At 38.3% G+C, this 72,089-nt stretch overlaps 1 protein-coding gene across 1 annotated transcript; it reads right to left on the bottom strand.

Annotated features, from left to right (window-relative positions):
- Window positions 1-12,794: 12,794 nt before the first annotated feature.
- Window positions 12,795-46,891, bottom strand: LOC128011781 (neurotensin receptor type 1). Its single transcript, XM_052594501.1, has 4 exons — window positions 46,083-46,891; window positions 27,142-27,343; window positions 16,803-16,887; window positions 12,795-13,396 (listed from the first exon to the last, which is right to left on the bottom strand). Exons 1-4 carry the CDS (start codon window positions 46,749-46,751, stop codon window positions 13,147-13,149), a joined length of 1,206 nt encoding a protein of 401 aa, XP_052450461.1. The 5' UTR covers window positions 46,752-46,891; the 3' UTR covers window positions 12,795-13,146.
- Between the last annotated feature and the right edge of the window lie 25,198 nt (window positions 46,892-72,089).

Below are 72,089 nucleotides of genomic sequence, written 5' to 3'. Positions count from 1 at the left end.
GTGAGAAAAAAAAAAAGTGAAAGTGACATTCAGCCAATTATGGTGACCCATACTCAGAATTCGTGCTCTGCATTTAACCCATCCAAAGTGCACACACACACACAGAGCAGTGAGCAGCCATTTATGCTGCTGCGTTCAGGGAGCAGTTGGGGGTCCGATTCCTTGCTCAAGGGCACCTAAGTCATGGTATTGCTGGCCCAAGATTCAAACCCACAACCCTAGGGTTAGGAGTCAAACTCTCTAACCACTAGGCCACGACTTCCTCTGAATAGCAATGTGATGTCTCAAAAGGCATTTATAGTCCATATCCCACATTTTCCTAATGTATGCATGGGAATGATATGCAGATGAGGTTATGCATAGTAGAACAAGGTGTTGTAAGTTCTATATATGGTGATTTCTGGGAGGAGTCGGGGTGGAGATAATCTTCCTGTATAATTGGAGATAACTGATTCCTGTTATCACTCAGAAGAAAAGTCATGGGTTAGTTTTTAAACTCAGTATAACTAAAGATCAAGGTGTTTTGTAATGCATTTGTGTCAACTGCTCCAGTTGCGCAATTGGTCAGTGCGTGATACTTATAAGGCAATGTGCAGCAGAGCAAGGCTGAGGTTGTGAATTCAAGCCTCATCTGGAACGAGGTATAAGAAACTGATAGACATCTCTGTAGCAATGGAGTTCAAAGCATAACATAAATGATCAGTTGACAATAAGGTAGCAGTAATCAGTTAGAGGGAAGTTCATGGATTAATTTGAAAGATCACTGTAACTAAAGATCATGGTGTTTGGAAATATGTTGATCGTTTGATTCCTATTATCACTTAGAAAAAAAAGCCATGGGGTAGTTTTTAAAACCATTCTAAATACCATGGTTCGTGGTAATATGCATTAGTGTCAACTCCTCCAGTGTTGCAGTCGGTCAGTGTGCGGTTCCTATAAGGTAGAGACATTTTAGTAGCAATGCTTCACAGAGTCCAAAGCTTAACATAAAAGATCAGTTGAAAATATTATTTCTGTTATCACTTACTGGGATGAGTTCCAATGCACGTTTAGACACACACTCGCAAACTTCCCTAAGGAACCAGATTCTGCCTGCTGCATGCAGCAGCTACATTTGTAGTCTGCACCGTAATGAAACTGCTCTAATAGAGGGGTAGTGCATCCTGATTAGCTCAGTACAGCGATCAGGATGCGCTACCAGCCTAATTGAGGTGGGGAATTCATGACAGCAGAATGTCAGGAGGCCAGTTTATTGCCTCATCTGAAGGATGCTCCTTTTCACAGTATAAAGTTTACGTCATTACACTAGAGCCACTTTCACAATGCCATTCTGGCAAATACATGGGTAAAGTGTTCCGGCAATTGTTCCCGGGTCGCTAAATTTTGCACTTTCACACTGCCAGTGATTACCCGGGATATGTGCGTGCTTTCACACACCACCCATAAAGATCCCGTAACGACACGTGACATCAGGGCATGACGTGTAATGTACGAGTCGAATACGTTAGGCACGTTATACTTTCACTGAAGCAAGCAAACGATCTCGGCGTCAGCATGGAAAGTGAGGAAACTAACTGTTCTCTGTTTCATTTACAGTTTGCACATATTTTTTTGTTGCGAACGTTGATCTTCCTTCAAAACGTCCCAGGTTACGAATGTAACCATGGTTCCCTGAGAGGGAACGAGACACTGCATCATCTGAAGGGACACTATGGGGAACACCTCGTCATGACCCGTGTCTGAAGCATACTTTGAAAAACGCCAATGTGTTGGCCAGCGACAGCCTCTGACGTCGCTACCGGCGCGACTATAAATACTTGCGTCCGAAGCATGGCAGGGAGCTAGAGGACCCAGTGTCTCGTTCCCTCTCAGGGAACTATGGTTACATTCGTAACCTGAGACGTTCCCTGTCAAGGGAACTTCGAACTGTGTCCTCTGAAGGGACACTATGAGGAACAGTATACCCACGCCGCCATGCTGAGGGGAGTGCTGGCCAGAATCATGGCAGACACTAAGTACCAACTCTACCATTTCACCGGGAGTCGCCCCTGGGACGGTTCGACGGCTGTCCATGACATTATCCCTTATGGCCAAAGGCCTAAGCTACATACCCAACTTACCTGAAGGGCCTCGGCCCGGGGTAGAGCTGAAGGCTTGGAATCACGAAAGATTCCTTTAAAGGGATACGGCTAAGAACTTAGCACTGTTTATTACCAAGTCTTGCCTGTCACAAAGGAGGGGCTCTCGTGGCACTCTGAAAGAGCAGCTCATAGATGGAATGGCCCGGGAGCAGAGCAATTGGAGCACGGAACGTACAGATGAAGCCTCGGCCACGCCTGTACCATGGCGTCCAGCCCCAATGGAGCTGGATGAGTCAGAGGAAGCCAGAGGGGATAGTGCGACGCTCTCTTGAGCCGCAAAACCAATCCACCCAGGTCTGGCCAACCTCTCTAACTCTGCTTCAACACCTTGGTGCGAAGGCGCCATTCCCTGAGCCTCAGCCCCTGCCTCAGCAGGATGTCTGCTCTCACAGTGCATCTCAAAACAGTATGTAGTACTGGAGCGCTCTGATGAAAAAAACGAGAATTCAGTCTCCCATGAGAGGAGGACTACGAGCTCCGAGCAGCATGCTCATAGGCGACCCTTTTTGAAAAGGGGAGTGCTGCTAAACTACCGCGAGAATTGCCCACACAGCCCCCCATGTTGAGGGGCGGTGCTTGAGGTGTATAACAAATACACACTGGTTGGATGAAGCCCAAGGAACCCTGGGGCTAATCATCTTAAGAAAGGGAACGAAGCGCAGCACTTAACCCTTACCGTACAGGATTTTAGAAAGTGCGCAGAGCCTTGCGTGCACACTTACCACTTACGTGGATTTGAGACAGTGCGCAAAGTGTTCACGTGCACACTGACCACCATGTGGTTTTGAGAAAGTACACAGGCTTAGCGTGTGTACAGAAAAGTTACCTGACAACCACTGTATGTGGGAGCTCACCTTCAGAGAGACCTGTGAAGCCTACTATCTGATAACCACAATATGTGGGAGTTCACCTACAGAGAGGCCTAGAGAGGCCTACTACCTGTTACCAGATAACCACCTCAGTGGAAGGTAATATGGAACTCAACTCCAGGGAGGCCTGGTGAGGCCTACTACCTGACAACCACAGTATGTGGGAGCTCGCTTTCAGAGAGACCTGGTGAAGCCTACTATCTGAAAAAAACACAATATGCGGGAGTCGACACAGCCCCTCATGTTGAGGGAATCGATGCTCGGGGTGTATAACAAATACACACTGGTTGGATGAAGCCCAAGTAAACCTCGGGGCTAATCATCTTAAGAAAGGGAACGGATGCGCCAAGCGGCCAGGCGGCCCCTCAGGGTGACCTGGCCGGATATCCATGAAATTCCCTGCAGTGCTGTATCAGTTCTGACGATCAGCCAGGCTCCTCGGGAGGGGTGTGGGACGAGCAACCGCAGAGCGCTTGCTTTCCGCACGTGGAACTTGCTCGGCCGCCTGCCGAAAGCCTGTGATCGAGGCCAGAGCACAAGGCTGGAACTGAGCACTGTAAAGGAAACTCACAGAGTTTGTTAGTAGACATAACCACCAGCAACTTCCAGCAAATACACTAGCCTTCTGCGCCCGTCTTCGATCCTCAGATCGAGATGGGCCTGGACCCCTTTGCTGTTCAGGCTCTGCTGCTGCATATGATTTACCATTTAAGCTGGATGTATCCTGGAAGGGCTTAGATGGCAAACAGGGAGATTTTAGAGAGGATGTTCCCCCACTGAGAGATAGCTAGCCAGCATCTCTTCTACAGGGGTTATCCTCTCATAGCCGTTCTCGTGCATGCCATCGATATCAGCATAACTCGTATGCTGAAACCGATGGATAGACAGAAAAACGGCCTCTTCCATTCCTTTTTGACTTCTGCATGTAAGTCAGGCAAAAATGGGAGGCTCACCTGGGCTGGCGGGCTATGGTCAGATAAATAACGCTCATCGAGGCTACCTCGCGACGTTACCTTTCTGGCACGCTTCCATGGCAAGTTTATTTATTTATTTTTATTATTATTTTTTTTAATTTATTATTATTTTTTTATTTTTATTTTGCTGCGGCACGATCCATAACCTCTAACAGCTCCCCATACGCAGAGCAGGAGAAATGAGCGGCTCAGCCTCAGCTTCTTCGCCGCTATCAAATATCTCCTGCTCTTTCTGGGTAGAACCCAGCAGAGCACTAACTTCAGTGTCAGAAAGGGTTAATGACAACGCATCTTCCTCCCGAAGTTCGCTCTCGTTTGCCGCCGGAGAGTGTGAGAGGAAAAGTCCCTCTCTACACTACTCAGCGAGATCCACCTGTGATCCCAACGAGCTCATTCTCCTCCGTGCCTCGGCAATGGCGGGTCCTGAGCCGCGAGATCCAGATGACAAACGAGAGCGGAGCTTTTTCACAGAAAAACGCTCACAGTGCGCGCAGATTGCCCCCTCAAGGACATCGCGCGCGTGCTCTTCACCCAAACAAGAGACGCAAAGACTGTGTGTGTCATCAGGTGTCAAATAACGCTGACATGGATGCACACAACTGTTTAAACGCCTTGCTAGTGGATGCCATGGTAATATTAGATCGCTCTTATTGTTCTGGTCGTTTCTCAGATGCACGCTTCAAACAAAACAGTCAATGAAGACAAGGAAGATAAGTGACGGGTCCTAAGGGCGCGTATTTATAGTCACGCCGGTAGCGACGTCAGAGGCTGTCGCTGGCCAACACGCTGGCGTTTTTCAAAGTATGCTTCAGACACGGGTCACGACGAGGTGTTCCCCATAGTGTCCCTTCAGAGGACGCAGTTCGAAGTTCCCTTGACAGGGAACAGCTGATAAAAGAGTCACGCGAATAACGTGCGTCATCACTTCGACACGGCATTAGATCTGGTTTTTGTTCACACAGCGCTCGTCCCGGGATTTAACCTGGCAATGTTACTAGGTCCCCGACCCGGGTTCAATGCCAGAATCAATCCTGGGATGTGTTTGCTTTCACACAGAAGGCGAACCGGCAATGTTCCGGCAATATGCCGGGTCCAACATGCAGTGTGAAAGTGGCTTAGGACTTTTCCACCCATTCAATCCAAGAAATGATCACCCCCTGCTGGCTGGACTAAAACTAACCACAGCAGCAAGCTACATTTTCACAAATGGTCTGCCACCAGTGTACCGACCAGGCTCTGGCCTGCTTAGCTTTAGTGAAGAACCAGACTCTGCCTACTGCATGCAACAGCTGCATTTGTAGACTGCACCTTAATGAAGCAGCTCCAATAGAGGGGTAGCACATTCTGATAAGCTCAATAAGGCTATAGTTTTAAGAAGTAAGTTTATTTTTTATCAATAAGAAACTATTTTGCTCAATCCATGTTTTGTGGTTTTGGTAGTCAATGGTCTCAAAAGAACTCTTCTGAGAAGAACTGCTTTTCAAGTTGTGTTTTCAGATTCAATATTCCAACACCTAAATAAAAAAATCAATATTGTGTTTTTGTCTATCTCTTTGTGCAAGCTTTACTTTACAATTAGCTTTAATTGTGCCATTACTTATTATATACTTAGTTTATAAAATAAACCATGATATGAATGAATTCAAAATGTTACATGCACACACATGGAATTCCAAACAAGTTATGTGTGAGGGTTATTCATGTATTCAGATGTTCTGCTCTGGCAGCTCTCAGTATGGTCCCTATATGAACCGTCTTACTAAAACATTATATTCCAGACAACTATAGTTGAATAAACATTGTTTATCTTTTCAGGTTACGTTAAACATGTATATACAATTCTGTTTAGTTCAAAAAGCATGTTCCCTGTCCATATCTGATGTAAAATTAATGTTTGCAATACACTTAACCTGCATATTTTTTCAAACAAAGTGAAACAAATGTGGGAATTGTTTTTATCAAATTGGAAATGGCTGGATGGTGAAAAGTGGGCCTTACATGGTAGAACAGAGGCAGACTAAATGTGTATTGAGCTTGTTAAAACAGTACCCTAAATAACTACTTGACTTACATGATCCAAAAGGGTAAATTTTGATTGGATGTTGACCTTAAGGGCTCTCACATTCGAACTTATATTTTCCCTCTCCCCTGTGAGTTCATGCTAAATCTCTTGCTCCTAAAATAGTAAATGTCAGATTCGAGCAGCAGGGCTGGTTAAATGTCACTCCAAATATTTCCAGTAATACACTGGGGTCTGCTGAGGATGATGAAATAAAACAGGGGCCACTCAGGACTAGTGGTCTTTTGGTTGTCTCGCTTATTAGAGTCATAGAGCCGTCTGGAAGGATCACAACAGATGCATCTTCAGTGATAACAAGTGTACGAACAAGACTTTGGTGTTACTAAATGAATGGATTACATCTTGGTGTCTTGTGACATGTGCCATTGAGTCAATTAAGACAAAACTATATTAATATAACATACAGTTCAGTGCTTCAAGAGATGGGAATTTGTAGTCATATTTGCATAATATAATTGCTTGATATAGAGAGGATGAAATGAGACATTTAATGAACTGTATGCGGGCATTAGGCCTGTGTTAGATTCACATCATAGTTTTATGCATCATTGAATTTAATCAGTAAACAAATAATGAGATCTACTAGACATGGAAATAACTGCTGATATTTCAAAATAATAATGGCATATTTAATTTTGAGATAATGCTATAACAAGAGTTAAATGGTTAGTTCGCCCCAAAATGAAAATTATGTCATTTATTACTCACCTTCATGTCATTCCAAATGTGAAGTAACCCTTTAATGGGCAAATTTAGTCATGCCCATGGACTGTATGTGTGTTTCTCCCCCATGTGCTCTGTTACCTAGTTTTCCCTTGTTGCTTGATTAGTTCAATAGTTTCCACCTGTGTTCATTAATGATCTTATTAGTCCATAGTTTGGTTTAGTATTTATAGCTCTGCCTTTCCTCAGTTTCTTTTTCCTGTCTCCGTCGTGTTAAGTGGTTGTTTTTCTCTTGTTTCCCCATGAAGATTTATTAAAGAGATTGTTTGTTTGATTATCTGCCTCCTTCAAGCTCCTTTTCCCAGTGACCCGAGACAAATTTAGGGTGGGATATGAGATAAATGTTCTTCTTTGCTGTAGTGTTAAATTAAGAATGCGTGCTGGTCTTATTGTTGGAGGGCTTTGATAGCAGCATTGAGATGCAGGTGTGAAGCTAAGAACAAATATTGATCCGAGCTGACAGATTGTTTCCTTGTGACACATTGTTGCATTCTATCACCCTTAGCGAGAGAATTGCAATCATCCACACAGAGGCATTGAAACATCGAGACACTGCTTACAGCTCTACATATGGCACACTCCATGAATAGGATACAAATGAAGGCATTACAATCTTTCATATTTTCCCATCTCAAACAGTCAAAGAAAGGAGGTGGTTAAACTAATGGAACACAGTTAAAATATTAGTTATAATTATATTAGTTATCACAATTTAATTGGAGTGATACAGACATTTGATGTGTTTAAAACTAGCCACTTTAATCTAAAAGATTAAATATTTAGTGCACCCAGTACTAAACAATCAATCAATTAAATCCTAAGGCATTTATAAATCCTAAATAAAATCCTAAGGGCTTTGACACAGCAACATACCTCAGCTGTCCTCTTCTGGTCATGATTTAGTTATTTATTCGTTCATCCTTTCCCCTCTTTCTCTGTATTCTTTTTAACCTTTTGGGGTTGCCAGCTGGGGAGAGTTTGCTGCCAGAGCATCACAATCCCAGAGGAATTAGTGCTCATGCAGGCAAAGCCTGGCGACTTTTTGAAATGACTAGTGCATGCTTAAAATACCAAAAGTCTAGTACACACACACACACACACACACACACGCACACACAATCACATTCAAAAATGCACAAAAAATTACATCTGAACTGACAGATTTTAATGAATTACATAAAATAACTGAATCTATTGTCCAACCTATGTAGCTAAATGTCACTAAAAGTGGTTAATATTATCTATACAATGTGTGATATATAGCATTAGAATTTCATTCCTTTATTTATGCTTGGTTTTAGTTCAGTAAATGTTCCTCATTGTAGATTTATTTTTGAAAGTAGATTTCTGCATAGGCTCAAACCTAAAATCTTTACATTTACATTAGACTTTCTGTGAATGTTTTCATTCTATATGGAGTAAATCGTCACAATATGAAAGAACCTGCTGTTTATCAACACTGAATTGAGAAAAATACTCCTTTGTTTGAAATATGACGCATTACTTTTCAGAAACTTTTCAGGACACTGTAACAGATAAAACACATTTGACAGTACAGCATAACTGCCTTTTGATTTAATCTAAAATCTTTTATATTTTTTGACTCTTGCTTTCTGCATTTACAGTTTTTCTCAATTGCTAACACACAATTCACAAAACAATTCACCATTTTCTCACAACTATAAACATAATCTTAAAACTATACACTAACTTTATTTGCAAAATCTACAAGAGAAAAACAACAGTTGATTCCTTTGACTCCAAACCTTGTCACGACAGAATTAGTATTTATGAAATCTTCCCTTTTGACAACCTGCCCTTCTTTCAGTCTCTCCTATTAAGTATACAGAGAGAGAAAGTTGTGTTTAGATGCTTATGAATAAGTTACCATGGATTGCCTACCTTTCACCCAATTCATCCATATTTGATGTCATATCATTAAATTCATACATCACATTAGTTCCCCATATAAACTCATTAAAGTATTTCCAGTTGAATTTGCATGCTTATTGCAAATCTCAGAGAAACTCATTTCAACTTTCCCTTCATGAAGCTGGAAGAGTCACAAGCTCATTGCCCTTACTGAATGTGTAATTAAGCACATGTGCAAAAGTATAGATATAATGATGGTTTTCCATTTGGGCATAGGAGACATAGGCTGTGGGCTGTGAATTGTTGACTATACTCATGCCTCTGAATCTGCACGGTGGCATTCTCGAAGGTCTTTAGTCCTTATTACAGTTTTTCTGAATTGCTAAAACACTAAACCCCAATATCTAATTTGTCGAATAAAGCACTCTTTCTGCTAAACCTTAAACACATTCAGGCTGTTAGGCTTTACTTGCAAATCTCAAGCACTCTTTTTGAAAAACTCTAGACACATTCTCATTCACGTAAATACTTATCACACTGTGATGCATTTGTGCTGCAAAATGCTAAACAAGAGCAGTAAAAGTTTAACACAACTAAAGCACAGTTGTCATCGTTTACACACAATGACTCAAAATTATTCACACTTGTTTTTAATGATGTGATCAAACCAACTATAGGCACATTCTCATCCTCACATTTTTTGCAAAACATTACACACATCGCAAGATACTAAATGCACTTCTCTACATTAGACAGAGAAATCAACACTCCCCCTTAATTCCTTTGCTTTTTCCCGTCTGCATGGCAGACCCAATGTTACAACCTTCGTTCAAGCTTTGGAGGAGGCATGTGACCTAACAGAGGCAGAATCTGTGCAAGGAAGGATTTGCCATTCGAGAAGATTCTTCTCTCACTGTTGACTGTGATATGAAGTGGCCATATCTAACTATACGAAGAGATGACGCTAATGTGTTTTTTTACTCATCAGTGCAAGTGAAATGGTTTTGCAGTGATTGTTTGATTTAGATGAAGTCCGAGGTTTCGTGAATTCAGTTTGATTACTTGGGATTTGTGTTTACGGTTTTGAGAAAATTAGTGATGGTTTCAAAAAATGTGTTTAATGAAATTATTGAAATGGTCCGTAAATGTGCCAATATAAACGATAATATGGTTTCATAGTATGCAAAGACAGAGATTTAAGGGGGGTGTAATTTGAAAAACACTGACAGAGAAGAATTTGAGTCTTTGAATATGAGAAACTGTTTTCCCTGGCTCACATCATTTTTTATTGTTTCATACAACAAATTAAAACTAAAACAATTTTAACAGTCATTTTGAAATGTGCTTGTCTCAAAAATCAAGATAAAAGATGATCAAATGTTTTGAAAGTATATTGTTCATTGTTAATTAAATCATAATGACAATGTTAAAAAATGTAACCTTGTTCTAAAGTTTTTTTTTCTTTTCCCCAGCTTGAAGGATCCTCCACATGTGGAAAATAGGATAAAAACTAACAAACTGGTCTTAGAGAATCCTTGAATTCTCTTGGTTGTGAACGTCAAACAGTTTAAAAATGCAAAGGTTTGTTTTTATCATGGTTATTATGAGGATGGCCCCAGCTTCAGGGTCCGATCTCAGGAGTGATTGAACAGCCAATTATGTTTGATTGCTTCTTAGAGATGCTTCTGCCTTTGGGATCCAATCGCCACAACAATCACATCCATCACAGACCTCAGACAACCTGAGGACAGTCTGATAAGGTCAGCCAGCTCAGCCATTTGTTTGCATTTGTGTGTGATTAGAGTCCAGTGAATGGCAAAATCTTAGAATGTCTCATAATTTGCATATCTATAATGCCTCTGTAATAAATTTTGAATGAAATACTATTTACACAGAAATTCATCACAGATAATACACTGAGAAAACATGTATTACTGCTTTTAATGATCTGACAAAAACAAATAAAGAAAGAAAAACACAATTCCATTTTTATTCACTTACTTGCAAAACAAACTCATTACATTTTAGTGGACTAGAATGGATTGGTAGAAATCCTTTATCAAACACCACAAGAAAGGCCTATTGAACAATTTATAATTCAGGATTATTCCCCCATTAAAATGAAAACAACATAATCAGAATTTCTGTCTTAATTAAGGAAATAACTACAAGACATATTAACACCAACACATACTAATAAATCCAGTATTTATTGCAACACTAACATTTATTTTTTACACCAGTTAACATCAACTGTGGGTTGTACATTATATTGATTTATTCAACATCAATTCAGATGAGTTTTGAATTTGTTTATGTGATTTATGACACTTTTAGCATGGAGGCACAGTCTAAAGGCATGAAAGCGCCATAAAAATAAGTTATAGTGTAGCCTTACTCCAGGCTTACATAGGAAAGGAATTGAGTTGAAGGCAACAACAATAAAAAAGTCATAGTGACGATGATGCAGATCATCCTAACAAAATGAGTTTGTGGAGTCCACGTGGCTCTCTCTCACCCCAGAGAGCCATCAAACAAACATTTGAACCTTTCTAACTGTGTTGGTCTTGTTTTCTTTACAGCCTCAGTAGGTGGTCTCTCATACCGTTCACTTTCTCATTTTTTTTTTCTTTTTATGTTGCTGGTTGTACCCTTATAGCCCTGGCCATCAAACCCACACTTTTTCCATTCTGTATATTTCAACACACTGGTCTAAAACTCGCTCAAGTGCTCAGCTTCCTCCCTGCTGTGAATATCCACCAAGCTCTCTGGAGTTTACTCATGATGGTTCATGTGGATGGATTTCAAGACGGCACTAAAATGTGGTCCATATATACATAAAAATCCAGTCATATCAGGAGCCTAACAAAAGCTTTATTTTACTAGGAACTGGTCGAATCATGTGGCAGCCATGTTACAATCACATGACCAGATGAATATTACTTATTTTATGTTGATAACTACTTTGTTTTAGAATACTTTCACTTGTCAATGGTCAATGTCAATGAGTTAGGACAATTTTTGGAACATTAAACAATCTTTCTACCCTTTTTTACTGTAATTTTGTATTAACATGATTTTATACAAAATCTGTTATTTATACAGCAACATGAACTAGAGAGCTTACTCCTCCTCACCTCTAAAGCACAAGAAAAAAGCAGCTGTCTTGAACTTTTTTTAGTATTATCATATTCCATTATCCATTTTCATCCATTATATCATTATTATCATTGTCACAGACCCTCTGTATACTCTTCTAGTCCATTCATCTCTCTCTAAATTGTTCCCTCTGACTTGTGTTTGATATAAAGCTCATCTCAACAGGGTCCACAAGTCTTTGAACAGAGTTTATAAGAGATGAGCTGAACATTTTATGCTGCGTTTCCGTTTTCCTTCAGCAACAAATATTCTCAACCAATGCTCACAGGAAAATAATGCCTGGGGCAACATTTATGCAAAATGGCTTATTTGCACATTTGTGGCATGTTGAAAGTGAAATGCCCGCTTAGTAATGCTGACACTGAACCTGAATTTGGCAAGCGATAGAAATGAAATGTTCTGGTGAGTGGTGCTGAAAGGTTTATGCTGTATTACGTTTTGAATGCAATAATGTAAAACCTATAGTGGTTTACTGTATACCTATTATACAATCTTTTTTACTTGGTTTACGTTTACATTTTTACAATGAGCCTGTTGGACATTCTATCATTTCAATCTGAAGACTCTCTCCTCTCTACAAATTGCAGAACAAGGCAGTGTACAAATGAAGCTACCTTCGAATGAGAGAATCATTTCTATTTCGTCACCCTGCATTCTTCTCCAGTTGCACACGAGAGTGCTGCCTTTTTGCACATAGACTGTTGCTAAGGCACTGGAATGGTGACAATGTCTTTGTGTGTTGCGAGCAAAAGTCACTTCTTTGACTATGCAGCAGCCTCCTCTTTGAAAGCCCCTGTTGTGTGTCAGTGAATGAAATAAAATTCAAAATGTCCTTGTGTTCACAGTTAGTAAATTACATAAGCTGGATATAAAGTACACAACAGCGACTGTCTGCAGTATGTTTCCTTCATAATATATATATATATATATATATATATATATATATATATATATATATATATATATATATATATATATATATATATATTCTATTTTCACTCTTTTAGCTGCACAACATAGATATACATTTTATACTCTGAATGAGAAACAATGAATACATCTGGATATACATTAGCTTTTTTTGTATTTACACTGGTTCTGCACATAGTTCTTTGTTTTTTAGTGTGTATTTTGTGCTACATTTCCTTATTTAAACATTGTATGCATCTCAGTTCTGCACTGTTTAAAAGCTCAATATGGTGATTCAGTAGCATGGATATTATTAATTCTTGTAATAATAACCCAGTATGAAAACATTCTTCGCTTCAGCGGTCTCTCCTTGAAACTGAGTGAAACAGAGGAATGGATTGGCTGAATCTTGACAGCGTTCAGTAAATGGTTTCTTTGATGACACTGGTGGAGAAGGTCTGGTTGCTGCAGATGCTGATTGAGTGTCTGGTGAGAACGTGCTTCTGTTTCTTATGGCGGCATGGCAGGATTAGGTAGCGAAGCGTGGAAAAAAAAATTTGCCGGTAATTGGCCGAGACGAGGTTGTAGAGGATGGGGTTGATGGCCGAGCTGACATAAAAGAGCACATTGGTGATCATGTAGAAGTAGTGATAGAAATCGAAGAGAGCTCTGTGGAAGAGAAAAATACAGTTTGTTGGTGCAGCAAGTATATAAAATATTTTTACTGGTAGCTGTTTTTATCGGAACCAGGATCAGAATTGTGTGAATAAAATGTGTTACCAAATCAATACATTATTTTAAAGCAATGTAAAGGTAAAGGCTTACCCAAAAATGTTAAATTATGTTTTGTTTTTGTTTTTTAAGTCTGAAAGCATCAGTTCATATTTATAGCAACCTATCTATCTATCTATCTATCTATCTATCTATCTATCTATCTATCTATCTATCTATCTATCTATCTATCTATCTATCTACGGATGCATAACATTGATGTTTAGTTACAGTAAAGACATTAACAATTTGAGAAAATATTTCCTATTCAAATACATGGTGTTTTTCCCCTTAAAATAATTATTAAATTAAAAATATTTCAAATTACTATCAAGTAAAATCATCCTTTGTGAGCATAAGTGACTTTCTAAAACATAAAAAAACCTTACTCTTAACACCAAATGTTTTTAGTATATACACATCAAATGTTATTTATATGCAAACTGAAATATGCTTGTTTGTGATGACTTTGATGTGCTGCATGTAATTATTGTGAATCTGTTGTTTTGCTGAAAGAGAGAGCTTATTTTTTTTTCAGGAGCAGCTGAGAGAGAGAAAGAAAATAAGATTTTGAATAGTGATTTGATTGTGTGTGTCTGAGAGTAATATTCATGTGAAATGCTTCAAATGAAGGTTGCGTTTGACCTGCCTCAGTGCAATCTCATGAACAATCTTATATCCCTTGGGTTCATGTCTCGTCATCGCACACAAAAAAGGAAATTGGGTTTTGACTACATTGGGCAGACGTCATATTCATAATCCATTATCCCTGTGATATTTGATCACATCAGGATTACTATATGTAGCAGATCCACCGAAGACAGAACCAAAATGAATCTCCATCAGCTCACAATCCTTAAAAACTAAAAAAGTCTAGTTCTTCCTTGATTGTGCTCATTGTAGCAGCCTGGGACCTTGTAAACAAAACTGTCAACTCTCCCTTGGAGCTAATAAAAATCAGTACGCCAGCCAATTAAATTAGGGCTTGATGTTTCCAAAAGCGCTTACAATTTTTGTGTGCAATATACATCAGGCATTTTATAACCAGTCTGTGGCCATGTCATCTAAGGCAGCAACAATGCCTAATCTTAATGACATTAATATCTTCCCATTCATCTGCTAATAAAAAGAACTAGCTATATTTCTGAAACCCAGCAGAGAGAGAGAGCGAGAAAAAAGAAACCCATCAGACAGCCACCGGCTTAGGAGACAAATGGACTAAATCATCAGCAAAACGAGTTTGGCTCTGATGACTTATGAGACAGATGTCTGCCCTTTAGCTCTCCATATATGCATTTTACACATGTATTTTATTTCAAATGTAATATGCTTTTATCATAATTTCAGTCTTCACAAGACACTTCTTGAAAGTATTTAAAATCTGAAGACTATTCTTTCAGCTTGAAGATCTTTAAAGTATAAACAATGAGTATAATAATTCATATGCAATGTATTTTAAAATATGAGTAGTTGGTCATCAGGCTGAAGCTTTTGATTTCCCCAAGGCAACACTGATGATGAGCCCTGCATGTGAAAGAATCATAAATCTGACATAGAGATCTCTCCCTTTGATGTGATTTTTATGAATGATGAATACATTCAGTGGCTGACTGGTTGTATATGAGATTGAGAATATTATACAGAAACCAGAGTGATTCTGTAGCAGTTTAGTTTGTCATAATGAAATGTATGCGTGCAAGACTCACATGTCCCGAGTCTCCTTTCATATAAATGAGAAGACCTTAAATAAATAAAATAAACTGACAGTAGGAGGCTCGTATTCAGAGCCGATCCCTTCCTATACTCAAAATATGCCAGCTGCGTAGGGCCCCCAAAACAACAGCCCCCCCCCCCCCCCCCCGCTCTCAAAGATGATTTTATTTTAGTTTCGATTTTGAATTGAATCATGAAAGCATGAATGATAATTTCTTTTAATGCGGTGCGCTGTCGCCCTTTCTATGTAAATATCAGTCAAATCATGTAACATGAATATGAACAAACACCCCGACAGTATTAAATTTTGCCCTACAAGTTACCTTAAATCTTTGGTATGATAACCAAACTGCATGGTTTCCTTAGCAGAGGGGTATTACTTTTTGAAATGAAAAGTTTTTTCACCTTGTGTGTGACAAAACTCCAGAAAAAACCCCCAATATAATTATATTCTAAAGCCCTTTAGAATAACATAGAAAGGAGCCTGAGCTTTCTAATCTAAACTAGTTTTGAATAGGCAAGCACCATTCATATTTCTAAATCTAGATTTAATTATAATCGTAACTTATGCATTTTTCAGCAAGGGTTCAAATGCCATGTTTTTCTGGATATTTGACATCTAATCAGTTGTTTTGTGTACTGAATCATAAAAGAGTCCCATCATTTATCAGCATATGCTTGAGGAAGCTCACCGCAGCATAAATCTGCATTCAGTGAGCCACTGATAAAAATCACATGTACAAGCTGTTCGGATTGGTTTGCACCATGTGAAAGTGAAAGTGACATTCAGCCAAGTATGGTGACCCATACTCAGAATTTGTGCTCTGCATTTAACCCATCCGAAATGCACACACACAGAGCAGTGAACACAAACACACACACTGTGAGCACACACCCGGAGCAGTGGGCAGCCATTTATGCTGCGGCGCCCGGGGAGCAGTTGGGGGTTCGATGCCTTGCTCAAGGGCACCTAAGTCGTGGTATTGAAGGTGGAGAGAAAGCTGTTCATGCACTCCCCCCACCCACAATTCCGTCCGGCCCGAGACTAGAACTCACAACCCTTCGATTGGGAGTCCAACCCTCTAACCATTAGGCCACGACTTCCCCATGTATGAAGTACTGCTCTGTATAAATGATAAGCTGCGTGTAGGAGCATAAGGCACAGATTTATCGATCAGGCCCTAAATCACTGAAGAAAACTCCCAGAAATCCCTACCACCACCAGATGCATTGTGATTTACTGTATATGCACTGCTGTTGGTACGTGCTTCCCAGAACAAAGGATTGATACTGTATGTGAGCTATAGTCTGCAGTGAGCTAGCTAAAGGCTATTCTTTTTTTCTTTTTTACTTTATATGTTTTTTATAAGCTACTTTGTATGCTATTTATAAGAAGCTCTTGGACTTCAGCAACTTTGTCTCTAAAAACAGATGAATTTTATATTGGACGGGAATTGCAGTTCCGATTGTGCATCTATAAGCTCAGCATTTGTGCATACTGTCCAAAAAGAGAATGCAAATTGAAGATTTAAGAGAATGCGTTTAGAGTTTTATTGTATTGTGTGGTGATTGTCTTTGAATCGAAACTTACGTTGTCCATTCAGTGACATAGCAGTACATTAGTCTTCGAGCATGATATGGCAGCCAGCACACCACAAAAGCAATGACCACGGCACCTGTGGAGAATAAAATAAAATAAAAAAATAGGTAAAACAGTCATAATAAGCAGCATTTCCGCCTTTGTGCAATAATCGGTGTAAATGAACAGTTTTCAAGAGCCCTGCTGATGGTTTCAGCATGTAATCACATTTGGTAGAAACAGATGACTCTTTATTTCCTGACAGAAATGGATTGGTATCCGCCAATTTTACATGAGCCATTTATTTTTCTCTGATCTGTCTCATACTTTACCGATCCCATTTCAATTTATCCTCCGCTCCAGGTCTTATCCGAGTCAAGCAGGGATTGACTCACTAATCTCTGTTGTATCTTTGTATGAGGCTCTTGTCTAGAGGCACAGACCTATTGATCTCTGATATAGTGCCATAACACACATTTGCTTCCTGATTCTGTTTCCTCACACTTTATGTCCATATCAATTTGTTTTTAGTTTCAACTAATAAGCTTCAACATTATAATCCTTATTCATGTAGCAGAATACAAACTGTATGAGCAAACAATTGTATTCAAATTGTCACATTGTCAGACAGTTGAATATCATAATTTAAAACACAAATGGCTTTACATAGCAATTTATTTTGCTTGTGTTTCATGAATAATGCAAATATAGAAGATTACAAATCGTGTATGCCTGGAATGGATCTGTGCCATGCATCGATATGAAAATGAATGTTAACATATTCTACGAATGAATGCCCTCCTTGGTCTTGATCTATTTATTGTAAAAAAAAAAATACTATTAAATGTTAGCGTGTGCTAGAATACTGTCTCTCATCTAGTAAACGTTTAATTCATATTCAATATGTTGTTTGTTCAAAAATGTTAAGGAGCATTTAGTTATCATTATAGTCAACTTTTTTTTTTTACTTTTTTTTTGAAAGCCCCCAATAAAAAGATAATTAATGCAAATAGGTTTTTAGCCTGTTTTTTTTTTTTTTTACATAATATATTACAATGTAATGTAATATTTTTTAATATTTAATATTTGATTTATCATCATATGTAAAATGTTAATACATTAATTGTTTTATTTTAGTTATTCATTTATATACAGATTTTTGACCTTTTTTGTTTTATTTGTCCCTTTGGTACAATTAAGCATTGAATTTTTCAGTGTTGGGGAAGCTACCGTGGAACTAATTTTAAATAGGCAAACTGCAGTAAATCTGATGAAAAATCTAAACATAGTAAAAAACATGGTACAGGAATTTTTATTGGGGATTTTAACCTGTCTGTTGATCTTCTGAACAAACTGATTCACAAGAATGAATCACATTTTCTGATGCTACATCTGAGAGAGGACTGTTTAGTACAAACTAATTGTTAATGCAAGTTACGGTGGCAGCAGATACTTTTACCTAGTGCAAAATAATTCAATATTCTGTTATGTGATCTTTTGTGCAGTAAAATAGCTAATAATTTGTTGTTACAGTATTTACTGGAACTATGAAGAATATAAGCTTGGCAGATGATTTAAAATTGATTCATTACAATCAAACAATACAGCTCCGTTTGTTTATTTCTCGGCACCAAAAAAGAGAACTGTTAAAACCGTAGGCTTTCAATTTCTTTCTGGATCAAACTAGTACTTATTTGTCACACAAATTGAGATTTAAATGGCTTTGTGTGTATAATTGTGTGCGCTTGTCTACGAAAGAAGGAGATTTATGGGATTCCTCTTCCGTTTAAAATGGCAGCAGAAATGCTGACTCATATAATCTCCACTTTTGTAAAGTACATGAGCAACAGTCCTTCTGTTTTGGTCTACTTTTCTTGATTGATTAAATCTTGCCCAGGGTTATTCTGATTACCCAAATTGAATTTTTTTTTCTTTATTCGAGACTAGAAGCAATTAAAAGATAAAGCCCAAGAGAAGGAAGCTGGAGACAGATAAATATTGGCCTCAGTGTGTTTCTTTTGAAAATGGCAATCTGTCCCAGTTATCGGGGGTTTCCACCACTAGCAAATACATTACAAATACAGTCGAAACTTTTCCTTTCTTTTGATCATCTATTGAGACACATAAAAATATAGAACAGTAAAATAATTACGAGAGCCGCACAAGTCTCTGCCTCTCACATGATCAAAGTAAAAAAGTTCATATTCTTACATAACATTTTTTTTAATCATTTAAGCACACTGCAGTAAAGTGGCTGACTGCTTTAGGCAATTTGACTGTAACTCTTTCTCTGCGGTTAATTCGAATCCTTCACCACCATTATAAACGATCTTGTTTTCTTTGATGAATTTAATTTTCTCCTCATTCCACCTGTCTGTCTCCTTATCTTATCACTAAAGGAGCAGTAAACGAGTGAGTCACTATCTGAAAGTTAATATGTCTTGACGATCTTGGCCCAGAGCATGGATGAATTCTAGAAATTCAATCATGAATACACATTTGTCTGGTTAACTTTGAAATGAAAGGCATTTGGCTACATGCATGTGATATGTGTGTGTGTGTGTGTGTGTGTGTGTGTGTGTTTCAAAAGGCAGTCAGACTTTATTTGTTCACAAAGCCTGGCTGATCCCACTCCTCCCAATAGCTTTGGATTTATAAAGAAACATAAATACATATCAGTGACAGATCACACAGAAGAGGATTATGCCCTTTTCACAGCAGCAAAACACTGACTGCCGCAGACAGCACTTTCGACACAAATAAATGTGTACAGATTACAAACACACGCTGTCTACACAATAATGCGGTATTTTCAATGTGTATCAGAAGCTGCCTGAAACAAAAAAATAAGCTTGTCCAGCTCATGTTTTTGTACCAGTCTGTATTGTTTTCATTTGAAATCATTAGATACATAAATGCAGTCACACATGATACAAATCATGCCTGGTGCTGTGCTTTGATAAGACCTAATTAGCTCTGTTATTTTAGGTTTATGAATATGGTAATTAGGCAGTGCTATTGAGAATTTTGTCCATTAAATTTTGCCACTTTAATTTTTTTAGTTGGGGGTGGGGGTGGGGTCAGATTAAGACTCATTAACCAAATGCTACTTGAATTATTCATGGAGCTTGTGTGAGGCAAATTTGTGAGAGAAACAACAAAATGGTGTGTAATATCTTGTGGGAAGCAATTATTAGTATCTGAAAAGGAGCAGAGGTGTTGCTTCCTGTTCTCAGACAGAGTGACGTTTCCTGTTACAGTTCTTGCACAGGGTCAAGATGAGCACCGAATCACATTGCAAACCAATGAGAATAAATCTTCCTCTCTCTTTCACTCTCTCTACAAATGTCATAAGTCATTAAGTCTTTCTGCTGTTTGGATTTGTCTCTCCTAAATGCTGTCATACAGCCAGATACCATCTTTAAGGTATCTAAACTTCTTTTCTTAAATGCGGTCACTAAAAAGCTACGCTAAAATGCCTCTCTGTGATGTTACCACAAGGCATCGCTTACTTACAGATCTCAGGCTTCTGGAGAGGATGTAGATTCGTAAGAGTGAGCAGGAAGGAGGGTGCTGAGGCTGTGGCTGTTCTATACACAGACATTAATGTCTTGAATTGATGCGAGCCGCAACAGGTAGCCAGTGCAGGGAGATAAATAGAGGAGTGTAGTGGGCCCTTTTGGGCTCATGGAAGACCAGTAGTGCCGCTGCATTCTGAATCATTTGTCGAGGTTTGATTGCGCATGGTGGAAGTTCAGCCAGAAGAGCATTGCAATAGTCCAGCCTAGAAATGACAAGGGCCTGGAAAAGAATTTGTGCAGCATACTCTGTTTGTAAGGGCCTGATCCTTCTGATGTCGTGTAATGCAAACCAGCATGATTGTGCTCTCTTTACAATGTGGTCCTTGAAGTTATGTCACTTAATCTACAACGATATGATCAATGATGAACTGCCTTTTACTGTCATTTTGCCTCATTATTGATTCACTGTTTTTCTAATTAATGTTGTTCAGTTGCTTTGACACAATGTATTTGTTTAAAGCGCTGTATAAATTAAGGTGACTTGATTTGACTAAATATTAAATATTCATACTAAAGAAAAATATCCAGGTCATCACAACATGAAAAGTTAAAACATAAGTTGCAATTTCAAGAAATATTTGTTTAAATATTTTATCAGCAAATATGTCTGTAATCTTCAATATTCTATATATTAAAATTCATTTAAATTATTCTGTTGAAATTATTTATAATTTAGTTTAAATATTTCTTGAAAATTTCCTCCCATTTTATCCACATTTAACTGAGCATTGTGTTATTTTTATTTATTTATATAATATTAGTATTTATTAGTATTTTGAATGAGCTTTTTATTTTTAATTTTATTTTACTTTTGCTCATTTTATCAGTTTTTTATAAAATAGTGTAGCTTTAATTTATTTTTCTTAAATGTTTAGCTTTAGCAAGTTTAGTACTTCAGTCTAAACCTATTTATTTTGAAATGCCAAATAAATATTTCAGATTTTTATTTTATTTGCAAAACAAAGTCACACTTCAGTTTAGCCACATTCTAACTATTAACTAAAAATTAACTATAATTTTGCCTCAAACTATTTAGTTGCTGCTTATTAATGTTTATTAAGGTATAGTTTTTTCAGTTTAGGTATGGAGTTGGGTTAAGGGATCTAAAATGAAAATAAGGCATTAATTTGTGCTTTATAAATACTAATAACCAGCCAATATGAATGCTAAAAAAATGTTAGTTAATAATGAGAACTGGTCCTTAAAATATAGTGTTACTTATATAGTATAATTCTGGTTGTATAAGATTTATAAATATGAAAATGATTTGTTCTCTTTCATTATAGGATGCAGATTTACTGATTGAACTTCTGTAAGTGCCTGCTTTGGATCCAGTTCAAGAATGAAAGTGGGTAATTCTGATTCAGATTTTTAACAGCACTCCATATAAATTCAAATTCAGATGAAGTAGAAGCAAGTGGAGATGACATTAGATACATTTAGAAAAATGGATAAAAGCAAAGCCAACACGCCCTGACCCTGTACGAACCTGCTGGGCACAAGAAAGTGTCCTCTGCAGATTTGCCTTAATTAGAGTCTTTCAGATAGCAATTTGCAGGCTCTTACATCAACTATGGATCACTTCACCCACTCACGCTGTCACGCTGACAGATGAAGAGTTTAGGGGCAGATTGCTTAATTCTTAGCAAACTCTGCTGGATCTTTCAGACACTGCATTATTGGACACAGTAAGAAGAGAAGTAGACAACCTATGGGATGTGGATATAATGGGCTGAAGTCAGGTCAAGTGTGAGAGAACATGCATTTCAGTTGGGAAAACAAACGCTTACATGCTTTAATACTTCTCACCACAGGCAGGATTTTAAAACTGATATAATCACACATGTAGAAATGAGAAGCATTTAATTTGTGTTGTTGTTGTTGTTTTAGTGGGAACGTCTAGGTTATGTATGGTAACCCTCGTTCCCTGAAGGAGGGAACAGAGACGCCACGTCGGTGACCGACGAATATGGGTTATCACTTCGATAGACCAATCTACTTCGAGTGTAAACTAAACGAGCCAAAGCACATTGGCATGGAAATTATTGTATCCAGCTGCCGCTGATCACTGCGTGAGTATAAGAGGGCAGCAGGTGCAATGCATACCAGTTTTCACTGAGGAGCCGAGCCGGGAACCCGGCAGCTCAGCGGCTCTACAGCAACCATGGCGACGGGACGTGGTGACCGGTGACCGACGAATATGGGATCCCTATCAAAGCGCCATGGGTGCTGCCCCTTCCAGTGCCCTGTGCGAGCCGCCTGCGCCCCTATTAGGTGTAGGCCGGGGCTCAGAACAAGTAGCTCCACTCAACGTTGTCAAAGCACTACCTCACTGGGTGAGACTGGATAACACTGGGAAAACGTACCCGGTCCGCTTGGAGCCGGGACGCTGCGGAAGCCCCATCCTTCCCGAAGGAGGTCTCGGAGGCAAATACACATATAGCATCCGTTTAGGAGTATAAGGAGAAATCTGAGGTGATTAAAACCCTCTTGGGAAGGCAGAAGTCTGCCAGGGAAACACGGGCTCTAAGGCTATACCGTGGACTATACACATACGAGTACCGCTTAGGTCTCAATATGGAACCCAGCCTTCCATGGTTCTCACGAATTCATCATGAAGGCCTGGCGCCGGACGTCCAGCTGCCTAGGGTGATGGAGGATCTCAACAGGGTCTACAGTACGGACACTCTGGAGCAGTTTTAGCAAGCCGACACTAACCGGGGCCTCTCAGTGCCACTACCCGTTTGAGGTGAGAACACAGGAGGATACCGGCTCTACACGAAGGCTATAGAACCTAGCGAACGTGTTAGGGGTCGCCCAGCCCGCAGCTCTACAAATATCTGTCAGCGAGGCACCACGAGCCAGTGCCCAGGAGGATGCAACACTTCTAGTTGAGTGAGCTCGCAACCTGAATGGGCAGGGCACATCCTGAGCCTGATAAGCCAGGGTTATGGCATCCACAATCCAGTGGGCCATCCTCTGCTTAGAGACGACATTCCCCTTCTGCCGGCCTCCGTAACAGACAAAGAGCTGGTCTGAGGTCCTGAAGCTTTGCGTCCAGTCCACGTAGCACCTTAATGCTCGGACGGGACAAAGCAAAGCCAGGGCTGGGTCTGCTTCCTCCAGGGGCAGCGCTTGCAGTTTCACCACTTGGTCTTTGAAGGGTATAGTGGGAACCTTGGGCACGTAGCCAGGCCGGGGCCTCAGGATTACCTGGGAGTCAGCCGGCACAAACTCTAGGCACGAATCGTCGACCGAAAATGCATGCAGGTCCCCTACCCTCTTGATGGAGGCCAGTGCAAGCAGGAGCAGAGCTTTCAATGAAATAAACTTTAGCTCAACTGAATGCAAAGGCTCGAATGGGCCCTGCTGTAGGGTTTTAAGCACTAGAGACAGGTCCCAAGAGGGTATACACGAGGGCCGGGATGGATTTAACCTCCTGGCCCCTCTAAGGAACCTGATGATGAGAGGTCATGCTTACCCAAAGACTTCCCATTCACGGGGTCATGGTACGCAGCAATAGCGGCAACTTGGACTTTGAGGGTGGAGGGAGACAGCCTTCGCTCCAACCCTTGCTGCAGAAAGGATAGCACGACCGCAATCGGGCATCTTCGGGGGTCTTCTCGGCGAGAAGAACACCACTCAACGAACAGGTTCCACTTCAAGGCATAGGCGTGTCTCGTAGAGGGTGCTCTTGCCGAAGTGATGGTGTTCACTACCTCTTGGGGTAGGTCACCTAGAACCTCCGCATCCCATCCAGGGACCAAACATGGAGTTTCCAAAGGTCTGGACGCGGGTGCCAAATGGTGCCCCGTCTCTGAGTCAATAAATCCCTCCTCAGAGGAACCGGCCAAGGAGGGGCTGTCGAGAGGAGCACTAGTTCGGGGAACCAGGTCCGAGTAGACCAATATGGAGCTACTAGCAAGACTTGAAGGCCCAACAGGCTCAGGTGCCGGAGCACCACATCCCTGTGCTCGCACAACTGATCTCGAGACTGTGCTAGTATCAGCCAATCATCTAAGTAGTTGAGAATGCGAACACTCTGCTCTCTGAGAGGAACGAGAGCTGCCTCCGTGACTTTCGTGAACAAAATAAGCAATTTTAACTAGTGACACGGACCCTGTTTTATAGTGTCACTGTGTTTCCTGCCAATGACGTCATAAAATGTTGTGTGTTTTAATGGACCAGTGACGATCGCACAAAGTAGCTTTATTCGGTTGTTAAGTGATGACGTAAGAAGCGCTGTTTCCGGGTCCAAGCCTCAACTCGCTTCACTTGAGAATACGACCTCAGCAGCCGTTTATGAGCACTGTTTATTCATATTAATCATTTAAGCTAAACGCTTTCAAACTTACGGTATACGCTACAGTCTCCCTGCTCACAGTGTCCCAAACACAAATAATTTTTTTATATTTTTTTTATATTTATATTTTCATTGTCTGGCTATCTGGGACTTCGGTATGGAGTTAAAGGTTAAGATTATAACTTTTTCGCTAATATTCTATCACATTGTGAGTTTATATTAGCACCTTTTGTTGTTTTCTCATGGTAACTGATAGAGCGTTTGGACACGGAAGTGCTGCTACGTGACGTCAGACTTAACAAGCGAATAACAGAACTTTTAAATGTATCTAGTATGATAAAACATACACACGACCGGAAGGAGCAGAAGGGCTCGACTGTTGCATAATAAAAACTCCGCTGCTTTTGAGCCGTGTGTTGCGCTCGTTCAGCTTCCTTGTTTCGCTTCGACAGCTTTCAGTCTCACCTTTTTCATTTCTACTACGTCAATTAATCATTAACTCATCCATGAACATGATTTCTGCCTGAGTCCCATCAGATTGCATCAGCTTTGGGCGTGAAGACTTTCTGTTTTCAGAATTTCTTCAATTATCTTTGAAACATGTACTGACAACCATTTATGATAAACGAAATTATACATAAACTTAAATGTCATTTTCATGAAATCATGCATTTCGTGTCATATGATTCCCTTAGTTTACTAAATGATACAAGTTACGCTTTGTGCTCTTAAAGCGATTGTGCCATACATTTGCATCAAACCCTCTCGTATGATGCAGTAAATTAAATGAACAGTAAGTTTTGAAAATAATTGTCTCCCCCATGGTGCTGAAAGCTGATGTGAGAGCAGTCAGTGTAGCAGTCTTAGATCAGTTCACTGACCCTTAATGGACGCTGCAGTCAGCTAGCAAAACAGATTAGCTCTAGAGTCTTCCCTAGAGTACATATCTCAACTGCATCTCTAATGGAAAAAATTATGCTCTTCCTGTTTATTATTATGTCCAAAGTGAATTAAACGGCATTCTGAATGAAGTTAAACTGAACAGCTAAGGCACATATTTTTAGCTCCTGTCCGTCAAGTCTCTCATTTGTTAGACCAGCACAAAACATTTTCTAAATCCAAGCAACGGTATGAAACCTTAGAAAGTGCTGTGGGGAGTAAACATCAATTTCATTGCACATACAATATTCAGTTTTCATTTGCAAGTAAAATGAAAGAAAAGAAGTAGGCAGATAAAATAGAGATGTTTGTGGAAGCAAGTAAGGCAGTACATAGAGCCTGTGCAGATATTAGCTTTTTAATAGGTGTCTTTTGTGATAAACACACGTGACAGCCTTGTCCTGTATTTTATAAATGAAATGCTTTTCACTGTTCCACTGTGAAGAGTTTATTCATATATAGAGATATTTGTATTTGGTTAAAAGAGATGACCAGGCTCCTTATTAGCTTTCTGTTTGTTGATCAATACACTCAGTGGGACACTGCACAACACTTATCATGATAATAAGGACACACACACACACACACACACACACACACACACACACACACATTCTCCTACAGAATGGAATAGGAGGGCAAGTGTCTGTTAAAGGTTTTGATAGCTGCTCAATAATAGAGGTAAATTGAGGCTGTAGCTCATATAAACATCAATATTGTCTGTCTGGAATGTGCAAAAACAAGGATAATGCACAGGTGTGCATTAAATCATTTTAATGCACTATGTGGAGGCAAAGAGCCACCTGGGGCAATACATACTGCATTAAACATCAACTTTAACATTAACTAGTCCATGCTGTCACAGTACTATGGTAATAGCGGGATATTTTGCTGCCAAATTGTGCAATAAAGTCATTGGTTTGTATTGGAATGAAGCTCAGCCAATTAGATTTTAAGATGTTGTACAAATCTAAGATATAGACTACCGTTCAAAACTTTGGTGTTGGTAAGATTTTTCAAATGTTTTTGATAGAATGAGATATTTAAACAAGACTTCATTTATTTGTATCCAAATACAGTGAAATAATATAATGATTTGAAAAAAACCTTCTTTTAGAATATATTTCAAAAAGTACTGCTCAGAATTATTATTTTTTTACTATTATCATCATTAAAACAGACACAATTTGTGCATCTTTCAGAAATCTTTAAAGAATTAAAGTTAAAAAGAACAGTATTTATTTGGAATATAAATATTTTGTAAAAGTATTTTTATTTTCCTAAAAGTGTCTTTACTGTTGCTTATGTTCAATTTAATGTATCCTTAATGAATACAAATATTAATGGTAGCATAAGGTACTTTGTTGACTACTTAAAAAGGTAGATAATATCACTATTAGAAATTAACCACTACAAACGTGTTCTTATTTAATACATATTTTTTTTTACTCTTGTATATTGTATGCATACATTTTATATTAATACAATTTTTTATACTGTATACTTAAAAAAGCATAAAGGTACTCACGCAGCACCATGACTCCATGGCGCATTGATTGGGCACGGTTGGGTTCAACAGCAACACTGAGCATGGTAGCGTTGCCTCCGATGATACAGATGCGATTGTCCTGAGCAGACTCCCGAAACATGCGCAGCAACTGGCTGGCTATAACACCATTTAATGCTGAGATCACTGCCATGGGAACCACAAAGGACAGGAAGGCATTCACCTTGAGGAAAAGAGAACAAGGAAAAAGAGGGAAAAGGTAATTAAGACTTTTTTTTTGGACCGACACAATGCTATCTCCAGTTGGCAGGACCTGCAAGGGTGTGTATGATAAAAGACAGGAAGTCAGTTGGAATAAATTTGAATTAAACTGATGAATTATGTGTTTATGAAAACATTAACATGCATGCAATTGACAAACACTTTTTTCCAAAGCAACACTGTGTTTATTTATTGCTTTCAATGTATAGACTATATTTTATAATTTCATGCATTTCCAGAGTATGTCAAATAATATATATATATATATTTTTTTTATACTTACTTTTGTTATCAGTTATGTATTTACACGTAGCTATTATCATTTTTATCATTATCCGACCTGGATAAAACATATCCATTTCTAAACTACCCCATAATGTACACACACACACACACACACACACACACACACACACACACACACACACACACACACAGTAATTATTGCTGCAAGTTGTGGGATTTCTTGAACTGGTCACTCCCTATATCCATCATTCATTTTTCACCAGCTGATCTTTTGTTCAATTTCATTGTTTTGCTTTTGCCAAAGCAAATTAATCTCATGCTTTCTGGAATCTCCACCGCATGAAAACCGTTTTATTTTTTGCCAAGATTTTGCCAAGACTATTGAAATACACCTTAGCCCTAATTTAGAAGAGCATGGTGTTGGTTTATGCAGTCATGTTAAATCGGTGTTCAGCAGATGACTGGAGTTAAAGAGCCCAGCACTGTTTCTTCCAGACTGAGAAACATAAAAGGGATCTGCAGGAAAACATTTTTTTAAACACATTAAAAACCTACTGAAGGGAGAGAGGATGGGAATATTTAAAGTCTTTAATGAGAAAGGTCAGAAATGTTAGAACTGAACATGTTCTAGAAGAAAGTGTTCTTTTTTGCTTGTTACTGCAAGGTTGGGCCAGGGCTACTAATTAAAACCAAACAGGACTCAAAAGCAAATTTAAAAAAGTCATTGCCTCATGATTTCGCCAGTAAACGGATTTTGGTGCTAAGATGATGTTGGATTACATGGGAACAGAATATCATATTGTATTTTTGTTTTTGTGCATATCTGCCTAACCAAGTACAAACTTGCTTCTAATTGTAATAGGTCCCTTCAAAGTGAGCTTTGCTTTGCGGCATACTGGTGCAATTAATCTCAGGAATGGTGTAGTGGTTTACAGGTATAAAGCATATGATACAGGTATAATATATAATTGGCAGCACAACAAAAAAATAAAAATAAAAATAAAATAGTATGTTGGAATTCTCAGTATAAAAAAAATCAGTATGTGTGTATAAATCATTAAATATAAAGTAAATCCTGGTGCAGATGTTTTACAGCAGTCAGTGTGTTATAGCTGCCAATCAATGTGCCTGACAGTTTTAATTATGTTGTATTCTGAAAATGATTTAGCAAAAAGCTAAATATTTATGTGCTGTATCCTAATGTTTTATGTAACCATTTTTAATTTATGTTTTAACACTTTGTGCTAGTTTATGTTCTAATGGTTTCAAGAAAATTAATTGGATAATTAATCACGTATTACATAAATGCAGGCTCTCTCACTAATTATGTTTGTTATCATCAGTTCTCACATTGAGCAAAAATGAGAATGCAGGGAGGAATTCTCTCTGTGTTTATGAAGACACACAAATACAAGCAAAATTAAGAGAGTTGGTTGCCATATTTAATGAAGCCATGGAAGTACTGACAAACAAATGTGATTTCTTTTTGGGACTTTTTAGCTGAGTTCAGTGAAATGCAAAAGCCTGACCAGCCATAAACCAATGTATATAAATATGGCAGAGATTACTTTAAAAAGTAAAGGAACTGTCAAAAGTCTACTAGTCAATCTATTATTCAGCCATGGCAAGAAGACAAACACAAAACTTTGTGCTTTTATTCTTGTTTGATTGCCCTGGCAACACAGGAATGTTTTGTGTGTGATTGCATGCACCGTTATTTTTATTATTATTATTTTTTTTTACTTGCATTCAAGCTGCAAAGAGCCCATCTCCATGGGAACCACAGAGGTAGTTTAAAAGAGTTCAGCCACCTTATTAAATTGACTTTTGTGTTTTGAGACAATTCATGTTGTTTTGAATGATAGTGTTGGTATAATGGAAAACCCGGACCTTATATTTATACATGATTTATTTATGCATTATGCAAATGCACCTATATGAGCAGAGAAGAATATTATGCTTGTTTGTGAGTCATGTTTAAGTTTTATTAGAATGTTCCCTCATTGGTGACTGGAGAAGGTCTGCACTGTGGCTGTCTATGAATGTTTGTCAAAGAATGTTCAGGAAAATGACATTTCCATATAATTTCTCCATCAAAGCTTTCCAGCAGGTATGCTCAGTTAGGCAACAGTGCACATGCACACTCGAATAAGCAAACAAATCATGTGGCAAATCAAATTCCACTCAAGTGTTTGCTTGTCGAGGGCCGGAGTCCTGCATGGATTAGCCAAACCTTGACTTAATGTTCACTCTGTTTTTATTTAGTCTGGACACTGAAGCTGCAATACAAGTATTATCATGGCTCTGTCTTCGTGTTCCAGACATTATAGTGCTTTATAATAACAAATAAAAATATAATTAGGACTGTAGGTAAATAGAAAAAAAATAAAAATAAGTAATTTCATGAAAACAAATGAAATGGATTTAATGATTTGCAAATGATGCATTAGAAAATTCAAACACATTATGGCAAATAAGGGAAGCATAAAACAGGTGTGACAAAACGGTAGAATTTTTAATTTAGGTCGGTTCTTTCCAAGCCAGTTCTCAAAAGACAATGTAGCAGATGTTATGGCATTAAACTACATTTATCAAACAAATTGAGAGTTGAGGTACAAATCAGTCATATTTTCCCAGTCATAGGTTTCATAACTCATAGTCAGCTACCAGAGTATTGCTATGATTTCCATCAATGCAACCCAGGTTTACAGCATCTGTTTTTTTTTTTTTTTTTACCTCTTTGTTAAAAGGCCTATGAAATCTCAGCAGTTTTCCTCATGCTATGCTCCTTTTCTGAGTAATAGCACAGCAATTTTCATATGTTTACAAACATTCGTGACATGCACACAATCTCCATGCTCTTCTCTCCTGGCCTTCTGACAGGAAGTGACACGACTCTATCTACGGAACTCTGTTGTTCAGGCTTGAGACAGTCAGTGATACGGGTTGGATGGCTCCAAAAAACTGTGCCTGGGATTGTTTTGAAAGAGCAGATATTACAGCTCTGTAAAATACTGTATTACAAGGGTGTCAGACTCAGTTCCTGGAGGGCCACAGCCCTGCACAATTTAGATATAACCCAAATTAAACACACCTTATCCAAATAATTTAATCATTTAGGCTTATTTGAAAAGTAAGTACAATTATGTCATCTTTCTACTAATTTACTCATTTAATTGATTTATTTACATCTGAACAATAAACATGTTACAGTATTAATTAATATTTGTTCATGTTAATTAAAGGGGGGGTGAAATGCTATTTCATGCATACTGAGTTTTTTACACTGTTAAAGAGTTGGATTCCCATGCTAAACATGGACAAAGTTTCAAAAATTAAGTTGTACGTTTGAAGGAGTATTTCTGTTCCAAAAATACGTCTTCCGGTTTGTCACAAGTTTCGGAAAGTTTTTTTCGAGTATGGCTCTGTGTGACGTTAGATGGAGCAGAATTTCCTTATATGGGTCCTAAGGCACTGCCGGAAGAGCGCGTGCTCACGTATAGCAGAGCACTGAGAGGCTGAGCACAGACATTCATTCACTGATCAGAGCGAGAGCGTCGCGAAATGTCACAAAAGGAGTGTGTTTTTGGTTGCCAGGGCAAGACAACCCTGCACAGATTACCAAAAGAGAAACAGCATTAAGGGACCAGTGGATGGAGTTTATTTTTACGGAGCATCAACGGAGTTGTGCAAGTGTTTTTGTTTGTTCCCTGCATTTCGAAGGTGCTTGGTTTACAAATAAGGCCCAGTTTGACGACGGATTTGCGTATCGTTTATTTCTTAAGGATGCCGCAATCCCAACGAAAAAGGGTCACGATCGTGTGTTGGAACCGCATGCGGAGAGTAAAACTGCTTAAAATTTCTCTGCCTCCTTGTTAGTGCGTCCGCCTCCCATGCCTGAGACCCGGGTTCGAGCCCGCTCGGAGCGAGTCGTTGCTGCTGCTGCTCTCGTTCAGTTTCAGCCTCGGGATCTGATTCTGGATCATAAATAAACGGCTGAATCTGTCTGTTAGCCATGGTTTGTTTTGGATGTTTTTTTCCTCACGGTAAAGTCACAGCTTCCAAACGCTCTCAACACAAAAGCCTACTGGCGCTCGGATTCTTTAGCTCCGCCCACACGTCACGCCTCCAGTCGGTCGTGTTTTTCCAGGAAAAATCGGTACAGACTATCTTTCTATAATAAAACTAAAGACTTTTTGGAGTTATGAAGGATGCAGTACTACTCTATAGGTACTCAAGATTAACAGGATATTGAGTGAAAACGAGCATTTCACCCCCCCTTTAATGAAAAAACAACTGTTCACTGTTAGTACTTGTACTAGTACTTGTTAGTAAATGTTGGAATTATCATTAAGTAAGTTTAATAAATGCTTTAGACATATTTTTATTGTTAGTAGTTATTTAACTAAAATTAAACCAATTTTAATGCCGTACCATTATATTCAAGACAATACATTTACTTCTATAGTACACTCTTAAAGATAAAGGTGCCAAAAGAGGCCACAGCAATGTCATAGAAGAACCATTTCTGGTCTCATCCATGGCAATGTACAATTTCCAGAATACTGCTGGCTCTCCATCCTCAGTGCTAACACTGGTCTGTGGACAGTTCAGATCCTACAAAAAATGCACAAACAAAATGCAAAAGTAGTCATTTTAATAGCATAATGTCATTTGATTTCTGTTTTAGAAGTAATAAAATGATCTTACTTAAAATTTTTGTTTGAGGTTTTCCCTTTTGAATTTTTTATTTCGCTTTCTGGTGAAGAGGGCTTCACTAGCCGCTCTCTACCAAATAAGCAGTGGTGTGTGCTCATCTATCCCTGTAACATCCAGGCAAGATTCAAGTTAACTCAAAACGTCTCAAGGTTACGAATGTAACCCTGGTTCCTTGAAGACGCTGCGTCGAGCGCTTTGGGGAATGTCCCTGACGAGACCGACTCTGAATATCGTTTGCAATCTGTCCAACGGAAGGGCGTGATGTCACGGGCGGGGTGATGTAGCGACCAGGAAGCTATAAATGCATGTGCCATTCAGCTGGCTTGTTATTTGTTTGTAATCTTTCAACCGCACGAGTAACCACCTCCAAAAGCTCTTCATATTGGGGCGACAGGGGTGGCGAATCCCCAGTAACAGTCTCCACATTGACCTCCTTGGAGGAAGAGAGGTGGAGAGCTGATCCCTCACCCTGGGGGGAAGAAACCGATGAGCGTGCTTCCGAACCCAGGGTTTGGGCGCCGGATCTGGCAGATGAGGAAGGAGATAAGGACTGGCCCGTCTCCTCGACGCTGCTCGAGTTCCTGAAAAGGAACTACATTTACACATTGAGGTAGTTTATGATGTGCTAAGTAGCTTTTTATCCAACACAAATGTTCCTCAATTTTTCAGCAGTACCAATGGACAAATAAAATAGATTACTCATATTTTAGTTACTTTATGGAAGTTTATTTACATGACTTACATTAATCTATTGCAAACAGTGCTGACATCAGTGAATTGTACTACACACTGGCACACATGTACATCACTCAGATGTCTACTTCATATCTAGGACCTATTAGACATACTCATATGAAATTCATATTGAAGATTTTCCTACCATATATTTAATAGACATTTAGTAATCGTATTTAAGATGTATATGGTTTAAAATGTATGTAAACCCACTTTGGAGAGGTACGTGTGCTTCCTGTAGCTCCTTTGTTAGCTGTACATAATAAAACCGGTTTTTACAGCAAAATCACAACTACACTATACCATTCAGTGTCTTTACACGTTCAACAATTTTCTCTACAGTAGTTCAACAAATGTAAATTTAAAATAAGGAACCATGTTTTTGGTTTGTAATACTCACATTTGTAAGCACCCTCATCCAAGATTTCTTCCATGTTTGATAATGAGGTATTCTCTTCTTCTTCTTCATGGTGTATCTTCTCCCGTGGCCTCCTGGGATAGAAAAGTATCCATCGGATGAGCACTCAAGAATCTGGGCAGAAGAAGTAGGCCATCCGGGAACTTCTCGACTACTCTTTTATGAATACTGAGGTTTCGGACATACTTATTCGCTTGCCTACTATAGTAGAGAAGTAGGCATATTCGGATATACTTTAAAGGTACAGGTTGTAGTACCTGCCACGAGAGGGTGCACTACCAAAACAATAACAATCGCGTGGTTTGATGACACTAAGAAGGAGCGTGGAATGATGGGATCTGTTGTCTTCTACCCAACCGCTGACGGCCATCAATCAGACAGGAAGATAAATCATGGATTTAACGGATGAGGTAAAGTTTTATAAATGTTGTGTTTGATGTCATAATTTTCAAACGCGAGTTCAACGATTTGCGCGAGTAGATTACATGCAAAGTCAATGCAAAGATGCGATCAGACTATGGATCAGAGGCATCTTTGTGCGGGTCTAGAGACGCGATGCTCCGCGTTTGGTGTGTATGCCCCAAAATGCTAATCTTGTTGATCGTTATAATAGCATACATTTTTTGTAAAAATACGAATCAAAATAACTCACCTATCGAGTAAAACGATAGATCGCGAGATCGGCATCTCTTTCTAGTTGAAGTTTGAACAGTAATTATTTTCCATAAATAAGTAATACAATTAACCATAAAACGTGCAAGAATAAGTAAATAAGGAACTGCTTGAAGCAAGCTAGTGGTTTGCTGGATGCTAGACAGTACTTCTACATTAGTCCACGACACTTTTGTCATGTGTCATGTGTACCCACACTTTCTACGTCAGTAAAGGCGGTAACAAAGGGTAACTAACGTCATTGACAGGTGACTGCACTGCCTCGTGTCACTGTTTAGAATGGGAATTTTCTCATTATTTACAAGTAGTTGAAAACATTAGAGATATTGTAAGTAATCAGCTGGACAAAATATATAACACTAGCCTAGTGGTTTTTGGATATTTTACAGCAAATATCTTACAAATTGTACCTTTAAGTAGTCGCATGTGCAAATCGTGAAAGAATTAGTACGTAACCCAGGTGATTCTCAACTACTCTTTTATGAATACTAAGGATTCTGACATACTTATTCGCTCATCTACTGCTTTTTCACTACTATAGAGTACAGAAGTAGGTGGTTTCGGACGCAGCCTATTGGACAGTTGTTATATGAGTGTTTTGTTCTCTGTTTTCTTGTGACATGGTAATCTGTTCTTGTTTTTTTCCCTTTCCCTTCTTATTCCCTTTATGTGCCTGCATTGTAAAAGATGTTTCCAAAGATCCATATGACACATCAAATCTGATTACATTGAATATAAATAATGTTGTTTGTCTTGTTCTACTTTTTTTTTTTTGGTTTGTTTAAATCAGTCATGAACAATGGGATATTTAAAGTTATATTTATACTGTATATGTTAATTTGTATTGCATTATTTAATATTGACATCCTGAGGGTGATTTATTATTGGGCAACACTGTTGTAATGAGTCGTCACCAGACGGGGAATCCATCTTGCAAGCTTTATTAAACAATTCGTGGTCGTACAGGCAGGGGTCAAAACAAGCAAACACAACAGTAGAGGTAACCAGAATCGTCGTCAAACACAAGCAATAGATCGGGATCACAGGCAATATTCAGAGTCCAATAAACAACCCAAGGTCAAGAGGCGGGCAGCAATGGTTCAAGAAACGGCAAACACACAGAACTGGTAAACGGGAAATCAAACACGGGAAATAACGCTTGGAAATGTCAGCCGGAGCAAAACAAGACTTCGCGTTAAACTGATGTAGTTGTGCAGCTTATATAGCGGTACAAATAAGCTGCACCTGTGTGGGTGCGTGAGTGTCAATATTCAGGAGATGGAGCCCTCTGCTGGCCAGTAGAGGGAATCACGGGGTTCGTCTCCGTGACAGAGCCCCCTCCCTGCGAGCGACTCCTCGCGCGAGATGGTAGATGACGTCGGGGTCTACCGCGTGGTCGAGGGGCCGGTCTCTCCGGATGTAACTGATGAAATTTAGTGATGAGGTTGGGGTCTAGTATGTCGTCAGCATTGACCCAGGATTGTTCCTCCGGACCGTACCCCTCCCAGTCGACCAGATACTGCAGGATGCGTCCACGACGTCTGGAGTTAAGAAGTTCTCGCACCTGGTAAGTTTCCTCAGTCTCAATCTGGAAGGGCTGAGGGCTCTGCTCACGGGACCTCCCCTCTCCCTCCTCTCCAGGGGCAACAGCGGGCTTGAGCAGAGATACATGAAAAGTAGGAGAAATGCGATAGGTGTCAGGTAATGCAAGACGGAATGAAACAGGAGTGATCCGATGTGTAATTTTGAATGGACCCACGTACCTTGGACTCAACTTCTTGCAGGGTAGTCGAAGACGGAGATCTCGGGTAGAGAGCCACATCCATTGTCCTGGTTGGTATACAGGCCCAGGACGCCGACGGTCGTCAGCATGTTCCTTTTGATGGAGGATGGCTCGTTGAAGATGTACGTGAGCTTGGTTCCAAGTCTCCTCACTGCGTTGCAACCAGTCCGTGACGGCGGGTACGTCGGTGGGTTCCCCGGACCAGGGAAACATGGGAGGCTGATAGCCTAGGATGCATTTAAAGGGGGTGATACCAGTAGCTGGCTTGACCAGGGAGTTCTGTGCGTACTCAGCCCAAAGGAGGTACCGGGCCCAATCTTCTTGGTTGGAACTACAGTATGATCTCAGGAACCGGGTGAGTTCCTGATTGAGTCTTTCGACCTGACCGTTGGATTGAGGGTGGTAACCGGAGGTCAGGCTCACGTTTACATCGAGGGCTTGGAAGAAGGCTTTCCAGAGACGAGATGTGAACTGAGGGCCTCTATCCCAGACGATAACTTCAGGTAGTCCGTAGAGACGGAAGACCCAGTTACAGAGTAGTTCAGCAGTATTGAGTTTGCGGGAGTAAAAGGCACATGGGTGGAGTTTAGCGGTAGAACTCTGGCGTTGAGAGAGAATAGCCCCGATACCAGTGTTGGAGGCGTCCACTTCGATGAGAAACGGAAGAGATGGGTCAGGATGGTGGAGTATGGGTGCAGTCACAAACCGTCTTTTTAGTTCTTGGAATGCTTGGAGAGCAGCCTCTGACCAGTGTAGCCGATGGGTTCCTTTTTTGACCATTGACGTGAGGGGACTGACCACAGAGCTGAAGTTTCTGATGAAACGGCGGTAGAAATTAGCAAACCCCAGAAAGTGTTGGAGTTCCTTTAGTGTTTTGGGTTCAGACCATTTGAGAATGGCGTTGACTTTGCTCTCATCCATGGCGACCCCCTCTGGACTGATGACGTACCCCAGGAAGGTGGTAGAGGTGGTATGGAATTCACACTTCTCCGCCTTTGCATAGAGTTGGTGTTCAATGAGTCGCTGCAGCACGGCCCTCACATGTTGGATATGTTCCTCCAGGGTATCTGAATAGATCAAGATATCGTCAATGTATACGATAACAGTCCTGTTTAACATGTCTCTGAAGATGTCATTGACAAATGATTGGAAAACCGAAGGACTATTGACCAGTCCGAACGGCATAACCCGGTATTCGTAGTGCCCATTGGTGGTTGAGAAAGCTATTTTCCACTCGTCCCCCTCCCTAATGCGGATGAGGTTGTATGCGCAGCGCAAATCCAATTTGGTGTAGTATTGTGCAGTTCGTAGCTGTTCTAATGCAGAGGGCACCAGTGGAAGTGGATAGCGAAACTTTACCGTTATCTCGTTGAGTCCACGATAATCGATGCAAGGGCGCAAACCTCCATCCTTCTTACGGACAAAGAAGAAGCCAGCTGAAGCAGGAGAAGTGGACGGACGTATGAACCCCTTCTCCAACTCCTCCTTGATGTACTTGGCCATAGCTTCTGACTCGGGTAATGATAATGGAAATACTCGGCCCCGGGGTGGTGAGGAACCTGGAATTAGATCAATGGCACAATCGTGACTGCGGTGTGGTGGTAATGTGTTTGCTTGTATCTTGCTGAAGGCGGTGGCGAGATTGTGATACTCCTTGGGCAGATTGGGAATGCTGGTGGACTCTGAGTCTAACGTGACGGCTTGCACAGGCATGGGAGAGATGGTCGGAAGGCATGATTTCTGACACTGGGTGCTCCATCTAAGAATTTGTCCCTCTCTCCACTATACATGAGGGTCATGCAGTCTGAGCCAGGGCAAGCCCAAAATAACAGGAGTGTTAGATACAGGGAGCACGTAGAATTGAATGGTTTCTTGATGTAGCAGACCGGTAAACATTAGCAGTTATTGAGTGAGGTGAGTAATCAGTCCAGACCCCAAAGGGCGTCCATCTATTGTGGCTACAGACAAAGGATTTGTACATGAAATTAGAGAAATGGTATTCTTTTTGGCAAATTCTTCAGAGATAAAATTCCCAGCTGCTCCTGAGTCAAGTAGAGCAGTGGTAGCCACACGATCGTTGTTAGTCTTGATTACAAGAGGGAGTGAGACACAGTTTAGGGGACTGACTGAATTTAAAGATGCACTCACCGATTTAGAAGTACAAGAAGAGCGACGTGACGGGCAAGTAATTCGTTGATGCCCCGGAGCGCCACAGTAGAGACAGAGTCGGTTAGATATGCGGCGGTGGCGTTCCTCAGCTGTCAGATGATAGGAGTTGATCTGCATGGGTTCTGTAGTTTCTGCGGATCGTGTTGTCGTAACGGGGAAGAGGCGTTGAGCGCTGACACGGCGAGAGCGTTGTAGGTTGTCAATGGTGATAGTTAGCGAAATGAAATCATTCAGGGTTCTCCCCTCATCACGGCAAGCGAGTTCGGTTTGCAGTTCGTGATTAAGCCCCTTGCGAAACAATACTTTCAGCGTTTCACTCACCCATGACGTTTGAGCAGCCAGTGTACGAAAGTTCATGGCATATTCCGCTGCTGTTAATTCTCCCTGCGACAACTCAAGCAGACGCTCACCCGCTCCTTTCCCCTCTCGGGGGTGATCAAACACCTCACGGAATCGCACCAGAAAGTCAGTGAAAGTGGTGAACGCTGTTCCATCCTCGCGCCATACAGCCATTATCCATTCCAAAGCTCTTCCCGTTAATAGTGAGCAAACTAAGGCGATCTTACCAGCATCAGTAGTGTAAAGGGTGGGTTGTTGCTCGACGAACAGCGAGCATTGCAGTAGGAAGCCCTTACACTTGGTAGAATCCCCGTCAAATTTCTCCGGGTAAGCCAGTCGTGGATTAACTTGCGCTTGCGTTCCTGCCGCGTGGGCAATGACGGCCGCTGCCGGTGGTGGTGCCGTTACGGCAGTGCTGTGGAGGCTTTGAACAGCCTTTACCAGTTCCTCTGTGATCGGAGTCAAACGATTCAATTGATGCTGGTTAGCAGCTATTTGACTTGCCTGGGCAGCCATTGTAGCACACAGATGATCGTAAGCCGCTGGATTCGGTTGTGGCGAAGTCTTCTGTAATGAGTCGTCACCAGACGGGGAATCCATCTTGCAAGCTTTATTAAACAATTCGTGGTCGTACAGGCAGGGGTCAAAACCAGCAAACACAACAGTAGAGGTAACCAGAATCGTCGTCAAACACAAGCAATAGATCGGGATCACAGGCAATATTCAGAGTCCAATAAACAATCCAAGGTCAAGAGGCGGGCAGCAATGGTTCAAGAAACGGCAAACACACAGAACTGGTAAACGGGAAATCAAACACGGGAAATAACGCTTGGAAATGTCAGCCGGAGCAAAACAAGACTTCGCGTTAAACTGATGTAGTTGTGCAGCTTATATAGCAGTACAAATAAGCTGCACCTGGGTGGTGATCAGAGTCCAAGGCACGGGGTAGATGGGTAGTGTAGTTGTGAATCAGTTTAAGTGAGTGTGTGGGTGCATGAGTGTCAATATTCAGGAGATGGAGCCCTCTGCTGGCCAGTAGAGGGAATCACGGGGTTCGTCTCCGTGACAACTGTGCTCTGTTTAATTTTGAAATTTTTATTGCCTGTATTATGATGGTGGTTATCAGTATCTTGTATTTGAACAGAACTCATTTTATAAAGCAAGTTAAATTTACTGATTCATTTCAATGAATGTGAAAGCACAATAGCTAGAAATTAATATACATGATTTGAGCATTAGCTTGTTAGAGTGCATGTCAAACATCATCCACAACATTACAATTAGCTAGTTAATGTATGCATTCACAGTGTTTTTCTGGGATGTTTATCTCCCCTGTTTGTTAAATGCTAATTTGACAGTTCAACTGTATTTATTTATTTATTTATTTTTGTTGTTGTTTCTGTTCAATATCAGACCACCTGAGCAGAACTCATAATTAAATTCCCTCTTTACTTAGCACTGAACCTTTAAAGCTGGGGCAAGTGCATTTTGATGTGTTAATCAGATTTGATGGCTGTTCATTTTATTATTATTCTTTTTTTTTTATCATCAATAGATTTCTAAGTTGCCTCACTCAGTAAAGCCACTGATCCCACAAGGCAACTACATCAAAAAGAGAAACCCACAGATAATAGGAATACAACAAAAGAGATGTTCTTATGAAACAGACGATAAACAAACTAATGGAGCAACAGGCACAGCCATGCGTGTTAATAAAACACAGTTGTAGCACTGCAATAGGTTGGAGTTATTCAAATGAGCTTTTTGTGCCTTGTTCATTTGTTCAATTTGAGAACTGTGCAGTGTAATTTAACCAATTAATGACCCTTAGAGGCTCTAATGAGGTAATTAGCTAAATCCTGGGCTGTGGTGTGTAGCCGCAACCTGCAAGTATAGCTCTTAAGGGTTATAAGCAGTATTAATTTATATTTCTTCCCTTCAAATAGCAGCACATGCCCATTGTGTGTGTTGAAGCTGAAGGTGGATAAGTTACTGGTTTATGGTTTATTTGTACTCTTTTGTCTCCTATGTATTTTTAGTCTCATAATCTTAATCTTCTTTATTTCTTAAATACATAGAGAGAAACACAATAAAGCCAGTGTGTCTGTATTAAAATAAAATGGAGTTATTGTAAATTACAAGGAAAAAGTCTCTCCAACATCTTTCACTGGCCGGAACCTTTTCAAAAAGATACACTTTTGTTCTTTTTATGCATTAATATGTACCTTTAAGGTGCCACTATGCACTCTTTGAAAAGGTAGGTCTACTGTGTCAGAAAGTGTAGATTAACACTGCATTGCTTCAAAGGAAAAATGTTTCTTTGTAATACTGCATCAAAATCCTCAGAAATTACTTTTGCTGCTGCTGTCATTCAGACCATGAAGGCTATTGCATATTAACTAATAGAAATGCCTCAGATGCTCAAACATCTAAAGCCATTTTTTAAGGTATAGCTGTGTGTGTGTGTGTGTGTGTGTGTGTAGTTCACCCTAGGGTATGGGGACAAAAAAATGGCCTCAAAAATGGCATTATCCAAAATCCATTTCAAAACATTTCTTAAGGTGCTGCGTCTGGATGGACCAAGGCCAACATTTTCTTCCTAATTTCTTTAGTGCTGAGCGAAACTAAATGTTGTGCCATAATTTAAACGAGCTTCACTTTGTGGCACAGTTAACAATTTTTACCAGATTTTATAATCTAAACAGTCAAAATGTTGCTTTCCACAATATATCTGATTTACAGATCAGTAGCTCTGCATGATTTATGACAAAATTGATGAGGCTGATAAATTAGTCAGAGCTTTACTAAAATCATTCAAGGCTAGCATCGCCCATGATGTAAGGTAAAAATAAAAATATTTAAAAACATTTGCAAAACCTGTCTCTTTCTTTCTTATTTACTGACTGAAAAGTATCATGTTGAAAGTTGTCCTTCCGCTCTTTCTTTGGCCTCAGTTTTGTCTCTCCTCCTCTCTTTGATGAACTCTTGGCTGAGGTTTCTTTTATCTGTCAGACATCTCTCTGTCTGTCAGTATCTGCTGCCCTGATGTCTGTGAAGGTGTCTGGAGTAAAGAGTGCACCTGTGATTGCTTTGAAGCACTTTGACTGTGTAATTCACACCTCGAACAGGATCCTGGACAAAAGTAGCAGCATATCTTGCCACTCAAGGCAACTGAGAATAAACTCAAAAAGTAAGTGACTGACATTTTAGAGATTCACAGAAAGTCTGTATTGTGTCACTTTCATTTGCACCAAACACACTCCTCTCAAGAACGCAGGAAGCTCAGCTGTCTGGCTCTGTTTTCCTGGCTGACCACTGCTTGCGACAAACAGCAAATATCTCTGGCAGATCTATATGAGGGACACAGATGCTTCACAACATGTAATTAAAGCTTCATGAATGAAGTGTCAGGTAGAGAAAATCAATGAGATCTACATACAATACCAAAAACAATAATGATTAGCAAATAAGAGCAACAGTAATTTGCAAAGTGTGTGGTGTTGTTTGTGTGTGTGTGTGTGTGTGTGTTTTATGCTCTTGTTTATGTTTAAGTTTTTTTTTTTTTACCATGAAAATATTTAGCATATAAATATGCAACTCTCCATGCCGGCCTTAATCGTAATCTCTCTCAGCAGCAGCAGATATACCCGTCAGTACACTGTGCACTCTTAGCTCACTGTGGACGGACACAAACAGACGTCATCTCTATCTTTGCTGATTCCTGTGCTCACTGACATGTGTCATCTTACATTTATTTCCGGTCGCGATTAGGAGCAAACATATTTTTTTGGGTGGGCTGTCTAGGCTAGTTTTGATATGATTTTAGTCGAGATATTTCATTAGAATGTGTCTTAAAAAAAACAATATTATAAACATGGATACAATGTTATTAAATAATAGAAAAATACTAATAGATAAAGGCAACAGTCAAAAGGAAAAATGTTGAAAGATACAACGTGCACTGCAAAGAAAGGAGATATACATTATATTTTCAAAAAAAATATTACATTACACTTTTTTTACTGTTAAAAACAAGGGCTATCAATAGAAAAACTATATAATTATCTCAAAAGACCAAAATAATATAATAATATGTACATTCTGTAAATATTTTAAAAACTATTATATTAAAACATTTAATTCATATTTCAAGATACCACTATACAACCATAAATAAATATACACTTTTGGTAAAAAATTAGTATAATCAAGATTTTTTTGATATCTTCAGAAATAATTCTATTTACTGGTATGTTGGTATTGGTAGTATATGACTCTCCATAGGCAAAATGGTTTTTATACTGTACAAACTCTAGTTTCTATTGCCCTACACCAAACCTCAACCTAAACCTAAATTTTGTGCATTATTATAAAAAAAAACAAAAAAACATTTAGTATGTTTTTAAGCAATTGAAAAGACTGGCATAAACCACCTACAAATTGTAATACCTCTGTTATACCTATGTCATTATACAAATTTGTGTCCCCATAAACCACCCAAAACAGTGCACGCATTTCTAATAAATCTGCTTGACCAAAATGTTTTGTCAGAGCTCACTCAACAGTGAAATCTTTTTGTGTCTTTGTATTTCTTGCAGGTTTCCTATTGTGTTGAATTGAGAAAGCTGTGCTTTGTGAATGGTGTTGTACTGTTAAATGAAGGGGTGAAGTGTCAGAAGCTGAAAACTTTAACTCATCCCTTCTTCTCTCCCCCTCTTTGTGGTGAGAGGAGCGCTAAACATCTGCCAGAACACAGTGCCAGGCAAATCTCAGCTATCAGCCACCTATCCTCGCCAACAGCACTGCCTGCTGCTATATATATATGTCACCCTCACATTATTTGTATGTTTGTATCCATGTACTTTCAAGTGCACTAGATTAATTTCATGTGCAAATTGCGCAATAAGAAAGATCACAACAACAAACAGAAGAGGGTGAAAGGTTAAGCGCATCTGTACAGTTGCTCATATCCAAGAAACCATTATTGAACACAAACATTTCAGCAACATACATATTTATATCAGTTTACACTTATGTGGTGAGGCTATACCACATCTCCAAAAGCAATAAAAGACCATTTATGTGTTTTTTTGTGTCCCACAGGGCATTTGAATTTCAGATATTGCAACAGCAATACATAAAACTAGATATTGTGAAACCTTCTGTATATAAAAGAGGACATCTTGGGGTTTTCTGTGGTATCCAATTTGCCAAGATTGAAACATGATAAATAGTTTGTCCTCTAGCAAACAGCCGATATTGTAACTATCATTCTTTTGACTGGAATTTCTCAGGATGAAACGCACACTCAGTGACTGGTGGAATTTGTCAAATTCAATTTTCTCCACATTTTCTGCATCTTTGCCTCTTTTTCAATGTGCATCCATATTCTCGATTTCTTGTTTTGTCCCCTCTTTGTCAGTAATGCACAGTGCTCTGTCTGATTCAGATTGTGACTCACTGATTGTGTCCGCTGTGCTATGAGTTCCAGTTATCTACATTCATTTCAAGTAATGCATGCTGTAATGTTCTTTCATATAGAATTAAGTGTAATTTTCATGTATTTGTATTGCCTAAAACACCACAGGTGCTTTCAGCTTCTAGCAGTTGTTTTTATTTTAATTTATTTTAACAGAGTTAGAGAGCTGAGGGTTACAAACAGGAGACCTGTCCTTGTAAATGGAATGTGCTCCAATCTATATTAGATTCACTGGTGTAATAGAAAAGAATAAGGCAGGTGCAAGTTTTAGGGCTGCAAGGACAATTTCCCAAGAATCAAAGCATAATGTCTCCATTTCCAGGCAATCAGGATTTACTTTAGAGCACTATAGGTGCTTTCAATTTTTGTAAGATAGCAAATCCGTATTTATTTTTTTTTTTTAGCAAATCCAGACATTTGTTACTCAAACTAACAGATATGGGTCCTGACTTGCAGTTGTATTTTCAAGAGACAGCAATAGTTAAATTCATTTGAATGAATTATTTATTTTGACTTCCATGACCATCAGTGCTCACAACGGAAGCAATGAGGACACTGCTGCTTGCCATTCTAATGTGTTGTTTGATTAATCGAGACTTCAGCATTTCATTTAAATTCCAAAATAATCAAAGTGGCCTAATGCATATTAAATCATTTAACCGCTACTCTTGTGTTTCAGAATAAAACCCAATACACTTTTACACAATGTTTTAAATATGGTAGAATCAACCCAACAGCATTAGGTTAAATCAACAAAAGTATCTAACTAGGACAAGTTCAAAGTCGAAAAAGAAATATAGCTACTTAAGGTAAACAACAACAACTACAACAAAACCATATTTTCGCCTGTTTTGTTTGTTCCAATAGTACTAGTACTAGTATATCTACTGGCCTGCTACTCGGCTGGCTGTTGCATTGCACCCATCTGCACACTTGAGCTTCAGGTCATCATGGTTTGTTTCATCAATCCAGCAGAGATTACTAGTTTGGAAATTTTATTTTCCCCCTCGTACCCATTCTGCTTGAATCAGCATGTCTGGACTTGTTGACAGCTGGTCAACTTGGACTTCGGTGTAATGTTGGATTGCTTGTTTGGACACTTTGTTTTTTATCTCACACTCGTTTGATTTGAACTGTCTGGTGGATGGCACACATGATCCATTCCAGCATTTTAAGCAATGCCTGGGTGTTATGCTGTGTGTGTACATACAGTGTATGTTTTTATCATATAGGAGTTGCTTGTTTTGTCTAGATGTATTTTTTCCTGCTTTGTGCAGCATTGTCAGAAATTAAAATCAACATTAGTAGTAGTAGTAGTAGTAGTAGTAGTAGTAGTAGTAGCTTAGTGACGCAGCTGGTCATGTGGTGTCGCCCATAAGAAAATACTATAGTCATTTATGGTAAATACTATAGTGTTTTTGAACCATACTATAGTAACCTACTTGAGTTAATTTGTTATAGTAATTCTATAGTTGCTGTGGTAATATAACAGCTATAGTAATATAAACAAATCCCTTTACCCAATACTCTACTAAGCTTTCTACAACTATAGGCTATATTATGTTACAATACAGTAGTTTACTGTTGTAAAATCTTAACTATACTACAGTATTTATTACAGTTTATCAGTTCACTGTAGCATTCATTAACAAAGTGTTGTAAATAGTATAATATATACAGAGAAATACACTTTATTATGGTTCAAAAACGATATAATATTTACTATAAATTACTATAGTATTTCTTCATGTGGGGACCCGCTCCATAAAATAATTAAACAGCTTCTTCTGGAAAACTGATAAGAATGGAGATAGTATCTTATGTGAGCCTACATTATTTCTAGAACGTTGTTTTTTTATTAATTATGGGGAAACAAATTACTGGGTGCACATTTTACACTGTTTAATAGTGTAATCATGGGAATTCGTGACCATGTTTAGATGTAGACAATGTTTATTTTTTAGATGATCGGGTATTGAGAGATACTGCTACGCAACAGGTTGTTACTTTTTATTAGAAACTAAAGCTTCTGCTAGCCTACTCATGCATGAAACAAAACGCAGTTATAACCACGGCTTTATACAGAAATAAGAAAATGCTCCACTCGTCCAAATCATGGAAAAAGTACTGTGCGCGCTCACCTGTAGGACGCTTTTAGCAGTGATCGAGGACACGATAGTGGTGCATATAAATTCGTCTTTTATCAGTCGCTGCCCCATGGTGAAGAGCATCGGAGTGGCCAGGAGAAAAGACGCGACCCACATAGCGCTGATGAGTTTCTTGGTGCGGCTCCGCGACATGATGCTCTTCGCCTTGAACGGGTGGCAGATGGCCATGAAGCGCTCCACGCTCAGGCTGGCGATGTTGAACGCCGTCGCATACGAGCAGCCGTCCCGCAGAAAGTAATACCCTTTACAAACAGCCTCCCCAAAAGCCCACGGGTGATGAACCCAGATAAAGTTGTATAACTCAATGGGCATGCAGAGGATCAAGATGAGCAGATCGGATATGGCCAGACTCGCCAGGTGATAGTGCACCGTACTCTGGAGGTTTTGAAGAGATTTCTTCGTGAGAAGTGTGTAAAGGGTGATCGAGTTCCCAAAAAGTCCGATTACAAACAACACCACATAAATCACAGTAACAAAAACTTTAGAATAGATGTCTGTATTTACGTCCAAATCCTCCTCGGAGACGCTTTCCGTTTCATTGTCCAGAAATGACAGGGACCGGTTCGCCGAAGAGAGAAGTTTCTGCGTTAAAATGCGCAAGTCTATGAAGTTGCGTCCTGATAGCGTAGTATTAAACTCCATGTTAGTTTTTAAATATCAACACATAACAATGGTTAAATTAAACATCGTTTTCCTTGCTAAGAGCTGCACATTTCCTACTATGTGTGTATTTGGCGAGCTGTGCGCAACGCTGTGGTGAACTGGGGCCACTGCTCTAAACTTACTCTTACAGGTCTGCGAAAGCGAGACGTTCAGAGGCTTTTATATGACGATGACGCGTACGAATGCAAACCTTGAGCAATGACGCAGTGCCATTCAACGATTGGTGTATTTTTTTCTAAGTGAGACTGCGCTATAACCTTGAGCATAGGCAGGGCAGGACTTAGGGTGTTGGGGGCCCCTGGGCTTGAGTCACTTTCGGGCCCTACCTTCTATACATTACTTTAAATAGAACAAAATGATACATACACAAGCTATGTATTAGAGCTACACAATTCTGGATAAACTGAGAATAAAAACAGAGATCACGATTCTGAACAAACAACTAAACAAAATAACATAATTTATGTTAATTGCTGAAGTCTATAAAAATGTTTAATTAATCTGAATCATTTATTTTAAAAAAACTTGGGTTTGAATGAATGATTAAATTCCTCAATCAAATAAACTTGTTTCATAGATGAATCAGCATTTTTGAACGAATCTCCTGAATGAACGATTCAATGACTGATGTTTTTAAGTCATTTGTCACCATCTTGTGGCATAACAATATAATCGATCCAATCGTTATTTGAACTGCAAAGCTACTTTCAAAAGGTGACTAGTACAGTATACAGTGTTACATGTTAAAAAAAAAAAAAACTGTTATAATTTATTTATATGACCACTGATTGAAGCTTGAAAAAGTTTTTCTTATAAATAAATAATGATAAAAAAAAGTTCAAAGTGATCATGTGTTTATTGCAATGCACAAATGTTTTGGTCAGAATGAGAATAAAACACTTATTTACCTGGAAAACATATTGAAAAACAAACAAATACCTTGTAAGGTTGCAATCATAACAAATAATTTATATTACATATAAATAGCTAAATCTATGAGTGTATAAATCTTTTTTTTTTTTTTTAACTGTTCTTGGTAAGTGCCGACATATTGTATAGATTATGTACATCTCCAGTATACATATAGGCAGTGTTAGGCTGACTTTGACCTACAGTACTATGTCTACTAAGTTACATCACATTAATTACAATCTTAGAGAATAATATATAACAAAATTAAATAAGCATTTTCTCATTACCATGGCATTTTAAAGATCATTAGATGTAATTTAGTACTCTAGCAAAAATACATAAATAGAACTTCATAGAACATGCCTAACTTTGTTCAAATTAGTGGCGTTGGAGAACATAATTCCACAGTGCAAAGAAAAGCAGGATCAAGCCTGTTCATTTTTTTATGCAGAGACCAAGCATCATTTTGTGTTGTCGGGTTCTGTTTGCTGTCTTCTGCAATGTTCATCAGTGACTCTTGAATATTGGCATAATTTCTGCACAGTGCCTTGGTGGCCTGTGCATGCGCAGCCCACCTGGAGTCAAAGAGAGATTATAGTCTCAATGCGGTGGTTTTCATTAGGCTGCAAACCTGCAGTTACCACCTTCCATCTAGCTGTGGATTTCGAGCAGAAGTTGAACAAAGTCTGAATGAAGTTAAAAAAATCGGCGGTCTCTGTGCAGCAGTTTACGCTATTAACTCCAGCCAGATTAAGCGTGTGCGCGGCGCACGGCACCCACTCTACTAGTGGATTAATGTCTTTGATGTAATCCTTTTCATTTTACTGATGACTTCCTTTTTGTGTTGCTGTCCTTTATTCTTTAATTTTCTTTTAAGCGCGGCACTCTGATACCGTTTGTCCGCCGTTACATCACTGTCTAATGGGGCGGTCACACTGCACTTTTCTCTCCATTGACTTCCATTCATACGCATGCGAATGCGTCAGACCGGAAACGCAAGCTCATGCGAAAAAATTTCGCATTTCTCTGCGTTCCAAAGTTCAAGTTTGGTCTGACCTGCGAATTCGCATCACTTGAAGATGTGGGACCAGTAGAAGATCGATACGTCACTGCGTGACCTCTCTGTACAGAAATTCAAGAATGAAGGAAGGACTATATAACTTTAGCTGTAGCGCAGCGTCCTATTTTATATAATACATATTTAAAAGATTATAAAAAATAAAATAAAGTATCTGCATGGTTTGTAGTGTCAACCGGAAACAAATGATACATTTGAATGTGGATGTTTTATAATTTTTTATTGCTTAGGGTGTATATATTTATATAGAGAGAGATACAGAGAGTACAATATAATAAGACGTTTTCGATGCCGTCGCAAAAGACACAGTACAAGCACATATTAATCCATGTTGTGATAATTGAGGAAAGACCGTTTTATTGCTCCCGCCCATATTCACAGCGGTGTCCGAAATAATTTTGCACGTTTAAAGTCTAGTGTGACCGCGCCTTAATGCCTTTTTTTTTTTTTTATTCAGACAGTTTTTTTCAATGGCAGTAGACGAGGCACTGCGTAACTGCCAATAACCAATCAGCAAACCTCAAGATGACAGACATTTAATTTAGCTAATTAAATTAAAATTTTCATTGCAGGGCCAGGTAACAATGCTAGACCAATCAACAAACTTTAAATTAAAAATTAAATGACTGACATGACATATTATTGAAAAAATCTAACGTAAACGGGCGGGGCCCCCTATTGGGCGGGGCCCATGGGCTTGAGCCCAGTCAAGCCCAATGGTAAGTCCGGCCTTGAGCATAGGCTACATGAAAGAGCGTCTCAGTTCTGAGTGCTTTATTGAAATGTCCTGGATATAAGGTTTAGAAACATGTTGGATATTGAAGTCAGATTTTTTTTAGCTGAAGTACTATAAAATGTTCTCATCATTATTTTCTAGCACATTTGGTTCCATCTGTTCCAACTTGTAGCAAAAAGTTCTGCTCTACTTTGAGTTTTTAGAGTTGTCTTCATTAATTGAATTACAAATTGGTGAAATGTGCAAGCCAACAAACGTTTGTTGTAGGAATGTTTTAATGATTAATTGATGAAAATGGGTACAGTGGTAATGTACATCCCACTGGAACAGGTAAGATGTTATAAAAAACGAACATCCAACTTAAATGTCAAGGAAAACCATTTTAAGCAATGTAAAAAATAATGTTCGTTATTATTAAAAAATTTTCAGCATTTTATCTGGTCAGTTTCCACTTTGGAAACAGTGTTTCTTCCGTGACTTGTTTTTTTGTTGTTGTTGTTGTTTAGTTTTTTTTTGTCTTGCGCAAGACTGTACAACATTAACGTTACATGATTTGACTAATATTTATTTAGAAAGGAGGACAACTCACCATATTATCATATTATCATTCATGTTTTCATGACCGCTGGCGAAACTAAAATGAAATCATCTTTGAGAGCAAGGGGGCCCCCTGGTGTTTTTGGGGGCCCTACACAGCTTGTGTATTTTGCGAATAGGGAGGATCGGCTCTGCTTACAATGCAGGGGTAATCCAATAACAGTCTTTAATTATAATCCACAAAACAAATACAAGGAATCAAGGAGCTGGGTTAGCAAAAGGTGTAGACCCAAATAATAACGGACCAGGACAGAACAGAAATGGGGAGAAGTTATACAAACGCAAGAGAGAGACTAATGACATAATAGAATGAACACAGGTGAACAGAATGAACTAATCAGGGCAACCAAGGAAAACTAAGTCATGGGGAGCAAAGCAAAATACAATGGAAACACAGAACAGGCAGATATGATACAGAAAAAGACAAAACTACAGTTCATAACCCAAACAATGATGGCTTAGTGGAAACCGTTTTTTAATCTATACTTGTTCATGGCTGGATCCCCCGAAAGCATCTGTCAGAGAGTGTAGTGGTACATACAGATTGTGTTCTGGGTGGCTGCTTTTAATGTGGTTTTATTAACAAAGTTCGGGAGAAGCACGATCAGATAATCATCCAATTTGGCACAGGTGCATCTCGTTTAGCCAATCATCTTAAATAGCACGCAAGCGTATATATATATATATCCAGTCTTCCTACCTCCTGTCCCACGACAGTTTTTCGGCAACCCTCCTCCACCCCAACTCCTCACTTCTAATCTATTTATCCCAAATTAGGGATAGGGGGAGTTATTTGGGTTCGGGCTATGCTCCGGGCCCGGACCCCTCCCCCAGGACAGCACGCCAAAATATGCCTACTATTTGCCTTCAGATTAGATGTAAGGGTGAACTCGTGAATTAGTCTGTGGTCTTTCCTCAGACAACATGACTGGTGTGTTTTGAGATATATCTCATTTATTATTTTGAGATATGTCAGCCCGTGCCACTATAATTAATGAACCACACATATGAACAGTGAAAATGTTCAAAGGTTAATGGCATTTAATTCTATGCAACCACTGTCCATCGCTCAATGTAATGAAGATATAATGTTAGTATGAGTCAGGCCTATCAGGAATGAGGTGGATAGAGGGTGATGCATGGGAATGAGCAGGCATTTGTCGTCAGACTGGTCTCAGTGTTATGATCTCTTTCGTCAGCTCTACGGTATCTCCTGTCTCAAGAATAATGGTCTCTGAATGTTCTTTGATTAATAAATCTCTGTACAACCTGCCCCTACTTCTGGCTGCCTCGAGGAGGATGAAGATGAGCCCCTTTTTCTAATGTGGTCTGTCTCATCCTCATTAACTGTGACATTATGTAAATCATGCTTTTACATTTGGCCATTTTTCTAAATGTTATAGCATGCAATAGCAGTATGTTTAATTGAAAGCTTGACTTATCTTAACATACAAAACACTTGAATGTGTTCTTAATGTTGTGATGAAGAGTAATGCACGTTACTCATTAATAATATAATAAAATATTAAATAGTACCAGTATGTTAATAAAATCAATGTTCAAATTATACCTTTAAGAAAAATGATAAAATTATATTAGCAAAATTATGGACATAATTAGAGTTTAATTATTACATCTAAACAGAATTTAGATACTTTTTAAATTCAGTGGCTAAATTCAATGTTTTTTCTAGAAATTAACATTGACATCAAAATTTATCAAAATATTAATGTGGTGAAAAGCATGGACTATGTGGAATAAGTATTACATTACTAAATATAAAATTTTGTAATTTAATTTAAATGTAAATAATAATAATAATAATAATAATAATAGAACGGTCAGAATGTATGGCTATAATTACAATATAATTACAACCAAAAATCATTAGTTAGAAACAGTCTTAAATGGCTAAAACATACTATAAAACTAAAAACAAAAACATACACAAACAAAACCAAATTAAACAATGAGCGTGCATAGGAGAGTTCGAACAGGTTGCAAATTGCATGAATCAGAGGTTAAAAACAATATAAATACTGTTCAGTTTATTGCACAGACCGATTGTTTTGTGTCTACTCATCAATTTATCATCACAAGCCGCAGGGTTTAATATGGTTTTGTTTGTGTATGTTTTTAATTTTTTTTATTTTATGTTTTAGCCATGATTCCCATCAACTTACATTATAAGACTGACAGACTGCAACAGTTTGAGCTACAAATCTTGGTTTGTGTTCTACTGAAGAAACAAAGTCACCTACATCTTGGATGCCCTGGGGGTAAGCAGATAAACAGCAAATCTTCATTTTTGGGTGAACGACTGTATCCCTTTAATAGTCTCTTCGTTGGATCTGTCTTAAATATAGCATGCTGAATTTTGTTATTCCTTACGCTTGCATGCACTCATTATGGCTTTCCATAAAATCATGACTCCTGAGGTTAGCTCTCCTCCTGCTCCCTTTCCTTTTTGGCAGTAACTTTTGTTTCCCACATAAATCATGCAGAAGCAGAAAAGAACAGAGGAAGAAAAAAGAAAAAACTCAAAACCAAACATATTTCAAAAATTCAGAAGATGATAAAAGCAGATTAAACATTAATTAACCACATTAATTTCTGTTTGTTGGTTAATGTCCCATTCATTATATCTATCATATTTCAGGAGGATGTCTACAGCAGTTCACTAAATTTGAATCCAGATGTTTTATGCAGTCTATAGCTACACTTTGTGATTTGGCTCAGTTTCTTGTAGATTAATTACTGTTTGGATGTAAATGTGACCTCTTTTCTTATGTTAATTAGACTTCACAGTGATCAAATTTGTAATAATTCTCAGTGGCCCACTCCTATAACCATTTTGTAATTAATGGCCATTATTAAAAGTGGTATAACCCAGCACCTACTTTATTTTCTCTAAATCACTGCGGCTCTTTTACACAGCAGAAACTCCATTGTTGTGAATGCACAATGTGAGTCTGCTGCTGTAGCTAATGCTGATTTGCTCACTTACTGCTTTGTACATGCTTATATGTTTGAGGAAAACATTCTAAAACAAATAGCACATTCTACTCAACTTCTCATAAGTGCATGGTCTCCTTAATCTTTGACGTGGATAGGAAAACAAGTGTCAAAACATATTTTCAGAATTAGCCACTTCTCAAGAAGATTACAAAAGTCTTTCTCAGTTTAAAAGTCCTGAAGTCAAGTGTTCTCACAATGTAACCCATCATTAATATTCAAATTCCATCAACATCAACTCAGGTCTTGAGAACTGTTAATAGCTTCATCATTTGTCACTGTGTCGCCAGCATGTTATTTTATTGGTTGAAAGGAAGTTTCCCAATGGGAGCTCTGTAATTTCCTCCTGAGGTGCCATTGCACCATTGCAATTTTCCTCTGACTGATGTGGCAGGCATATTGGACATTATTACTGACCTGTGAACAAGAGTGTTATATGTATATTGTATATATTTAAGTACATGCTTTCAGAACCATCCAAAAAGGGCCGAATGGACTGGTAAGACATCAGCCGAAACATGTTGCTTAATATTTTATGTAATCAATAATAATATTCAAGTATTTTATTACAATGCACAGCCTTTTTTGAAAGTGCTTCAATTGATGAATGATGCCCAAATAGTGTAGTTACATGATCTACCAGCAGGGGCTCACTGGGGCAGTCAGCCTTGACCTCCTGGTACTGCCAAAATAAAATTAATTTAAGAGATGCAACATAGCAAGGGTTAATGAGATAAGAACGAGTCTATTTCTGTGGGTAATTCATCCATAGCTATAAAAGTAATGGGAGTAAGATAAGAAATATTTAAGGCAGAGATCTTGTGCTATAAATACCCTGCTCTCTTGTAGGCACATTCTTCGATCAGGAAATTAACAAGAAATTCATTATCGGTGAAGGCCGAATGATCTACCATCTGTGAATGATAAATTTTTACATGGTTATAGAATTTTAATTGCCAACAAATTCCCACTGATGCACCGCTGAGTCTGTTTTATACTCACACTCCTTTACATTGTGTAAATGACATTTCTTAGCAATCCAACCCCTCACAAAACACATTATCACTCACAAGGTACACAAAGCACATTTATAGCAATTAGCTAAAAATTTGCAATGCTTGCTTAACTACCCCTGCAAATATATTCATGCATATTCTATTAATGCAGATAATTTGAACACAATATATACATTCATACATAGGCAGTGTCTATGATTCCAATAAGTCATCTGAATGTATGAATAATATGAGAAACTGGTTTTAATGGTCTTAGATGCAGCCTATCCTCTGAATTTTAGCATGTGTTTTCATGGTTACACATGTTAAATACCACAACATATAGGATTATAAATATAAACACTTTTGTCTGTCTTTCCTGGATGTTCTCTGCCCCTTCCTCTGAATGAATGAATAAATCTCCCTCAGAGAGACATTAGCCATGATTTGCCTTTGCTCTTTGACTCTCTTTGTCTGAATGCCTCTACAATGGCATTTGGTTTGTTTCTCTCCAAAATGCTTTACTGGTGGCATGAATAATTCATTTTGGTTACATTTGGTGGATTGTGTATTTCTTTTTCATTTGCCCTCCCAACTGAACATAAAGCTGTGAGATGCACCGCTCTATTACCTGTTAAATTACTTTAAGTGTCTTTTCAGCTGGTATAAAAAGGTACCCTGAGGCCAGTGTGCCCACTGAAGACCATATATGAGAGGATGGAGAGGTGGTGGTTTAGAAAGACAGATGTTAAAAGTCAACGGTCCACCACTCAGGGATATATAGCACTTTAAGCTGAATATTTGCTTTGTGAGTTCCTATCAGTGACGGCCTTTTTAAAGCTGATCACTTCTTTCTAGAGATCTAGATTCTTGAGATTACATGCTGCATCTTATTCATCATTTTTGACATTTAAAGGGCACATCGCTTTTGGAAACAGTAGGTTTACCCTTCAATTACTCTGCAGGTGACAAAGGAAAAATGCTGCAGCTTTGCAGGTTGTTGGAGCGAACCTCCACATCTGATGTCTGTCTCCAACACTCTTTTGTTTTCGTCATTGTTTGATGGGAAAAAAATAAGGCAGCAGTGATTATGTCCTGAAAGGGAAACATGAATGAGAAAACTAATGTTATAAGAAAAATCATTTCCTGATAAGGTCACCTGCTTTTCCGTGATGCAACATATAAAATGACCAACCACAGTTCATTTTGATTTTATTTATCAATTGGGGGTAGGGGAATTGAAATAGATTAGGTGGAGCTGGTTGTTTGTTACACAAAGCTAGCTGAATTTCAGAGTAGGTTTACAACAGAACCAAAGAAATATCAGCTAGATGACGCTGGGTTCGGTGGGTTCACAACCCTTACTATAAACGCTCTCTATCAATTGTTTTGTCCCAGAATTTATTATTTACTCTGGAGCATGTGCACTTGACAATATGGCATCTGCAACAAATATGCAATCACAGGGAACATGGAGAGTTTCATTTCACTCAGCACAGTTCACTTGTCTGCTAAATATTTAGAGATTTTTATGAAAAATGTAATGCATTTAAACACATTTACAAGGCAGGAAAGACACCGCCGCTGCCACGGAAGTTTGAGAAGGCAGCAAACAGAAAATATAAATATTAATGCAGGTAATATATTTTATTTAATTAATAATTTATAGTGGTTTACAAAGAGATGAAAGAAAACATGTGTTAGCCATTTTAAAAGCTTTAAAAAATATTAATTGCCAAAATACAATTGCCTATGTGTAATGCATTAAGTATAATTAATTTAAAAAATATATAATTATTAAATAGCAGAAAACTGGGAAATGTATCTCTAAAATGCTCAGATATATGTTACTCTGCTCACAGCTGATTGGTCAAGGTTTGGTTTGTGATCACTTACCCAGAATAAAACATGTGGCTGGTTACACAAAACAAGTCTTAGAAGTGAATCAGAAGATAATCAGTTCATTTTTCCCCCTTTTTGACTGGTTACTATTTCTTAAGTTGGTTAGATTTACACATAGCTTGGTCTAATTTAAATCCACATTATTCAACACACTATCCCATGGTAACTAGTTGGTCAGATTAGTTCTTTAGACACAGTTTTAACATACAGTAGAGACCTTAAGTTAAGTTTAAATTACTTTAAGTTTATGCAAACGTATTTATTTATTATTAGGTGCAATAATTGCAGTTCTTTTTTCAACAACATCCAAATTTGCATTAGATTCTCTCCCTTCTGCTAGTGTGGTATAATGCACCTGTCCATTAATCAGAAACAAACAGCCTCTATTCAGAGCTGCCTCCATTATTACAGCTACGTAACCATCACTGCCATTATGCTAAAACCAGATTTGCAACTGGCTTTTGTGTGGACTGATAAAATCCAAACCATCTAATTGATAAAACACACGTAACTTCTGGCCATAAATTATTTGATTGAATTAGAAAACTAATTTGCACAGATGGATCACAAAATGTGTAGCCCTACTGCAGTTGTTTGAAGGAAAAGGAAAAAGTCTGTTTTAGTGTAGGACGTTTTTTGAGGCAACATTCTTCACCCAGCTGTAAGCGATTTGGAATGGTACACAGAATAAATCATACTCTAAGAAAGAAATCACAGAAATAACTGTATCAAGAGATCATGCCAGCACTAGTCCATAAACAGAAAATTAAAAAGTGGCGGCAGCTGCTGTTAAATTGTTTATTTAGCAAATCTAAATATTTTTTTTTCCTGTGAGTTATTTTTTACATTTACAGTGGAAAATCCATAAATGGGTATCCAGAAGCTGAGAGTGTGAACTTTAAGTGTTTTCAATAGTTTGCTAGAAGGTTTATTAAGTTTTCGCAATATATATGTGTGTGTGTGTGTGTGTGTGTGTGTGTGTGTGTTACACAGAAGAAAGGAATATGGGGGTTTGGAACAACATGAGAATGAGTAAATGATGACATAATGTTCATTTTTGGGTGTGCTATCCCTTTAAGACTCATATTTTCATTTTTCATTTTTTTCACTCATCACTCAACATTGATATGCTGATACTGTAATTTATATTCAATTATAACAATTAAATTCATTTAAATGCTAAGTGGCCAGCTAAATTTTCACTATTGGTCTTAGACTTTTGGGCTCTTGCTTCTCTTTTGCATTGCCATCTCCCTCTTATGAAAATTGCAAATTTTGCACTGTCACTGTCAGAATTATCATAATTTCTCAGCATGCTCTTTCATGTCTCTATATTCCATCATGCATCATTTTTGAATGAGAACTGATGTGGGGAAGAGAGTGCAAAGATGATGTAATATGAGCTGGTGTATTTTACATATTTTTGCATGTAAAGACATATGAATTGAGGTGGTCTTTAAAGATGAAACCACATAACTGAAGTGTGCATATTTGTCACTTAAGAGCTCGACAATTTGCAAAGACCACAGAAGTTTACTCTTAACAGCAGAAATATCTCTCTCTCTGTTAGACAAGCCATACAAGGCTGAACTTTCCTTTGCTATTTTCTGGTTTGCTGATCACACTCCATGCAATGTGCCCTGGTAGATGTGTTGATCTCCAGATGTTTGGAGTGTGATATGTGAGTGTGTGTGCTCCTGAGGAAGGAAACTTTGTTTAACGGTCACTTAGAAACAGTTGGTGCCTTTGAGGAAAATACATGTTCTTTGCAGTGCTCTACAATGAGAATTTGCAGAACAAAGATGTCTTGCAGGGCTTACAAATAATGATTAGTATGGTTGAACATGTTTACGCTCGATGCAGTATCACATTATTTATGTTTTAAGAATGTGAAAGGGCTTGGATTTTATCAGTCAAATGTTTCTCTCCCTTCTACAAGAAACAAACTAACTAAATCAGCAAACAAATAAGAACCAATGAACAAAGCAATAGCAAAAATAAACATATACTGTATATATATATATATATATATATATATATATATATATATATATATATATATATATATATATATATATATATATATATATATATATATTCTTTTTTTTTTTTTTTTTGCCCATTTTTTTTTTTTTTTTTTACATAAATGAAACAAAACAATAGCGGGTTCTTTAAGCTATCATGTGAGGACGGATATGACACACTCCCAATTAAAGAAAACCGCCAAAATAATAAAAATGTAAATAAATAAATGTAAATAAAAAATAATTATAATAATCAGCAAGGGCAAGCTGTCTGAGAAATGGCTGTCTGTGTGCTCACTTAAGGTGTGTGTGCACTGAGAGAGGACTGAGCAGGTACTGAGTTCTTTTTAAAATCATTTGAATGTTTGAAACCAGCAAGACTCAACATCAAGGTTTTTGATAACAAGTGCCCCATCAGCATTATCTCCCCCAAATCTGGAAATGTAAATGTAAATATAGATCGTAATAAGGTGCTTGCACAAACAACCTATAGGGTAGTTTTTTCCATTGGAGGACACTCTTTGGAAAACATAGTGCATGGTGTATGGTGTTTTTATTTGGGAGACAACTAATAACTCATCCACTCAACTGACTGATTCAAAAGCATTGATTCTTTCAGGAACAAAACAAGTAAATTCAAAATAGCATACAACAATACTACTCTCACTACTTCTCCCGTATCTTTATATGGCAAACAGTAGAATGTTAATGCCCTTCCAATTGAATCACTGAATTTAACCCATTTATTTAAAAACACTGATTATTATCTGCTGTTTGGAGGCGCAGTGATGCTTTGACTTTGTTTGGATCAATTTTTTTGACTGATGGAGCAGAAACAGATGAAGTAATTGACAATATTTCGTTTTTTAGTTATAGGTGCATTCAGTACAGCTAAAGAAGTAGAAAAGTTCTGAAGTCAGATAGACTTTTGAAAAAGAGTATAGTAATACAAATATTTTCTGTGTCCTGTTTAATGCTGCAATATAAATTACACACTTCACCTTTAAATTGCATTCATCTGATTCATTGATTGAATAAATCCCCTCCACTCCACCTGAAAATGAAATTCAATTAGTGGGTCCTATGTTCAAGTGGCAATCGTGTGACTCTGGGGTTTTATAAAGAGATCCTTAACCCTGGGTGAAAGAGCTGTTTTAAAAAGCTTTTGAATAATTAATACTGTTCTGATTTTGAGTCTCTTTTTGGAAGCACAGAACAGAAGATGTTGGTATTGTCCAAAGAGAATGGCCCTTGTGCTGATAAGAAGAGCAATCACTGAGAGAAAAAGAGAAAGGCGATGAAAGAAATAAGAGAAAATAAGAAGGAAAAGCTCATTTTGAGTTTCTTTGTCATCCCCACACTCTCAGCTGTTTTTCTCTTTCATCCTAATATCTCTTCTTCCTTTCAAGCCTTGTCTCTCTCTGCCCACATACCATTGTTGATGCATAAAGGATGAAAACAAAGGTGGAACTGATGCGCTGAGTAAAAGACCAATTTCATGTTGCATATAAAATGTCAACAGTGGAAGAGGTTTCATCAGCGGAAGCATGACTAACAACGTCTATATGTATGCCAGAGGTTTGTCTGGGCTCTAATGGCTCTATTGATTCAGGCTTCCAAAGAAGATAATTTATTTATATCCAATATTTACCTCACTCACATCATAAGGTACATTATGCTTGTTTACATGTGTGTGCTATACAGCAGAGAAAGTGAAGGAGGAGGGGAATATGGCATTTATTTTCCCCCTAGAATCACATTATATAAAAGAACAATGATCAACAGTCTCCTTGACAAGACTATCTCTCAAACATGAGTTGTTTCTAAAGCCAAGCCAAGACATTTCACTTCTCTTTTGCTGCAAATCTCAGTTCTCATGGAAATAAATGATTCCCTGTTGCTTGATGCATTCAGAGTTAACGCCCCATTATGCACAGTAAGTATGTTCGTTACTGCTGCACCACAGCTCTAACCACAGGATTAATGAGTGAAAATCTGATTTGTACAGAAAATTCTATTAACACTCCAGAAACCTTCATAACCTCTCTTCATAATGACATATCCAATAAGTTGCTCAGAGGCATGCAGCTTAAAATGAACATGATTCATGAAAATCAATGTGTTGTTTTCTTAGAGAGCTTTAAACTGAGTATATTATGGCCATAAAATGAGCCTTCAGTGATTGATCAGAATTGGGAAGCAGTTTGATCAGTATTTGTATCTAGAGGTTTTAAAAGAGGAAGACTCTTAAAAATAAAGGTTCTTTATTGGCATCTATGGTTCAAAGAAGAACCTTTTAAGGGATGGTTCACCCAAAAATGAAATGTCTGTCATTAATTTTACTCATCCTCATATCGGTCCAAACCTGTAAGACATTCATCTTCAAAACACAAATAAGATATTTCTGATGAAATCCGAGAGCTTTGTACAACAAGGGTCCTACCACAATCAAGGCACAGAAATTTAGTAAGGACATCATTAAAATAGTCCATGTGACATCAGTGGTTGAACCTTAATTTTACAAAGCTATGAGAATACTTTTTGTACAAAAAGAAAACTAAAAGAACAACTTTATTCCACAGTTCTTTGCCTCGGCGTCACCCCAAGGTGCCATTTTGGTTTGGAATGACATAAGGGGGAGTAATTAATGATAGAATTTTCATTTTTGGATGAACTATACCTTAAACCTCCACCTTTGGGTGCGCAAAAGGTTCAAAGTACAAAAGGTTCTCTATAGTGAAAAAAAGACGATTCTTCTGATTATCAACATATACTCTCACAGGGCTAATTCACATGCACTGACAGATGCCTACCAATGTTATCATTCACCACAGTACGTCACTTCTCAGACATTACAAAACCTGGCAAACAGTGATTAAACATGGTCAAAAAACAAGTCACCAACACCAGCAGATGCAGACAGGGGTAACATACCGATCCAATTCAATTCAGTGTGAATAAGCCTTTTGAAAGAAAAAAAAAGTGGTTCTTCTGTGGCATTGCTGAGAAAACCCTCTTTTGGAACCTTTATTTGGAACCTTAAATTAAGATTTGTGAAGTAAACTTATCTATATTTGGTAGAAGTTCTCCAATGAGCCCAAACATATATTTTTCTCTTCTCTTCTTTATTCTTTTTCTTAATTAGTATCTTTGCCTTGTTTTATAGTACAAATATACAGTATAAACATCCTTATGACAAATAATTCATAAATAATCCTTTGTCCATTTTTATATTTTCCTTTATATTTTTTTATAGTCATATACTCAAATTTGAATTTGCTTTAATCACTTTAATGGCAAATATTATTTGTACTTCAGAACTAAACTGTCACCTGAGAGAGCCCTTAATCAGGTTCTCTTTTTTTTTCTTCTTCTTTTTTTTCCTTTCATTTGAATTCTATTTGATTGATTCAAACATGGTGTGACTGAGCATGAGTCCATTCTCCAGAGTCAAAGAACTATTATTGGATTTTTCCCATTGCTTGCCTTTAGCAGAGATCCAGTGATCTAGCTGTCCTCTTATGGCACAGAGGCAATCATAATGAAGGCTTTCATTCACAGAGACATCTACCACCATCAAGCTGTCAAGCAGGGCCACATCTCGAAAATTCCCATGGGAATCTAGTGGAGTGACAGCTTGAGGCTTGCACCTATTAAAATGCTTTTGTTTGTGTGTGTTTCTGTTAGGTGCGCTGATTGATCTGACCACTTGATCTGACTACATGAATCTCTGCTCTTTAGCCACAGAGAAACGATGTGAAACTGAGGGTCCAGAAGCAACAAAAATTTCAATATGACATACATCCCGCAGCAGCAGCAACAGCAGCAGCAGCAATAATCTACTACTACAGCAGTAACCAACAGCCGTAGCAATTTAACAGAAGCAGCGTAGCAGATCTATTCTGCCAAGACCAAATACATTAACATTGTCATAACCATCACCATGCTTAAATCTTGTCATGATTGAACTTAATTTCCATATTGTTGTTCCGCAAAATCGTCTATTAATAATTGTTTATTACCGTCGACTGTGAGTGACATCACTTCCCAATGAAGTGAAGTAGATGTCAGAAAATCAAATGCAAAAGGAATTGCGATTCCATTTGAGTTTTGGCAGTCTACATGCACAGTGCAGAGAGAGTGAAAAAGCAAATGTGTTAATTAATATTGCTTTTTAAATATGACAGGCTCATAGCTCATAAGACATGGGAATTGCATTTACAAATGGACTTTGCTTCTCAATTTGAAATTTGGCACTCACTGTGCATTCGCGAAAGCGAAAATGTAAACACTAATGTGCGATTTTCATTTGCATTTGGATTATGTCACATTTTATGCGTCCACAAATTGAAAACGCAATTGCAAATATAATTTGCAATTCCTTTTGAATAATGTCCAGAATATCATTCCATAATATACTGTACAGTATAGCACCATATATTTGTTTTTGCTTTAATTATGATATTAAAAAAATTATATCATAGAAATTAAATGATTCTTATTAACAGTGTTGATACCACAAAAAAAAACAAAAAACTTATACTTGCCTAAATTAATTGCCTAAAAAATACAAGTAAACAGTCAGAAATTAAATAAGAACAAAAAACTACTGAAGAATAAATAAGATTGTTTTGTTGTTGTTTGATTAACATGAATGGCAGACAGCAGGATTATTGCTGCACAGATCAAATATACCACTACACGTTTATTTCTTTCTCAACTGCTTGCTTTCACATAAGATGTAAATTACTGTATTTACGGGGATACTTGCAAAGACGGCATTTTGGCACATGACGGGGAAGTCGTGGCCTAATGGTTAGAGCTTTGGTCTCGTATTCCAAAGTTTGTGAGTTTGAATCTCGGGCCGGCAGGGATTGTGGGTGGGGAGGAGTGAATGTAGAGTGCTTTCTCCACCTTCAATACCATGACTGAGGTGCCCTTGAGCAAGGAACTGAACCCCTCAACTGCTCCCTTGGTGCCGCAGCATAAATGACTGCTAACTACTCTAGATATGTGTTTACTGCTGTGTGTGTGCGCACTTTGGATGGGTAAAATGTAGAGCATGAATTCCGAGTATGGGTCCACCATACTTGGCTGTATGTCACTTCAGTTTCACATACAAGTGTGTGTATTTAACTGTTCACAGCCTATAAATTGGCAAAATAATGTTTCAGTATCACCAAAATGCAGAATGTTTTCTGTGAGGGGTAGGCTTGGTGTAGTGCGATACAAAAAACTGTTTGTACAGTATAAAACCCATTAAACTTATGGAATGTCCCCATAAAACATGGAAACACAATTTTTTGTGTTTCTTAAATTTCCCTTTTTCTTATGTACTGTACCTCATTTATGCCAACGACAGCCACTTTTATCCAAAGCAATTTTCAAGGTAAATGTTCTCAGTTCATGGATTCTCTGGGAATTGAACCCATAACCTAGGTGTTGCTGATTTCACTTAAGTCTCTTTCTTTGAAGAACTTAACATCAAATACCATGATTTACTTCAAACTGGAATTGCTGTTATCTTCCCTGGAAAGGTAATTTTAGTTCTCATCCACTAGTAAGCTGTTACACTGCAAATCTTGTGTAGGGCTGTATTTCAGAGTGAGAGAATCCATCAGAAAATGTCAGTCTCCAGTAGAATGTGTGCCATACTGGTGTTGGTCAGACTCATTTGGCAGAAGCTACTGTACATGAAAGCCTCATCTGTGACTCGCAGGTGCAAACCCCAAATGAGCCTGGCACAAGAGTTTGGCAAAAAATAAAATAGAACACTATTGTCCTGCTTTGCAATTGTGAAGAAATAAATGGAGCTCATCAATCAAACGACTTGGGTCGTTCAAGTCGCAATACACATATGATTGAGAGAAGAAATGTGTGAGGATTACAAATCACCAACAAAAGCAATACACAAAAATGTATGTGTCATAATAATTTATGAGTTTTTGTTTGTTTATGCAAAATGTAAACCAGATTTTTTAATTATTTTTTTTGCAGTGACATCTGCTAGCCGGAAGATAATGAAATGGATTGTGGTGCATGAAATCAGAAGAATTTAGTGGGCTGTGACTTACTGTACCCTGACATGAGTGCTCAGATGTCAGCTACAGAGGGAGTTGATTATAAACTGGTTTAGAGGGTATATTAATCGTCTGACATATTCTCCCCATCACCTTCTTGCAGACAAGTAAAGTTTTTTCTCACTTCTCTGCTTCTCCTTCACACTAGACTATTGTTATTAAGACTTTTTGCTTTTTAAGCTAAAGACCTGAAAATCAAATGTAATGTCCAGAATTGTGCAGCACTTGTGCAGTTTATATGATAATTCAGCTTTAGTTCAATTCCTGAATTCAATTTGCACTGAGGTAGCAAACCAGATGATATAGATCCAAGATGGTGGTGCATGCACACGCTGCGGCTTCTCTCTCTCCCATCAGAACGGTGTTTTCATGTTTTTTGTCTTGTGAGTCACAGTGTTTTTGTATGTCTTCATTGCGTCTACCTGTCTTTAAGTGCCCATACAGTCATACGTTTCTGCTCAATGTTGGCAGAACCACATTTTTAGAGTTAAACTCTGTGCATGCCGAAGAGCTGTGGGATCACGGTCTGCTCCGGAGGCCTATACCATCACTGACCCCCACTACTACATCTCGTCCACAGTGGAGGCGCCACAAGTGTTGTGAGAGGAAGCAGAAGAGGGGTAATCACGGAGGTGTCCCGGCTAGGCTAATGGCTAACCCACACAAGCCAGCTGTCCTCACCATTGTACTGGCTAAGTTACACTCTTTGGACAATAAATTGGACTACATCCCACAGGGAAACAACCCTTCAGACTTTGTTTACACCAACCAGAGAGGAGCTTACAAGGCCCTCCCCCACCTTGGTGTCTCAGACCACATCATTATCATGCTAATGCCTGCATACAGACTGCTTGTTAATGTCACCAAAACAGTTCACAAACAAAAACAAGTGTGGCGGAAGGGTGGTCAGAGGCTCTTCAAGACACTACATTAAAGGTCGGGACACACCAAGCCAACGATCGGCAGTTTGCCATCGTGTTTGGTCTGTTCCACTTGTCGCTCTCGTCGGCTCTCATCAGGCTTATGTAGGCCCGATTCAGCATGTTGAATCAGCATTGGGACATCGATGAGAGAGTGTGCTCTGATTGGCTGTTAAGTTACGGTTCAGCTAGCGAATCAAAGCACAAGGAGAAAAATGGAAGTGGCAAACCAAGCAAACGACGAAGTCAAGAGGGACCACTAAGAAGCTGGCTGTCATTTCGTCACATTTCTCATTAAATATTTGCAAAGGACATGGCCATGTGGAACAAGGCAACTGAAGATGAACTGATCAGCTTGATTTAGGAGAGGCTAGCTCTGTACGCTATCACCGCAAAACAATATGCAAACTGAGTGGCAAAAACAAACTCGTGGCGTGAGATCGAAAACAAGCTCGTTATATTAGGTAAGAATTATTTTGAGCTATTATGTCTTTAGCAGAAATGTATTAATTTAGCTTTGTTCACTTGGGCATAATACATAGCATTTCGTGTATGTGTGTGCTTGCCAAAATTCATGACAGCCTTAATTTGTTTTTTTACATAGGCAATTGTTTTATGTACTAGTGTCTAGATCCACAAATATAAGAGCTAAAATAACTCTTGTTGGTACAGCAAATGTGAAATCAACATAGTAAAATTATACTTTATCTTTCAGAGAAAGAGCTCAGGAAAAGGTGGGATTCTCTTCGAACCCAGTATATCCAATACAAAAAACTTGCACCTTGCAAGACAGTGGAGCTCAGAAGACAGGAATTGAGCCTGACCCGGCTGCAGTTTTTGGAGCCACACACACACAAAAAGGAGAGCAAATTCAATATAAATATTTGGGTAAGTTTACAGAATAATTCATTTATTTTTGAGTAAAACATGTATTGCTTCTTTCATTTACTTAGTTTAACCTGCACCCCCCATTTTGGGACTGACAGCTGAAAGTTACCTACCTATCATAAAAAAGAAGAAAAAAAAGAATAATTATTTGTGCAAAAAGCCAGTTGCTATGCCCCCATCCTTATTGTTATGCTTGGTAAACATTTGTAGTAATACATTTTTTTTTAAGGAACTTCAAAATGGCCCATAAGCAGCTGACACGAGGCGACAATACAGTCGGCTTTCATCGCCACTAGTTGGTTGACGTTGGTTTGGTGTGTTCCCGGCTTAAGCAGGCTGCCACATACAATAAACACCACAGACCTCCAACAGTACTCAAGAGACTGTCACCGCCTACATCACCAAGTGTATTGATGATGTAACAGTCACAAAGACTATCACTGTCTGGGCCAGAAGCAGTGGAAGACAGGGGAAGACGCAGAACGCTGCTTTAAGAGCTGGAGATGAGGTGGGCCTAAAGACAGCTAGGGCCAACCTGTCCCACGGCATTAGAGAGGTTAAGAGACAGTACTCCAGGAGAATAGCCCATCATTTTAGCAACAGCAGAGAACCTGTGGCAGGAGATACAGACATTACGGACTACAAGCCCCCACCGTGGACTTTTGACAGGACAATCTCCGTGTTGAACGAGCTGAATGCCTCAACAGGATCAACGCACTCAAAGCTCTCAACAACATTCCTGGGCATGTACTGAGAGACTCACTGATGTCTTCACAGACATTTTCAACATCTCACTAAGTCAGGCTGTTGTCCTCACATGCTTCAAAGTTATCACCATCATTCCAGTCCCGAAGAAGCTGTCTCCATCCTGCTTCAATGACTACCATCCAGTTGCACTTACTTCTATTCTGATGAAGTGGTTTAAACGGCTAGTTACGCACCACATCAAATCAGGAAGCTGAACTCCCTCCTGACCTTGTCAGACTGAATAGTTCTATTTGTATAGTTGTATTTCATATATAATCTGTATCTATCTGTATTTTATGCTCTACTGTGTTATCTGTATGCACCAAGGCTCTGAGTGTAATGCAATTTCAAGTCTCTGTATGTATGTGCTGTACATGTAGAAGAATTGACAATAAATCAAACTTTGACTTTGACTTTGATAATAAGTGCCATTTGAATTTTAAGAAAGAATAATTAAAATGAAATTTAATACACATCAATTAATTATAATACTCTATATATATTACAGAATATTTATTTCATTATGTTATTATATAAATGAAATACATTCACTTGAATAATAAAATATAAAAAAATAAAATAAAATTGATTAAAACTGATGTGGTGTACTTTTTGTGGTTTTCTTTATTGTGGTGTGTTTACTGTATTTTGATTCCTTGTATACTGTTTTGACAGTACTAAACTTAATTTACAGAAATGTGTCCAATCAGAAAAAAAAAATAGGGGAATATTTTTGTTACACTATAGAACAGGACCCTTAAAATTATATATTTGTTTCTTTTTTTACCCCTAATAGGTAGGCCTACAAATTAGAACCTTAAGGGTATGAATTACTATTAATGTGTGCAGTGTACTGCTACGGTGTCAAGCTGTTGAACCCAAAGAGGTAACATTTTAGCCCCGTATTTTTTTGTGTGAGTGTGAGATTTCCCGGCCTGAAATTGCGCCCCAGTCCGGCCCTGATAGTAATTCATTAAATCCCTCTGTCTCTCAGTGTAAATTGTAATTATTAGTTTTGCTTTACTGATGGCAGTGATGTGGTGTTTTTAATATTCCAAAAATGAATGTATGTACAATATCTCAGAAAACTCACATTATGATTTCAGGAGGTAAAATTTAGAAGGAAATCTGACCTGTTGAGTCTTGAAATGGACATAAATTTTTGCTACTTGGTGCTTTTCAAATAATGTATAGATCTCATGTTGAGCAGACTTGTTGTCAGTTTCTGTATCTTTGTATCTCTGCTTCCCTTGATTCTGTTTCACTGTTCACTATTCCGAGTTCTGCCCTGAATTCAATCTCTTTGCCAGCAATTCATACCTGAGGTCTTTAAAACACCCCACATCTGAACACGCTGAAGCTCATAAGCACACAAGCACTCATCTTATCACATTCGCTTCTCTCTCTCTCTGTCTTCCAGTCATAGTTGTAATTGTTTTGGACCCATATGACCTTCATCTGAATGGCTAAAATGCTCTGCTGAAGTCAATTAACTCCTGAAACAGACCGAGCTACTTTTGTCTGTTTGGAGTTGAGCTCAGAGTGCAAATAATAAGGTCTTCAAAGAAAACCTATTGACAGCTTTTCCTCGCTCTCTCGCTGTGTGATTTACTTTAAATAGTTCTAATACAATTTAATCTATATTGGCAGTATTTGAGGCTTAATATCAATGACAATAGAGAACAGATTACATAACCCTATTTAAGGTGTAATGGCAGGTGTCATAGTGACAACCTACCCCATGTAGTGTGACAAGATTCCCAATGGGGCACATCAGAAAAGCTTAATGTGGTTTCATAGAACTATATCTTTTAAAACAATCTGTTTTGGATTAAAAAACTTTGAAAGTGTCCCAAAACATGCAAGAAGCAACAACGTAATATAATTTGCAGACATTCAGAAATAAACCAAGAAATATTACATCAAAGTGTGACAACAGTGACAACTAGCACATAGACATTGTTTTAAAAGCATATCGACAATACTTAAATATCATCCATATTAACATTAGATTAGTGCGATAGAAATCCCGCTTACTACATCTGTGTAACTCCTGTCATGACCATAAATAGTAAACCCTGTCTTTCACAGAATGCAAAAGAAGGACTGTTTAGGGAAAAAATCCAAACCCACGGACTAACTGATGAATAACTAAAACTTCACTAGTCACATTGATTGAATGAAAGTGGCGTGGACTTTTTGATTTTGATTAAATTCTGAAAATGAATTATAAATAAATTCAGAAAAAAGAAACAAATGTACTGATGAATTGTTCATAATGTCAGTATTTTAGAAAATATATAATGTGAATTTCATTTCAAGCAGAATTTTTCTGTTAATGTTTTGAAGCAACAGCAGGTGTCTAAACAGCTCACAAAGCTTGGGAATAGAATGTGTTTTATTATCTTTAAACTTGTTTTGTAATAACTATTAATAGAATATTAAACTTATTATATTTTGTTATGGGATGTTAAACAATACTATGTGACCATTAAACTGTGACTTATAAGTAATTATTCAAATCAAGCGAGTTAAACTAAAACAAACAAAAAATGAATAGTTTGTTTATGGCCTTACTTAACCCTTAAGGTGTCAGGAATGAGAGACATAAGAGATTTTTATGTTGATCAGTGTGTCTGCGATATGAAGTTACAAACAACTAAATGCTTGGTATCCTGCCTTACATCTTTACAAATCAATACAATATTAAAAAACACAGACAGCTGCATGGTCTTGGACTGAGAATATAAATGTTTTGCCTTTCTAGTGTGACTTCATTTTAAGATTTTATTGGAAAACATCAAGCTATTCGAGAAATCAATACCACACTGTCACTGACTTCAAAGATGTGCAGAGAGTTTCCTGTTTTAATATTTGCTTCCGTCCTTCATGGTTTTTCCTCTTCAAACATTTTTCAGCTGAGCTTTTAACGAGTCCTTTGACATTCACTGCTTTGTGAGTAATCGCTTCTGATCTGATTTCCCTGTTGTTAAGTTGTTTTGCCTCCTGTGGTAGTGATTGCCAGCCTCGGTGGAAGTGAGCTCCCACTCTCTTCCAGGAAATGAAAGAGTGATTTTAGTCACACCGATTAGAGGAGGACATCCAGCTTTCCTTGTCTCTCCTCTGCTCTCTCCCTCATGCTGAGATCACATCACGCCTGAATGGCAGATCTTGGCATGTTATTCCCCCCATCACTGTGTTGTGCTGCTGTTATAGACTTCCTGTTTTGATGAACAATTTCTCAGAAACTCCATAATGACTATTCTTCAGGAGAAGCAGGTACATGAATGACTGTAATTTTGTTCTGTGGTACAACTGCTACATCTCCTTCTTGATTCCTTAGATGCTTAGTTGCTTCTGGGTAATGCACTCATTTTTTTTCCAGTTGCAACTGCATGAATTATATAAGCAATTACAGGGTTAATTATAGATGGAAGATTTTGAATAAAAAAATGAAGAGCTTTAACATGGTCACACTGCATCCTGGCAGTCATATAAATTAGATTATATTTGTGTTGGCATTATTAGAATTTCTATATTTTTATTATTAGTAGTTCACCCAGGACACTTATTAGTAATGATGTCCATTTTATGTGAGAAGAATGTATATATGTATATATATTTTTTCCATAAAGTGTGTAGTCATAAAATGTAAAAATGTATTCATCATTTCCTCATCCTCGTGTTGTTCCAAACCCCTTTCTGGCGAACTGTTGTTGACCTTATATATATTATCTTATTATTATTTTAGAACGAATGATCTTATTCTTAATTACTCAAAGACGAAAAACTGATATATTTGATAATTTTACATGGAAGGAAGGAAGGAAGGAAAGAAAGAAAAAATGAAGGACAAGGAAGACTTTTTAAAATCTTTTTATCATTATGAAATATTTCTGTGTGTGCTGAATGTTTCTAGTAATATCCAGCTCATTTTGTATAAATCCGTCAAATCTGTTGGTTCACTTCACTTACTCATGCTGATATAGGTGTGAAAGGTGTGTGTGTGTGTGTGTGTGTTGAGAGCTGGTGTCAGAAGGGAACTGACTGTCTTTTAGATGCTCTCTGAGCTTGATCACTCAGTGACATATGGAGAGGCTGTTCTGTGTGAGATTGACATGAAAGACCTGACCTTCACAGCCAGCTTCACAGCCACCGGAGATGTCTAATGCCTTTAACAAAAGCTGCTTTGACGGTGACCATATGAAATGGGTGTTTGTTTGTGTATATGTGTGTCTTCAGCTGTATTGAATTTCATCATCTGACCATCTTCCTCTGTTTGGGGCAGTGACATGTATTTATGTCTGTATGCTTGAAATGGGTTACAGAAATACAAGACGCAGAGACGAGTTTGCCCAGTTTGTGCAGAACCAGAACGTTTTGTCATAATTACTGATGATTGCTCTAAGGATTTACACACGGATCATTTTGCATCCCTTGTTTCTGTTTTCAAGATTTCACCTGTGACAGCTTGACTCCAGTTAACAGATTTAAACAATTCTGCATGGAAAATGGAAAGCACTCCTATATGTCTACAGGAAATAGTCTGCTGCTTCTCTGTTTGATGTTTATTCTATAGTCCATTCTATAAGTGCTGGCTAAAAGGCCTCATCGTGTTGAGGGAGAGGGGCTGATCACTGTTCAATCACCCCTGCTCTCCGTTCTCCTCCGGCAACAGCAGGGACAGTTTACACAGTGGGTAAAACAGATGGCTGAGTGAATTACCTAAAAAAAAAAAATGACTCCATTTTTGTGAGGTGGTTAAGATAGATAGATGTGAGTCCAACCATATTACTTCAATCCCCTAACACACACAGAAGGATCTTATCTGATAGTGCGTGAGTGTGTGTTTGTGTATGTGACTCAGTGCCTTCAGGCTAATGTCTCAGCGCTATCATGACACCAGTAAGGAATGTTTCAGTTCTTTCTATAAACTACTGTAAATGTATATTCTCTTAGGTACTCTTGAGTCTCCCTGTGCTATATATCCAGGCATACACTATATACACTACCTTTAAAAGGATAGAGTCAGTAAGATACAGTGTATTTAAAGGAATTAATATTTTAAATCAGCAAGGGGGAATCACATAGATCGAAAGTGCATCATTACATGCTCTTCTTTGTAGGTTCTATAGATCAAAGAATCCTTAAAAATGTATCTTTGTTTCCATATAGATATAAAAAGCAGCACAACTGTTTTCAACAATGATAATAATAAAAAAATGTTTCTTGAACCTCAAATCAGCATGATTTCTACAGGATCGTGTGACACTGAAGACTGGAGGAATGATGCTGAAAATTCAGCTTTGAAATCACAGAAACAATTATAGAATTACATTTGAAAATAAATCACATTTTTTAAAAAAAACTAATAATTTTAAATATAATATTATTATACACTAAAAAGTCATTTTAAATATAAT

This window comes from Carassius gibelio, chromosome B23 (genome assembly GCF_023724105.1).
Source record: "Carassius gibelio isolate Cgi1373 ecotype wild population from Czech Republic chromosome B23, carGib1.2-hapl.c, whole genome shotgun sequence".
Classification (NCBI taxonomy): Eukaryota; Metazoa; Chordata; class Actinopteri; order Cypriniformes; family Cyprinidae; genus Carassius; species Carassius gibelio.
This window is presented reverse-complemented; position numbering and strand designations above follow the sequence as displayed.

Bases quoted from the DNA above. Each gene is read 5' to 3' on its own strand.
- LOC128011781 (XM_052594501.1), bottom strand. From the start codon at position 46,751: ATGGAGTTTAATACTACGCTATCAGGACGCAACTTCATAGACTTGCGC. The intron at 16,888-27,141 runs GTGAGTACCTTT...TATTCTCCACAG, and splicing joins CCATGGAGTCATGGTGCTGC to GTGCCGTGGTCATTGCTTTT. The intron at 13,397-16,802 runs GTAAGTTTCGAT...TCTCTTCCACAG, and splicing joins TATGTCACTGAATGGACAAC to AGCTCTCTTCGATTTCTATC.